This window comes from Enhydra lutris, unplaced genomic scaffold (assembly GCF_002288905.1).
Source record: "Enhydra lutris kenyoni isolate GAN:26980312 unplaced genomic scaffold, ASM228890v2 scaffoldscaffold77, whole genome shotgun sequence".
Lineage (NCBI taxonomy): Eukaryota > Metazoa > Chordata > Mammalia > Carnivora > Mustelidae > Enhydra > Enhydra lutris.
The window spans coordinates 5,480,632-5,546,941 of NW_019154161.1; the positions used below are offsets into that span (position 1 = coordinate 5,480,632).

General features: G+C 54.6%; 5 protein-coding genes across 11 annotated transcripts in view; 3 read left to right on the forward strand and 2 right to left on the reverse strand.

Annotated features, from left to right (window-relative positions):
• Positions 1-7,898: 7,898 nt before the first annotated feature.
• Positions 7,899-21,960, forward strand: LOC111160761 (ERCC excision repair 1, endonuclease non-catalytic subunit). 2 transcript variants are annotated; one of them, XM_022524099.1, is made up of 10 exons: positions 8,220-8,244; positions 8,449-8,560; positions 9,507-9,722; positions 12,752-12,855; positions 14,092-14,191; positions 15,365-15,441; positions 19,809-19,908; positions 21,159-21,230; positions 21,464-21,532; positions 21,854-21,960. In XM_022524099.1, the coding sequence occupies exons 1-10, from the start codon at positions 8,228-8,230 to the stop codon at positions 21,905-21,907; spliced, it is 921 nt and encodes a 306-aa protein (XP_022379807.1). In that variant the 5' UTR covers positions 8,220-8,227; the 3' UTR covers positions 21,908-21,960. The 2 variants fall into 2 exon arrangements, with proteins under 2 accessions (XP_022379806.1, XP_022379807.1); XM_022524098.1 differs by lacking the exons at positions 8,220-8,244; positions 21,854-21,960 and adding an exon at positions 7,899-7,993 and having other exon boundaries at positions 21,464-21,821.
• Positions 21,961-22,135: 175 nt separating this feature from the next.
• Positions 22,136-24,402, reverse strand: LOC111160759 (CD3e molecule associated protein). Its single transcript, XM_022524097.1, has 3 exons — positions 24,355-24,402; positions 23,844-23,985; positions 22,136-23,510 (listed from the first exon to the last, which is right to left on the reverse strand). Exons 1-3 carry the CDS (start codon positions 24,386-24,388, stop codon positions 22,151-22,153), a joined length of 1,536 nt encoding a protein of 511 aa, XP_022379805.1. The 5' UTR covers positions 24,389-24,402; the 3' UTR covers positions 22,136-22,150.
• A 1,506-nt stretch (positions 24,403-25,908) lies between these two features.
• LOC111160808 (protein phosphatase 1 regulatory subunit 13 like) lies at positions 25,909-41,060 on the forward strand. Of its 2 annotated transcripts, XM_022524162.1 has the most exons (13): positions 25,909-26,178; positions 30,938-31,014; positions 31,122-31,264; positions 31,641-32,151; positions 32,241-32,339; positions 32,416-32,507; positions 32,816-33,277; positions 34,246-34,701; positions 37,196-37,327; positions 37,427-37,560; positions 37,680-37,846; positions 39,392-39,591; positions 40,486-41,060. In XM_022524162.1, the coding sequence occupies exons 2-13, from the start codon at positions 30,960-30,962 to the stop codon at positions 40,522-40,524; spliced, it is 2,490 nt and encodes an 829-aa protein (XP_022379870.1). In that variant the 5' UTR covers positions 25,909-26,178; positions 30,938-30,959; the 3' UTR covers positions 40,525-41,060. The 2 variants fall into 2 exon arrangements, with proteins under 2 accessions (XP_022379870.1, XP_022379871.1); XM_022524163.1 differs by lacking the exon at positions 25,909-26,178 and having other exon boundaries at positions 30,549-31,014.
• Positions 41,061-49,036: 7,976 nt separating this feature from the next.
• Positions 49,037-64,043, forward strand: LOC111160691 (ERCC excision repair 2, TFIIH core complex helicase subunit). 4 transcript variants are annotated; one of them, XM_022523984.1, is made up of 24 exons: positions 49,037-49,090; positions 49,182-49,281; positions 50,307-50,384; positions 50,461-50,523; positions 50,689-50,802; positions 52,480-52,596; positions 52,681-52,797; positions 53,038-53,161; positions 53,274-53,370; positions 53,522-53,655; positions 53,745-53,913; positions 55,700-55,818; positions 58,238-58,307; positions 58,392-58,461; positions 58,561-58,662; positions 59,761-59,824; positions 60,381-60,502; positions 61,659-61,751; positions 61,851-61,923; positions 62,147-62,217; positions 62,331-62,474; positions 62,603-62,746; positions 63,099-63,197; positions 63,916-64,043. In XM_022523984.1, exons 2-23 carry the CDS (start codon positions 49,249-49,251, stop codon positions 63,189-63,191), a joined length of 2,211 nt encoding a protein of 736 aa, XP_022379692.1. In that variant the 5' UTR covers positions 49,037-49,090; positions 49,182-49,248; the 3' UTR covers positions 63,192-63,197; positions 63,916-64,043. The 4 variants fall into 4 exon arrangements, with proteins under 4 accessions (XP_022379692.1, XP_022379694.1, XP_022379695.1 ...); XM_022523985.1 differs by lacking the exon at positions 49,037-49,090 and having other exon boundaries at positions 49,173-49,281; XM_022523986.1 differs by lacking the exons at positions 61,659-61,751; positions 61,851-61,923; positions 62,147-62,217; ... (2 more) ...; positions 63,099-63,197; positions 63,916-64,043 and having other exon boundaries at positions 59,761-59,946; positions 60,381-60,427.
• Positions 63,330-66,310, reverse strand: part of LOC111160692 (kinesin light chain 3) — a 4,754-nt gene continuing 1,773 nt past the window's right edge. For both annotated transcript variants that reach the window (XM_022523990.1, XM_022523988.1), the window contains exons 4-12: positions 66,109-66,310; positions 65,716-65,803; positions 65,527-65,628; positions 64,914-65,087; positions 64,360-64,450; positions 64,246-64,283; positions 64,051-64,157; positions 63,799-63,862; positions 63,330-63,543 (exon numbers count right to left, since the gene is read on the reverse strand). The exon at positions 66,109-66,310 is cut by the window's right edge. In XM_022523990.1, the coding sequence (XP_022379698.1) occupies positions 63,472-63,543; positions 63,799-63,862; positions 64,051-64,157; positions 64,246-64,283; positions 64,360-64,450; positions 64,914-65,087; positions 65,527-65,628; positions 65,716-65,803; positions 66,109-66,310 (938 nt within the window). In that variant the 3' untranslated portion in view covers positions 63,330-63,471. The remainder of the gene's footprint in view (positions 63,544-63,798; positions 63,863-64,050; positions 64,158-64,245; positions 64,284-64,359; positions 64,451-64,913; positions 65,088-65,526; positions 65,629-65,715; positions 65,804-66,108) is intronic.

Here is a 66,310-nt window from a genome sequence, read left to right on the forward strand (position 1 = left end):
GAAGCTAGCTCCCTGCTGAGCAGAGAGCCCGATGTAGGGCTTGATCCCAGGACCCTGAGATCATGACCTGAGCCGAAGACAGACGTTTAACCAGCTGAGCCACCCAGGTGTCCCGATGTTCCACATTCTTGTCCTTTATATAACACTTAACTGATATATGATTATTAGTTCAGTGATTTGTAAACTTTTTGGTCTCAGGACCGCTTATGCTCTTAAAAATGATTTCTGGGGACGCCTGGGTGGCTCAGTTGGTTAAGCCGCTGCCTTCGGCTCAGGTCATGATCCCAGCGTCCTGGGATCGAGTCCCACATCGGGCTCCTTGCTCAGTGGGAGCCTGCTTCTCCATCTGCCTCTGCCTGCCACTCTGTCTGCCTGTGCTCACTCTGACAAATTAAAAAAAAAAAAAGATTTCTGACTCCAGGGGTGCCTGGGTGGCTTAGTTGGTTGAGCCACTGCCTTCGGCTCAAGTTGGGATCCTGGAGTCCTGGGATCGAGTCCTGGAATCAAGTCCTGTATCAGGCTCCCGTTGGGGAGTCTCTTTCTCCCTCTGATCTTCTCCCCTCTCATGCTCTCTCTTACTCTTTCTCTCTCCCTCAAATAGATAAATAAAATCCTTAAAAAAAAGTTATTGCGGACCCCAAGCGGTTGGGATTTTTTTTCTTTCAAAGAGTTTTTTTATTTGCATTATATCTCTCAATATTTACTGCATTAAAAATTAAAACTGAGGAATTTTTAAAAAAGATTTTATTTATTTATTTGACAAAGATCACAAGTAGGCAGAGAGGCAGGCAGAGAGAGAGGAGGAAGCAGGCTCCCTGCTGAGCAGAGAGCTCGATGTGGGGCTCGATGTGGGGCTCGATCCCAGGACCCTGAGATCATGACCTGAGCCGAAGGCCGAGGCTTAACCCACTGAGCCACCCAGGCGCCCCAAAACTGAGGAATTTAAAAAACATTTGATTCATTTAAAAAAATAAACAATTTTTATTTTAAAATTTTATTTTAAAAAAATAAAAAATATTATACAGGCTACACTGTGCACTTGTGAGACAGTGATTATGAAAAAGGCAGGTAAGTGTCTTAATATTATTATAAACATCTTAACCTCTTGAATCCCTTGAAAGAGGGTTGGGGAACCCCCTCCAGGCTTCCATGGACTGCACTTTGAGAACCATTCCTTAGCTTCGGGTTTGATAGAGCTTAGAGACAGTATCCTGGGAAACTGAACACCTTTGGGGACCAGGTGACGTGGTTCAAGAGACAGCTCTGCCTACAAGCAAGAGGAGCTTGTATGTTCTCTGACCTGAGATACTCTCTGAGCTCAGATACTCTTTGAGCAGGGGTTTCTTCATCTCTAACATGGGGATAGGCGTCATTAAAATAGTAAAAGCACCTCTTCCTACGAAGGTTGTAGTGAGACCCAGAGGAGATGACTCTCCGACTCTTGTCTGGCATGGAGCATACAATAAACATTTGTTGTTATAATTTGGGAAACGTCATTTTATTACCAACACTTTTTGTGCATGTAGTTGATTTCTCCGGAGCCCTGTCTTGGGCTGGGCGGTGCTAGGGACGTGGTGATGACTGAGACGGGTTTGGCCCTATCCCGGGGGCGCTCCAAGTCCAGTGGGTCACAGCGTTTTCATTTGTGGGGGATTGCCCTTAGCACCGGGTCGCTAAGGGACATGAGTTCTTAAAAATGGGGAAACAGGGAAGGGCATTCTAGGCAGTGGGAGGATCACCCAAAGAGCCCTGGAGAGGGGGACAGCTCTGGCTCGGGACTGACTGGCCAGGTTATTGTGTTCGTCTGTCTCCAAGATCCTTCAATCCTGGGGTGCCTGGGTGGCTCAGTCCTTAAGCGTCTGCCTTCTGCCTTCTGCTGGGGTCCCTGATCCCAGAGTCCTGGGTTTGAGCCCCCCATCAGACTCCCTGCTCTGCGGGAAGCCTGCTTCTCCCTCTCCCACTCCCTCTGCTTGTGTTCCCTCTCTCGCTGTGTCTTTCTCTGTCAAATAGGTAAAATCTTAAAAAAACAAAACAAACAAACCCCCAAAACTTCGATCCTTTTGCTGGTGGGAAATAGGTGTGCATATCTAGGTGTTTTGTTTTTGTTTTTTAAAAAATCTCCCTTCCTTCCCAACCTCTTTTTGTATAAAGTTAGTTTCTGGAGGGGGCCCCTGGCTGGCTCAGTCGGTAAAGCATGCGACTCTGGATCTCAGGGTCGTGAGCTCAAGCCCCGCATTGGGCAGAAAAAATAAATAAGCAAACAAAGTTAGTTCCTTGGTTCTGGGGCCTCCGGGGAAGTCCCACCTATGATCTAACCTCAGTCTCTCGTGCTGCAGATCCTCCGTTTTGCTGCATATCTAACCCCAGCGACTGGTGCAGACTTGGGACGGCCGGGCAGTAGAGGTGCCAGGGATGGCGCGGGGTCGGGGCCGGGCGCCTCCACTGTCCCCCATCCGGGGGCCGCCGCTCGGGGCCGGGTGAGTCAGTCCCCGGCGGCTCCCGCGTCATGCAGGCCGCTCCGCTCCGCGCTATTTCGGGCTCCGGGCGCTATAATTAGAGGCTCACGGAGCGGAGCCGCCCCCCTCCGCTCTGGCCCCCCTGCGTCCCCAGCCTCGCCGCGCGATCGCCGGGCCGCGCGTCACTGCGGCTAAGTTTAGAGGCGGGTGGGGACGCCGGCCTGGTCACTGCGCCCCTCGGTCGCACCCCCGCTTCCAGAGCCTTCGGATGGCGGCTCTGTGCCCCCAGCCCAGAGTTCCTCCGGCGGAATTAGGGGCGGGGGTCCCAATATTCTCCGTCTCCATTCCAATATCTCCGAGGCGCAGAGGAAACTCAAAGTTAGGATTAGGGGCAGGTTTGGGGACTGGAGCAAGGGTCTGATTCGAGAAGCCACCCGGGGAACTGGAATTGCGGCTGGGATTTGAACTTGGAGCGTTTGGAAGGAGGGCGCGGAATCAGAGTGGGGACAGGTGAAACATTCGAGCTCGCCACTCTGGGAGTCGGGAAGCTTCGAAAGCAGGATCCGAAAGTTCTGTTAGGGAATCGAGTAGAAATTAAACTCGGAAATGATGTAGAACCGAGGGCAACTTTTCCGCACGCTAATGCCAACAGGCTCGGCGTTACATTAGCCGCAAGCGGCGGGGCCTTTGCCGCACTTCTGCCCCCAAAGAATCGAGTCGGACGTAGCGAAGAGGCCGCCTGCGCGGGGTCTTGTCCCTGGGCGCGGGGCGCGGAGACTCTGGCAGAGCAGCTCCCCGCGCCCCTACACCCCAAATCTTCTTGCGGGGCGACATCGCCCCCTGGCGGAAAAGGCCCGAGTTGCAGGTTGGTTTGGCAATTCCATTCCACGAAGGGAGAAACTAATTCCCACCCAGGCTGGTCTCTTTCTAGAATACAATCTCTTGCCCTTGGATTCAGGGACACATTTCCAAGGTCCTTCTCTGTGTCGCTGGGGACTCAGTTCCCTCATATGTCAAATGACCTGTTGAGACTTAAGGGGAAGATTATCGCGAGGCCTTAGCTCATAGTAAGTGCTCAACCTATTTCGATGGGACTCTAGTTGGTGGCAATATTTTTATTATTTATAGAGCTCCTCACCCTGTGACAGTGATCCCGCATTACCTGCCTCACAGCGCCGTGCTTTTTCTTCTTCATAGCACAGGTGGCCCTAGAAACTCTCTGATTCGTGTGCTTCCTTCTCGTGGCCTGTCTCCTCCATGAGACCATCAGCCCCACAGGGCAGGGACCTGGGCTGACTTGTTCACCACTGTGTCCCCGGTGCCTGGCACATAGTAGGTGCTCAGTATGTAGGGATTCAAGGGATGGGTGAACTGTCCATCTCGATACAGTTCCCTGTGGTCTTACTGAGTCCTCAGCAGTTACAGATGGGGAAACTGAGACCCCCAGCAGTGCAGTTGCTTGCTGTAGCGCTTGGCCTCTGCTCTCTGATAATTCACACAATACCCTGTTTAGTAGCCCCTTCTGGTTGCCAGGCGCTGGGGGGGTGGAGCGTGGGGGTTGGGGAGTGGGTGAGTGGGGAGGGGTGAGGGAGGTGGGGAGGTAGGGTGAGGTGGGCAGGGACACGGTGATACAGCAGTGGCCACAACAGCTCCAACCCCTGCTGTCCAGGACTTGGTTAGGGCTATTTTATTCTTATGACAAATTCATGTCAAATATAGCACCTACCGTGTGCCAAGTATAGTTTTAGGCTCGTGACACGTAACTCATTCCATTCTCATAACACATCTACTATTGTTATTCCCATCTTATTTATTTTTAAGATTTTTTTAAAAATTTATTTGTCAGAGAGAAAGAGAGGAAGAGAGAGCACACAAGCAGGCAGAGGGAGAAGCAGGCTCCCCACCGAGCAAGGAGCTGGATGTGGGACTTGATCCCAGGATTCCAGGATCATGACCTGAGCCGAAGGCAGACGCTTAACCGACTGAGCCATCGGGCAGGTGTCCCCCCCCAATCTTATTTATTTTTAAAGTTTATTTTATTTATTTATTTTTAAGTAATTGCTACACCCAACATGGGGTTCAAACTCACCACCCAGAGATTGAGAGTCACTCACTCTACTGAGTACATCAGCCAGACACCCCATCCCCATTTTAGAGATGAGCAAACTGATACGAACAGAGAAGCTGAGTGGCTGGCACAAGGTCACACAGCTAGTAGATGACCTTGGGGGAGAATTACATCCAGTGATGAGCATGCATAGGTAGGAGGGAGAATCATGGGGATGGTACGCTTCCTATCAGCCACGCAGAAGCCAGAGAGAGAGGACTGGTATCTTCTAACTTTGCAGGAAAAATAACTAGGAACCCAGAATCAGAGATTCCAATCGTGAGGACAAAATGAAGTTACCTTTGAGATGAGCCAGACTCAGAACATGACTATCCAGAAAGCTCTCTGAAAGCATTAGAAGTGAATGGACTCAAGCAAATAGTAAAATGCATTCTGAAGAAAGAAGGTTATAAAAAGTAACAGAATTGTTATAGGTTGACGCTTGTCCTCCAAAAAAGATGTATTGGAGTCCTAACCCCTGGTACTTCAGAATGTGACCTTATTTGGAAATAAGGTCTTTACAGAGATAATCAAGTTAAAATGAGGTCATTAGCATGGGCCCTAATCCAGTTTGACTGGTGTCTTTATAAACAGGGGAGTTTAGTCACAGAGACAGACACACACACAGAAAAGACCCTGACGCAGAGAGATGATGGCCATCTACAAGCCAAGAAACTCCTGAGGCTACCAGCAGTTGGGAGAAAGGCCTGGAACAGATCCTTTCCTGGTGCACTAGGAGGGGACACAGCCCCGCCAACACCTTGACTTTGGACCTGTAGCCTCCAGAACCGTGAGACAATTCATTTCTGTCACTTAAGCCACCCAGTTTTGGGTACTCTGTTACAGTTCTCCTAGGAGACTAATAAAAAATGTATTTATGAATCAATTGTACAAATGAAAATTATTTATAAAAAACTTTTATAGTAGGCTCCTAACAAAAGCTGGAATCGTTGGAGAGATAGAGACAATCAGTATATTCAGGTATATGAAAAAGATGTCTTTTAATTAACCCATCAGTTGAGGCCCCTAGGATGGCTCAGTTAGTTAAGGGTCTGCCTTTGGCTCAGGTCATGATCCCAGGATGCTGGGATCAACCCCCCTGTGTCCGGCTCCCTGCTCAGCCCAGAGTCTGCTTCTCTCTCTGCCCCTCCCCTTTGCTTGTGCACTCTCTCACACTCTCTCTGTCTCAAATAAATAAATAAAATCTTTGAAAAAATGAAACCATCAATTCATTGAAATTCCAAGCTGCTAAAATCCATCTAGAAGAGAAAAGGTGTAAGAACAGTAAAGACAGATTTGAAACTGAACAGGGGGGGACTTGCCTGATGTGATCACAACATGTATTAAAATAAAATCATTAGGGGTGCCTGGGTGGCTCAGTGGGTTGAAGCCTCTGCCTTCGGCTCAGGTAGTGGTCCTAGGGTCCTGGGATCGAGCCCCGCGTCGGGCTCTCTGCTCAGCAGGGAGCCTGCTTCCCGCTCTCTCTCTGCCTGCCTCTCTGCCTACTTGTGATCTCTGTCTGTCAAATAAATAAATAAAATCTTTAAAAAAAATAAAATAAAATCATTAAACAGTACAGCATGGACGCAAGGAACAGATATAGAGATTAATAAAACTTAACAGAAATGTCAGAAATAGACATATATAGACATGTATATATGGGAATTTGGCTCACGATAAAGGTGAAATATCAAAATTGGGGAAAGGGGGGAGCCTGGGTGGCTCAGTGGGTTAAAGCCTCTGCCTTAGGCTCAGGTCATGATCTCAGGGTCCTGGGATGGAGCCCCATCCCAGAGAATCGGGTTCTCTGCTCGGCGGGAAGCCTGCTTCCCTCTCTCTCTCTCTGTGCCTGCCTCTCTGCCTACTTGTGATCTCTGTCTGTCAAATAAATAAATAAATAAAATCTTAAAAAAAATAAAATAAATGGTATTGGGACAGTTGGCTACATTCATCATAAATTCCTGCCATAGTGCATCTTCAAAATTAAGTCTTATATGGATTAAAGACAGAAACAAAATCGAGACTCTTCAAGTATTAAAAGTAATTACAGGATATTTTTATAACCTTGGGGATATGGCAGGTCTCTTAAACAACACACCAAAAGCCAAAGTCAGCACGGAACAGACTGATAAACAGTTCTGAATAAACACTAAGAATTCTCTGTGACACAAATAAATAGTTAAAATACAAAATACAAACTAGGAGGGGATACTTGGAATATACTTAACTAAGAATTAGAATCGGAATCCATAAAGTACTCCTACAAATTAAGACTAATAAAAAAAAAAGGCATACAACCCCATTAAAAAAATGGGCAAAGGATATGAGCAAGCAATTCACAGAAGACAAACTACATAAGACCAATAAACTCAACAAAAAGATGTTCTCTCTCCTTAGTAACCGGAGAGCCGCAAGTTAGAACAGTGTGATGCTGTTCTTTCAGGAAATGACTAATACTAACTCATCAACCAGGTCTCTGCTCAGATGTCTCTTCCACAAGGAAGCCCTTCCCTACCCTGGGGCTCGGTTCGGTGGCCCCTTCTCTCCCCTCCCCTCCCGCGGGCGGTCCCGGGTCTCCCATCCCAGCCTTGCCCACTCCGGGCGGTCGCTGGGAACTCAAGTGTGTCTTGCTCACTGGACTGGGAGCTCCAGGAGGACAGGAGGGAGCTGTGGTTGTCAGGGGTCACTGCTGAGTCACTAGCACTGCCCCGCACAGGGCCAGGAACAGAGGAGGCGCTCGGGAGTACGTGTGGAATGAACGAATAAATGAATGTGGAAACCGCGGCCAAGTCAATGGCCTAGAGCTGGGTTGTGAACCCAAGTCTGGACTGAGAGGAGGAACCTATTTTTTTTTTTTTTAAGATTTTATTTATTTATTTAACACAGAGAGAAATCACAAGCAGGCGGTGGGGATGTGTGTGTGTGAAGCAGGCTCCTGGCTGAGCAGAGAGCCCAATGCGGGGCTCGATCCCAGGACCCTGAGATCATGACTTGAGCCCAAGGCAGAGGCTTAACCCATTGAGCCACCCAAATGCGCCGGGGGGAACCTAATTTGATTTCCCGCCATTCCCCCCCCCCCACCCCGCCCCTCCACCCCACCCCACTCCACCCTCGCAGTGAATCCTATCCGGAGCTCGAGCACAAGGAGGTGCCTCAAAAAGGCACCGAAATTGAACTTCTCGGCAACCGGAGACGTTCAGGTGGCTAGGTCAACCGCTCTCTCCAACCCAAACCTCCGCAGTCCTCCAGGACCATAGAGAGCTGCGCGGGGACAGCCCCTCTCGAAGCTCTACCCCTCTGGGGAACGGTGAGAGCGGGATCGGGGGCTAGAGAGGCCGGAAGTGCGGCGAGCCCGGGGACGCGCTGGCCGCGTCGGCGGTGGAAAGCCTCGGTCCCTCTCCGGTTTTTCACTCGCGACTCGGGGGCAAGGGTGAGTCCTCGCGGCGCTCCGACCGCCGGCTCGGTCGAGAGGGGCGGGGAGGGGGGGGGCGATTGGTAGCCACAGGAGCCAATCAGTCGTTGTAGTGTTTCAGAGAAGGACGAGATGGAGCTAGGGGAGGGTATCAGGTGCGAGCCCTGTGGGCGGGAAGGAGGGGACAGAGGCTGGACTGGATCAACGGAGGGCGGGGCGAATAGAAAGTGGGGACCATGAGGGGCGGGGCTAATGGAACGCCTAGACCGGTAAGGGGCGGGGCGAGCCGAAGGTGGAGGCTCCCTGTGGGCGGGGCTTTAAAGAATCCGGGGCACTGGGTGTTTGGAATTTGACGCTGTGGAGCGTCGGGATTTTTGGGGTGGGGTGGCTGTGAGTGGGGGGTTCCTGCTGGGAGGATGGGAATGCAGGCCCTGGTGTCTCCCTCGCCCCCGCCGCCATGTCTTCATTTCCAGGCCCCAGAAGAACCTTGGGATGGACGAAGAGGGAGTGCGGCAGCCCTCTGGGCCACCCACGAGGAAGAAATTCTTCATACCGCTGGAGGAGGATGAGGCCCCTCCTGCAGGGGTAGGACGAGGAGATGGGGAGAAGGCTGGGAGGCTGGGCGGGCGATTGAGAGGAAGGAGGACAGGAACGGCCCTGTGGCCACACGTGTGGGTTAGGAAATGGGACCTGGGTCACCTTGGGAAAACACCTCTGCTCCGCAAGTCTGTTTCCCTATCTGTAAAATGTCATGGTGATTCCAAGAGAGGGCTCCAGACAGGGACAGCGAACCGGCAAGCCCTGTTTTATGTGGCCGGCACCCTGGTTTGCAAAACATCAGTTTATTGCTGACGTTTGAGAATTGGAAGGCTTTGCAATTAAAAAGAAAGTCTGCGCTTTTGGCATGTTTTGGTAAATGGAAGGAGCTAACAACACTGAGATTGTATTCCTACGGGAAAACAATTGGCTGGTGCTGAGGACCGGCTGGTCACTAGGGGCTAGGAAGAAAAACAAAGTGGGCTAACGGTATAGGGGGTGTTGGGGGAAAGGTGCTACCTTACTTGAAGGGACTGCTTCTCTGAGGAGGTGACATCTCGCCGTGATCTGAAAGAGGTGAGGGAGTGAGCTATGTGAGAACATCTGGAGGCAGAAGGGACAGCCAGTGCAAAGGCCCAGGGAGTTTGAGGGCAGCAAGAAGGCCAGTGGGGCTAGACTAGAGAAGGCAAAGGGAAAGAGGTGAGAGGTGAGACCCTCCTGAGGCAAGGGGCAGGGACAGATCGTCCAGAGTCTTGTGGGCTGTGGTGACAGCTTCGGCTTTTGCTCTGAGATGGGAGCCACCGAGGTCTCCAAGCAGAGTGTCATGAAATGACAGTGAACAGACTGTGGGGAGTAAGGGTGTCGGCAGGGAGCTGGAGAGGAGGTGACTGCAGGGGTCCGAGGGAGAGAAGACGGTTGCCAGGACCAGTGCAGAGGCTGAGGAGTGGGGAGAAGGGGCTCGATTTTGACTTTGACACTCCCCTTCCCTGCACAGGTCAAGCCCTTATTCAAATCCACCCGGAGCCTGCCCACCGTGGAGACCTCACCTCAGGCAGCCCCTCAGACATATGCTGAGTATGCCATCTCGGGACCTCCAGGAGGGGCTGGAGCGCCACAACCCCCGGGGCCTGAGCTCCTGGCAGGAGAGACTGCTAATCAGGCCCCCAAACCAGGGGCGAAATCCAGCAGCATCATTGTGAGCCCCCGCCAGGTAAGGAGGGGATGGAGAAATGGGGGAAACTTGGGTTATGGGGCGGGGAGTTCTGGTGGGTAAGTGGAAGGGAGGCTGAGCTCTGGCCACTGTGCTCCGGGCTGGGCCCCTCTTTCATTCATCCATTCAAGTACACGTATGAGCTGAGGTTGCCCCCTGTCCTGTTGTTTGTTATGACAAAAATACCATAGGCTGGGTAGTTTAAACAGCAAACATTTATTTCTCAGAGTTCTGGAGCCTGGGAAGTCCAAGATCAAGGCCCTGGCAGATTCAGTGTCCAGGAAGGACCCCGGTTCATAGACTGCTGTCTTCTCAGTGTGTCCTCACACAGCAGAAGGGGGGAGGGAGTGCTCTGGGGTCCCTTTTATGAAGGCCCTAATCCCCTTCACGAGGGTTCCACCTTCATGACCAAATCGCCTCTCCTCACTTCCTAATACCATCACATCATGGGTTAGGATTTCCACATGTGAATTTGGGGGGGGGCACAAAAGTTTATCTGTAACACTCTGACTCTTTGGGTGCGACCACGTTAGTGCAACTAAGTTTCCTGTCCCCCTGGGTTTGTTCATTCATTCAAAAACTGTTTCTTTTTTCTTTCTTTTTTTTTTTTTTTAAAGATTTTATTTATTTATTTGACAGAGATCATAGGTAGGCAGAGAGGCAGGCAGAGAGGAAGGAAAGCAGGCTCCCTGGGGCTCGAACCCAGGACCCTGGGATCAAGACCCGAGCCGAAGGCAGAGGCTTTAACCCACTGAGCCACCCAGGCACCCCCCAAAACTGTTTCTTGAACGCAGGCCTGAGTTCGCATCCTGCTCTGGCACACAGTAGCTGTGTGATCTTGAGTGAGTGACTTAACTCATCTGTGCCTTTGAAGTGAGGTTTTGCCTGCCTGCTGTCCGCAGATATGTTCAGAGGTCGCCAGGTGCTCGTTCTAGGCCGGGGATAGAGTGATGGAAGGGCAGCGGGTGAGGGCTCTGCCGTTGGCGGAGGTCCCTTTCTGCAGAAGAGCGGCCACTTACAGAGATACTGGTAGGACCCGAGAATGTGAAAAGACGCGCGGTATTGTCTGCCAGGGAAATGCAAATCAAGATCCCAGTGGGGTAGCAGCTTATGCCCATGAGGATGGCTCTCATCAAGGGGCCATAGAAAGGTCTCGAGGCCAGGAAGGAACTGGAGCCCACATGGGCTGCTGGTGGGAATGCACAATTGTGCAGACACCTTGGAAAACAGTCTGGTAGTTCCTCAGACACTTAAGCATAGAGTTCCTGGGGTACCTGGCTGGCTCAGCTGGTGGACCTCAGGGTTGTAGGTTCGAGCCCCATGTTAAGTTTAATTACTTAGAAATATATATAATTTTTTTTAAAGATTTCATTTATCTATTTGACAGATCAAAAGTAGGCAGAAAGGCAGGCCGAGAGAGAGGGGGAAGCAGGCTCCCCGCTGAGCAGAGAGCCCGATGCAGGTCTCGATCCCAGGACCCTGAGATCATGACCTGAGCCGAAAACAAGAGTCAGATGCTTAACCAGCTGAGCCCACCCAGACGGCCCCCACAAAAATAAAATCTTGAAAAAAATAAGAGTTACTGTATGACCCAGGAAGTCTACTTCTAGGTAGATGTTCCAGAGAAAAGACAACATACATCCGTACAAAATCTGGGGCACGAGTGGTCCCCGCAGGTTTGTTTCGAATAGCCAAAAAGTGCAGACCACCCACATGGCTGTCGGCTGACGTCTGGCTCCTTTCACCTGGCATAAGGCTTTCAGGTTCCTCCACGAGGAAGCGCAAGTCCGTGCTTTCTTCCTTCCCCTTCGTGGGCCCGAGGGTATCCCCACATGTGGGGGCGCCGGGCCGGGGTTCTCCTCCCTCCACTGTTGGTACTCATTGGTTATTCCGAAGATGCTGCCCTGAACATTAGCATTCGGGTTTTTCGGTAGATGTGGGTTTTCGGTTCTCTGGGGAATTTATGCAGGGGTGGACTTGCTGGGTCATGGGGCGGCTCTAGAGTGAGCTTTTTTAGGAACTGCCAAACCATCTTCTCCAACACAGCATCAGTTTAGTTCCTGCCAGCTGTGGGCAGGCGTTCCAGCTTGCCCAGATCCTCACCACCTTTCCTTGTCTGTCTTTTTGACCATTTTGGCCATTCTTGTGGGTGTGAAGGGGACAAGGTGATCCAATTATTTATTTATTTATTTACGATTTTATTTATTTATTTGAGAGAGAGAGTGAGAGAGAGCATGAGAGGGGAGAAGGTTAGAGGGAGAAGGAGACTCCCCGAGGAGCAGAGAGCCCGATGCGGGACTCTATCTCAGAACTCCGGGATCACCACCTGAGCCGAAGGCAGTGGCTTAACCCACTGAGCCACCCAGGTGTCCAGTAATACTTTTTAAAAAAGTATTTTGTTTATTTGAGAGAGAGAGATCACGAGCAGCGGGGAGGGGTAGAGGGAGCCGGGAGCCCGATGGAGGGCTCGATCCCAGGACCCTGGGATCATGACCTGAGCCCAAGGCAGATGCTTAACTGACTGAGCCACCCAGATGCCCCAAAGTAATCCTTTAAAAATGAAAATGGGATCCTGTCTCAGGTAGACATCCTAACTGGAGGAGGAGGGGGAGAGGGACATGTCCACGATCAGGCTCCGGTCGCTGGATGGTGGGGCTGTCCCCGAAGTGGGGCCTCTTGGAGGAGCAGGTGTGATGGCTGATGCTGAAGGCACTTGGAGGCAGTGAGGCAGACCTCCTGGAGGAAGTGTCCCACGGCCCCAGGACACACACGTGGGGCCAGGGGAGAGGGCTGAGCTAGAGAGACTCAGGGATCCTTTAGTTAAGGCTCAGGGCTGGGGGGAGGGGCCTAGGTCAGAGCCAGAGCACCAAGGACATTCAGGCTGAGGAGGTAGACTCTGGAGAGGAGGTCCACAGGCACAGGCAGGAAGAGGTGGGGAGGTGTTGACAGTGGTGGGGGAGGGGGTCCTGGGGTGTCAGTAGTCCCAGGGCTATTCCTGTTAATGGCTTTGGCCCTTCTTCCCTCCCCAGAGGGGCAACCCCGTGCTGAAGTTTGTGCGTAACGTGCCCTGGGAGTTTGGTGATGTGCTTCCCGACTACGTGCTGGGCCAGAGCACCTGTGCCCTGTTCCTCAGGTGAGCTCTGAGGGGCTGCCCACCTTCCAGGGAGGCCTGGGAGTGTACGCCCCAGTGTTTTGGACCGTTCACTGGGAGACGTTTGCATGTGGCCCTGTTGGCTTTGGGCCTCCATGGGACCTTGTATGGAAGGAAGAGGTCTTAGCCTGGAGGTGCCCAGAGTCAGAAGAGCTACAGGCCCAGACTGTGGGTCTGAGGGAGGAGGGGCTGGGGGCACGGGCTCCTCAGTCTGAGGGAGGACAGGGCTGGGGGGCCTTAGGCTCCCGGTTCTGAGGGGGAGGGGGTTGGGGGCTTGGGCTCCTGGGTCTGAGGGAGGAGGAGACTGATGGCCTGGACTTCTGAGTCTGAGGGAGGAGGGGCTGGGGGCCTGGACTCCTGGGTCTGAGGGAGGAGGAGGCTGGGGGCTTAGGCTCCTGGGTCTGAGGGAGGAGAGGGCTGGAGGCTTTAGGCTCCTGGGTCTGAAGGAGGAGGAGGCTGGGAGCCTGGGCTCCTGGGTCTGAGGGAGGAGAGAGCTGGAGGTCTTAAGCTCCTGGGTCTGAAAGAGGAGGAGGCTGGGGGCCTGGGCTCCTGGGTCTGAGAGAGGAGGAGGCTGGGGGCCTGGACTCCTGGGTCTGAGGGAGGAAGGGGTCAGGTCACTCATGTCCCAGACATCTAGGATGAGTTGGTGAGAACCAGGATTTCTCTACCCTCTGCCCCTATGAAGCCCATTCCCTCTCTACTCCCCGGGGTTCCTCTCCAGACAGAGCTCGAGGGGGAAGTGAAACTTCTAAGTTCCTGTCCTCCCTGCAAGGTGGGAGAGCTGGTGGCTGCTGGGCAGAGATGTCCCCTAGTTCCCTGGGTGGGAAAGCCACCCCTTCCCCCTGCCAGCCCCTTTTGAGGCCAAAGCAGACAGTCCCTGGGATGGGCCTGCCTCCCAAGATCAGCTGCACAGTGTCCCCCAGTCCACGCTCTCTGAGCCCTGGTTTCCTATCCTCTACTCAAAGCCCAAGTCTCTTCCCTGCCTCCGTGAGGAACCTGGGGTCTGTCCCTCCAGGGAGCCAGAGCCAGGCAGCCCTCGCTGTGAACCCCACTGTGCCCCTGCCTTGCTGAGTGAGCTGGGCCACGTCACTTCACTTCTCTGAGCCTCAGATCCCTGTGTTGCCCACACCCTCTGCCTGCCAGCGAGAGTGAACAAGGGCTCCTGGGGTCTCGGGGAGACTGAGGCCTCCCAATCCCTCCCTCTCCCCTGCCCCCCAGCCTCCGCTACCACAACCTCCACCCAGACTACATCCACGAGCGGCTGCAGAGCCTGGGGAAGAGCTTCGCCCTGCGAGTCCTGCTCGTCCAGGTGGACGTGGTAAGCAGTGGTCACTTCCCTACCGGCCTCATTGGCCCCGTCTGTGAAATGGGGCGCGTTGGGCCTCACGGCCGCCAAGTGGACTGTTGAATCCTGAGGGAAGATGCAAGCCGAAACCTCAGTGAGGAACCACCTCTCACATCTAGGATTGACACCCTGTATTGGCAAGGGGGGTCGGAAGGTAAAATCATCCGTCTCCTCCTTCCCCATCCCACTTCGGCAGAGCCCAGCCTTCTGCCGCCTGAATGTGTCTTGAATCGGTGTCATCCTCTCATCCAGGGGCTTGGCTCCAGCCTCTTTCCTTGTCTCATGGCCTCTAACCTCAGTGCCTCCCCTCCTTACCGCAGCCAGAGGAGTTTCCCTAAAGCACAGATCTGTCTAGATCTCTCCGTGGCTCTCCAGTGCTGTCCGTGGCCCGTGAGGCCCTGTGTGCCCGCCCCCCATGCCCCACACTCTGGGTTCATTTCTTTTCTTTTCTTTTTTTTCTTTTAAGATTTTATTTACTTATTTGACAGGGAGAGAGATCACAAGTAGGCAGAGAGGCAGGCAGAGAGAGAGGGAGAAGCAGGCTCCCTGCTGAGCAGAGAGCCCGAAGCAGGGCTCGATCCCAGGACCCTGAGATCATGACCTGAGCCGAAGGCAGAGGCTTAACCCACTGAGCCACCCAGGCTCCCCTTTGGGTTCATTTCTAAGCTTCCGTGTGGTTACCCCTTTACATTATTCTCACCTACTATGTGAATCATAACTCCTCAAGCCCTCTTTCCCCTCCCATCCTTTGGACAAGCTGTTCTCTGTGGAATTCCATTTTTGCTCTCCTTTGCCTCCTTCGCACCTCTTCATCCCCCTTCAGGTCTCAGCTCAGATGTCCCTTCCTCCAGGAAGCTCTCCCTGATCCCCTGGGCAGGTCAGATGCTCCTACTCTCCCATCCCAGTCCTGGCCACTGTGGCTCATCACTGTGCGGGGACAGTTTATCTGCCTCATCAGACTGTGAGCCCGAGAGGGCAGAGCCTGGGCCGTGTTGGTTGCTGCGGGGTCGCGGCACTGTCCAGCCCAGTCAGCTTAGCGCGTGTCAGTCGAGTGGAAGGTGCTTGGCATCCTAACCTACTGTGTTTTCAAGACTGTAATTCCTGCTTTCTACCAAATTTCTCATTCTGACTTTCTTTTCCACCCAGAAAGATCCTCAGCAGGCCCTCAAGGAGCTGGCCAAGATGTGCATCCTGGCTGACTGTACCCTAGTCCTTGCCTGGAGGTGAGACCGAGGCTCCCCACCCAGGTCAGGCTCCATCCGGAGAGTCAGTCCACCCCAGCCCCGCCCAGACCTTTCCTTCTCCTGCCATGAACTCCCCGTATGAGCCTGGTCCAGGCACTGCCTCCCTCTGGGCCTCAATGTCTTCATCTTTAAAATAGGGTCTTAATATCTTAGAGGGCCATGGTCACCAAAACAGGTGACCTGGGTCAGATTGCCAGAACCATACTAGGCACTGATGAGTTAGATATAAAGTCTGTCTGAATAACTGATTCCACATCTGGGTTTCTAAAGACTATTTAGATTGGCTAATTTCTTTTTTTTTTTTTTTTAAAGATTTTATTTATTTGACAGACAGAGATCACAAATAGGCAGAGAGACAGGCAGAGAGAGAGGAGGAAGCAGGCTCCCCGCTGAGCAGAGAGCCCGATGCGGGGCTCCATCCCAGGACCCCGGGATCATGACCTGAGTCGAAAGCAGAGGCTTTAACCCACTGAGCCACCCAGGCGCCCTTAGATTGGCTAATTTCTAATTGGGAAAAAGATATCCCTTCCTCACACCATAAAGAAAAATTAAATCCTGACAAATTAGAGACATTAAAAAAAAAACAAACGTGTTAGAAGAAATCTTACAGGAGAATGTTTTTTGTAATCTTGGGGTAGGAAAAGTTTTGGGTCTAAGCAAGACCCAAACCCCAAAGCCATAAAGGAAAAAGTTTGGCTGATTTGAGAATATTAAAACTTTAAAACTTCTGGATAGTCGGGCGCCTGGGTGGCTCAGCGGGTTAGAGCCTCTGCCTTCGGCTTGGGTCATGGTCCCGGGGTTCTGGGATGGAGCCCCGCATCGGGCTCTCTGCTCAACGGGGAGCCTGCTTCCTCCTCTCTCTCTGCCTGCTTCTCTGCCTACTTGTGATCTCTGTCTGTCAGATAAATAAATAAAATCTTTAAAAAAAAAAAAAAAACAAACTTCTGGATAGTAAGAGACTGTAAATAAAGTTAAAAGCCAAGTGACAAATTACAAAAAAGTACTTGCTGTGCACATATATATATACACATATGCAATGTGTATATATATGTATAAAATAAATATTTAACATCTCTAATTTATGTATGTACATATAAGTTATATTTATACAGTGTTAGTACACTTAAATATTTATACTTACATGCATATATTTAAACATTTATTATATATTTGTATGTGGAAAGAAATTTCCAGAAGTCAGTAAGAGCCCAAATAAGCATCTAATTCAGGTTGCCAAAACACATGAAAAAATACCAACTTTATCGTTTATCAGGAAAAAAATAAATTTTATTTTATTCTATTTTTTTAAGATTTTATTTGAGAGAGCGAAAGGGAGCACGTGTGGTGGGGGAGGGGCAGAGGCAGAGGAAGAAGCAGACCCTCTGCTGAGCAGGGAGCCCAATGTGGGGCTCCATCCCAGGACCCTGGGACGATGACCTGAGCCGAAGGCGGACGCTCAACCCACTGAGCCACCCAGACGCCTGAAAAAAGCTGCTTTTTGAAAATGAGGTGCCATTTTCCTCTCATAAATCTGGTGAAAACGTCTCAGATGGATAGCATGAAACGGGCACCTGCACATTTGGTTGGCGGGAGACTTGATTGGCTATTAACATGAAATAGACGCCGCTCTTCAACGCAGACATTCCCGCACCAGGATGAGCCCTGCTCGCATGTGCAAATGTGCGTCTGCGATGACGCGGGCCATCAGTGCAGCTTCAGTGGTGAGAACCAGACAGCACCGTATTTTTATTTATGGGCAGAAGGAAGGAGAGGGAGCCGTGTTTTGGAACAGACACGTATGCGGATAAACTAGAAAGGGCTACAATGGGCTCCAGGCCTTGGACAGCGGTGACCTCTGGGGAGGGGATCCCAGAGTCCTGGGATCGAGCCCCCCATCGGGCTCCTTGCTCAGCGGAGAGCCTGCTTCTCCCTGTCCCCCTACCCCAGTTGTTTTCTCTCAAATAAATAAAATCTTTAAAAAACATAGAACAAAGATGCTCCTTGTGCTTTTTTTTTTTTTTTTTTTTAAGATTTTATTTATTTGACAGAGATCACAAGTAAACAGAGAGGCAGGCAGAGAGAGGAAGAAGCAGGATCCCTGCTGAGGAGGGAGCCGGATGCAGAGCTCGATCCCAGGACCCTGAGATCAGGACCTGAACCGAAGGCAGAGGCTTTAACCCACTGAGCCACCCAGGCGCCCCATCCTTGTGCTCTTTTCTCTGAGGAAGGTACAAGGGTCTCCTGAGCTCTGTGCCGGAAACCAGGGTGCAGAGAGCGTAGAAGTTTCCTCTTAGCTCACAGAAGCCTTTCCAGATTGGCTTCTCTCACTTAGCAATACGCTTCTAAGGTTCCTCCAGGCCTTCTTGTGATTTGGAAGCTCACTTCTTACTGCTCAATAATATCCCATTGTCTGGATGCACATGCTTTCCCAGCTGTGTAATGTTCTGTCAGGCAGATAGGCCAGGTCATGACCTTGAACTCACGACCCCAGAGATCAAGAGTTGCATACTCTACCAACTGAGCCAGCCAGGCGCCCCCAAGTTAGTTGTATATTAAAAGCAATTCTAAACGTTACTCTATTTTGTGGGAAGTAGTGTCACGTCACATAAAGTTAAAGGTGCTGTTTCTCAGCTAGCTGTGTCATTTTGGGCAAGTGACCCCACCCCGCTGGTCCATGTTTCCTCCTCTGTATAATGGTTTGAAAATATTAAGTGCCATATAGGAGCTTTGGGGTGGGGGCGGGGGTTTCTGGAAGCTTCTGACCATAATGAGTTAGAGCAGTGCCTGGCATGCATCTAGACTCCCATGATGGCGAATGTTTACTGTGTCTTTACATGCAAATCATGGAATATTTTGCAACCATTAAATAAAAGAGGCGAAGCTCCTTCTGCTGACAGGGGAAGACATCCTGCTTATATTGCAGAGTGCGAAAAAGAAAGCAAATTCTAGGACGTGACACAATGTGGTAACGTGAGGGTCCCGAACAAATTATTAAGGACTGTAACAGGAGGGGCGCCTGGGTGGCTCAGTGGGTTAAAGCTTCCGCCTTCGGCTCAGGTCATGATCTCAGGGTCCTGGGATTGAGCCGCACTGGGCTCCCTGCTCAGCGGAGAGCCTGCTTCCCCCTCTGTCTGCCTGCCTCTCTGCCTACTTGCGATCCCTGTCTATCAAATAATAAATAAAAATCTTTAAAAAAAAAACTGTAATAGGGTCGCCTGGATGGCTCAGTGAGTTGAGCCTCTGCCTTTGGCTTAGGTCATGATCTCAGGGTCCTGAGATCGAGCCCCGAGTCGGACTCTCTGCTCGGCGGGGAGCCTGCTTCCCCCTCTCTCTCTGCTTGCCTCTCTGCCTACTTGTGATCTCTCTCTCTCTGTCAAATAAATAAATAAAATATTAAAAAAAAAAGAACCGTTAACAATAATCCTGCTGAAGAGAAAAGCCGCGCAACACCCGTCTAATGGGAAAAAAATAATTAGAAAAATGAAGGTTTCTTTTGAGAATATGAACCATCACTTAATTTAAAAAAAAAAAAAAAAAAAAAAAAAAAAAAAAAACATTGCTCTTTACCTTTCCTGAGGCCTTGACCCTGAATCCTTTATTTACTTCCACTCAACTCAGTCTTCGCAGGCTCCCCGAACAAAAAAAGGCAGCTTCTTCCCAGAGCCAATAAACTTGAGTTACTTTCTTCTGCACACAAATAGAGCCTTGTGAAGATTTGCTTAGGTCGCCTACCTTTGAAGCAGTTGGTTACAGGTCAGAGGAACCCGTGCCTGATGTGAAAATTGTGATTCTCAGGTCATGTTAGCGGCTATAGTAAGATTCGGCCGCCAGCTCGCCCGCAGCCTTCCTCTTGAAGGCTGGCTACATTAAAAACTGGCAGTGGGGACTGAAGGCCTCCTGAATTGGTCTTCCTGGGGCTGGGAAGAGAGTAACAGTGTTTGTGGTTTTTTCTCCCTCTCAAACTCCACATACCCGCTTCCCTTCCAGAATAGCTCATGTTTCTTAAACGGGTCTCTGAGCGCTTGAAGCCGTGGCTCCTATAATTGTCACAATTCTGCCATCCACTCCACTTTACAGATGAGGAGACTGAGGCCCAGAGAGAGAAAATCACTGGCCCCAGGGTCACTCAAGTGGGCAGGAGAAACCTGAATCCAGTGGGTCGGGCTCCCAGGCTCAGCCCCTAAGCTCAGCCCCTTAGTGCGCCTGGCTGGGGTGGTCGCTGGGGAACATTTAGAGGAGGAAAGTTTGTTTTTTTTTTCCCTCTGTATTAGTTAGCATCATAATGAACATAATGAACCTAAAACATGCCCCCCTCCCCCTGGCTGACCCGAATGTTCTCACCCCAGCCCCGAGGAGGCCGGGCGCTACCTGGAGACCTACAAGGCCTATGAGCAGAAGCCGGCGGACCTCCTGATGGAGAAGCTGGAGCAGGACTTCGTCTCCCGGGTGAGGCCACGGCACCTCCTTTCCCGGGCCTCCCCTAGCTCCTTCCCAGGGCTCAAACCTTACCTCTTCTCCCCATCCCACTCTCAGCTCCTTCTCCCCTTTCTCACTCACACAGCAGCTAGAGGGGTCTTCTTTAAGCACAAACTTGATTCTGCCTTCCCCAGCTCAGAACCCTCCCATGGCTCCCCAGTGCCTTCAGGGTACGCCTGGCCTCCTCACAAGGCCCTGCCTATAATGCCCAGCAGCCCCATCTGCCCCTGGTGTCACATTCTGTCACTTCTCCCAGATGTGGCTCACTCCTCTAAGCTTGTGACCTTCTGTTCCCTCTGCCTGCCTACCTGCCTAATCCCATCTTTCCCATCTCAGCTTTGATGCCTCCTTCTCCAGGAAGCCCTCCCTGATCCCTTGGCCAGGTCAAGTGCCCCTTTTGGGGTCTCCCCGCCAAGCCCTCCCTGTGTGGGTCACCACTCTCAGGAGCTGCTGTGTCTCCCACACTGGACTGGGAACCCCAGGAGGGCCAGGCTGGCTCGGTCTCTGTTGTGTCCCCAGCACACGCAGCACTCAGTGGGTGCTCAGGGAGTACTGGCTGAATGAATTATTTAACCTGGGCTCCAATGACTGAATAATGGTGGACATCCACTGCCACCGCTGAGGTGGGGAATCTTAGGGCCCCCCACTTGCCTGAAAAGAGGCCCAGAGGGGTCAATTCCCATGTCCAGGCCTCACAGGGAGCAAGCAGTGGGCTGTGGTTTTGAACTCACATGGGACTTCAGAGCCTGTAGTCTTCCCCTGGGCAGAACGAACTCGAGAGAAATGGTATTTATCTTCTTATGATGGGACTGACACCCTCTCACCTGGGCGGGGACCACTCTGAGATTAACTTATATTTTTTAAATTTTTTAAAGTTTATTATTTTTTTAAAGATTTTATTTGTGAGAGCATGGCGTGGGGGGTGGGGGGGAGGAGGAGCAGAGGCAGAAGGAAAGGGAGAAGCAGGCCCTGCACTGAGCAGGGGGGCCTGACACAGGGCTCGATGCCAGGAGCCTGAGCTGAAGGTAGACACGTAACAGACTGAGCTACTCAGGTAACCCACTGAGATGAACTTTTTAATCAAAGAAAAAGGCATTTAGTTGAACGCCTCCTGCATGCAGGGTGTCCGGGGACACAGTGGTGACCCAGCACTGCCCCCGACAGGCTCCCTTTTGCGGTCATTTCTTCTCGCGATGCATCTCTGCCTCTTTCGCTTCCAGGTCACTGAATGCCTGACCACTGTGAAGTCAGTCAATAAAACAGACAGCCAGACCCTCTTGACTACTTTTGGGGTAAGGAATGACTCCCTTGTCCCAATGGGCATTCTGACCCCTTTGCCTTTTCAAGAACCGCCCCCCACAACTGTTTCCTTCCACTGCTCTGCCCCCTTCCCCCCATCCTTCCTGCCTCCCCTGCCCTCGCACAGGACCTCAGCTCTTTCCTGGGATCTCTGAGACCTCCGATCAGCAGGTATAGGGTAGTCTCGTGCTCCCCATCTCTGACCCTTCGCTCCCATCTTTCTCAGTCTCTGGAACAGCTCATGGCCGCATCGCGGGAAGATCTGGCTTTGTGCCCGGGCCTGGGACCCCAGAAGGTAAGAGCTGTGGGAATGGGCTTGAGAGGCCGAGGCAGGAGACAGCTCCAAATTAAAGGGACCTCAGATGCCAAAGCTCTAAGATTTCAGAAGGCTCACAGTGCTTCTCTTATAGCTGGGGAAAACCGAGGCCCAGAGAGGGTGGGGACCAGCCCAAACTCACACAGCCAGTCTGGGACAAACTCAAGATCTGGCTCTTTCACTCCTAGTCCCCAGAGTCCCCTCCGGCTGAGAGGGAAAGAAGCAAAGCCCACTCCAGATGCAGCAAACAAATGGCTCATTTAATGACGGGCTCCTCGTTTCTTTCTTGCTCTCACCCAGGCCCGGAGGGTGTTTGACGTCCTACATGAGCCCTTCCTGAAAGTGCCCCGATGACCCCAGCTTCGAAGGAGGCCCTTGGTGTAACAATAAAGCATTTTCCTGGCCCAGGCTGCTGCTGGTGTGCTGGGGCAGTCACCCGGGGCGGGGAGGAGGCCAGGGTCCTCTGTGCTCGCTCTCTGCTGGTCCAGGTAGTCACCTCCAGCTTTTCTTAACGGCAGCCCTCAGTTTCCCAGGAGGAGACTACATGGGATCCTGCTGTAGCTTCTTCTGCTTCTTCTCCCGTCCTGTGGGAGCCGCCTACCCGGACTCTGGATGCAGCGGCGGTCTGGGCATCTCCTCCTGGGCCGCCATCTCTGGCACCCCACTTTCCCAGCCCCGCTTCTTCCTCTTCTTGGTGGATGCTGGATCTGCCCTGGCCTCGGGCTCCCCCTCGCCCAGCAGCTCCAGCTCCAACACCTCAGCCTGTGGGGCGCTCATCTCGGCCCTTGGCTCCGTCGCTTTGTGGCCGCGTTCTTTCTTCTTCTTCTTCTCGGTGGCTGCTAGGGCTTTTTGCAACTCGAGGTCCCCAGGCGGCTCAGGCTCCATCTGAGACTCCCCTGGCTCCCCCGTCGCATCTGGCCATTTTTCTTTCTTCCTCCTCTTTCTGGTGGACGCCGGAGCAGCCTCAGACTCAGGCTCAACTTCATGTGGTAGTTCGGGCTCCATTATCTCCCCTGGGAGCACCAGAGGGCCCATCTCCAGCTCTGTCGCCTCGGTTGCAGGCTCCATCATGACTTTGTACCCCTTTTCTTTCTTCTTCTTCTTCTTCTTCTTCGAGGAGAGCAGTGGGATGGCTTCCTCCTGGGGCTCCGCCTTCAGCGGGAGCAGAGCCTTGGCTGGCATCCCTTCCCCTGGCTCCCAGTCTTCCGTCCCCTTCTGCCTCTTCTTCTTCCTGGTGGGAGACAAGACCATCTCTTCCAGAGGCTCCTTTTTAATTGTGCGTTCCAGCTCCACTGTCTTTTCTTCAGGCGCTGGTTTCTGCTCTTCTGGTTCATCTGTTTCTGCCCCTTGGGGCTTCTTTTTCTTCTTCTTGGTGGTGGTGGATGGGAACGGTGCTCCCGGGGGCTCTGATGTCTCAGCCGTGGGCTCTGCTGCCAACAGCTCCATCACCACTGGTTCCCTCAGCTCCTGCTTTTTTTCCTTCTTCCCCACGTCCCCATCTGGAGACCCTAAAACTGTGTCCACCTCCAGGGCCCCAAGCCCATTAACCGCCTCCTGGGGAACTAAGGCTTCTGGTGTATGTCTCTTCTTCTTCCTCTTCCTTGAGGCTGCCGACTTCAGTGCCAAGATGGACCCAGGCCCTGTTACTGGTAGGCTGCCTCCAAAGGCACAGAATCGAGGCCTCAGGCCAGGGGGTATCTGTGGCGGGGGGCTTGCTGGGATGGGCTGCAGCAGGGTCCCGGATGGGGATTCTTGGGGACTGTCAAAGATCCTTAGGCTGCCCTGGGGGGCTGGGGCACAGGTGAGTCCCCCTCCAGCCTCCCCTGAGGGAGCCAGCAGGATTGCTTCTCCAGCCAGGGGGCCGCTGCTTCTGAGGACCCGGTAGCGGTGCCGCTTGCCTGCCAACTTGCCCTTCACAATCTGGGAGCCCGAGAGAGGCACCAGCCGGCCATTGAGGCTGAAAGGAGAAAGGGGAAGGCAGAAGCTTTATCAGATTGTTTTGGTGAACGGGAGGAAAGGAGCTGAGAAACAGCACTAAAAAAAAAAAAGAAAAATTTTATTCATTTGAGAGAGGAAGCACCAGCATGGGAGAGGGAGAAGCCAACTCCGAGAGCGATGCAGGGCTTGATCCCAGGACCCTGAGATCACGACCTGAGCCAAAATCATGCTTAACCAACTGAACTGCTCAGGTGCCCTGAGTGCCTTTGGAAAGCCCCTCTAAACTTTCCCCAAGTTCAGCCACTGGGGGGGGGGGGGGGGTATTCCCAGGAGGTGGCCTGGGACCACTCACCAGTCTGGGGCGAAGTCTACAGGAGCCTGGATAAGCCACAGTTCCGTATCTGGGTCCCTTAACACCTCCAGAGAGAAACGAGTGGGCTCTGAAGCTGGGGATGTCGCGGTAAAGTTGGGGGGACAGGAGAACGGAGCAGCACCTGCAGAAGAGGAAACGGGGTCTGCTATCACTTCCCCGCGGATCCAATCCTCCAGGGTGCCCACTGGCCGTTGGGTCCCAGCCTCCTGAGCGCCTCAATCCCCCCACCCGGTCTCCTCTCTCCTGCCTGTCCCCCAGAGGCACCCCTATCTCCACCGAGCCAATTCCTGGAGGCGCCCTTCCCTCCACCGGTAGGTTCCCCAACCCCATACCCTCCCTCAGTCCGAAGTATCTCCCGCAGGGCGGGAGATACTGTCTTCGGAGGTCCTGTTCCTGGGAAGTCCCTTTTTCCGTCCGAACACCCCCGGCGCCCCTTTCTCCTCCCGGCAGCCAGCTCTGCACCCCGCCGGCCCGTCCTGATGCAACTCACCGCCGGACGGTGTGCCCGCCATCCTCAGACCCATCCGCCAAGAGCCACCCGAGTGTCGCAGCTGACCACGTGGAACCAGGGGGCGGGGCTTTACCCGGGAGCGCCCAAGCGGTGCGGGAGCACGGGGGTGTCGCTCGGGGCCCGCTCGCTCTACGAGCAGAATGGGAGGAGTTTCCGCTTGTACACAGCAGACAACAGAAGAAGACGTCTTTTCCCGAAAACTTTCTCCCCCATGGAGCTGATTAGCTGCTTGGCGGGTGTTTGCGCCTCGCCGGTCCCGGCGGGTATCCCCCCTCCAATCTCTCATATTATTTGCTCCAACGTCGTCTTAAAGGGGCGGCCCTCTGGTAGCTCCTAACTCTTAAAGAGACAGGAAGCTCGATTGGTGTGAGATTCTGAAAGAGACAGGTAAGAGTCTAGCTAGGTTGGCAGGGCCGTGCTTTTAGCTTTACAGCCCCTTCCTGGGAGGCTCAGATGCCTGCGAAATTCGGAACTTGGGTGGGACAAGTGGGAAAATGGAGAAACGGGATAATTCCTCCGGAGAGCGTGAAGTACCAGCTTAGGGGCGGGGCTTCTGAACTCCTAGGGAGCGGGAAATGTAGAGGGAGGAGCCTGTGCGCCTCGGGGCGGGGCCTCTAGACTCTTAAGCTAAACACGCGTGGGGCGGTGCGGGGTAGGGGGCGGCCTTTGTGGACCAAATGAGACATATAGATGCCACCGAGGACTTAGTCTAGTGCGTGGGGGACATTCCCGAAGGCTTTGAGGATGGGAGAGGGAATAGAAGGCTTGATTAGCGCCCTTTCTTCGCCGGGGGTGGGGGCGGGGAGGCGCGTGTAAACAGCGGCACGTGGACACAGATTTGGGGGTCGCGTCCACGCCCCTTTCCACAGAGACCGCACCGCTTGGGGCGGTGGGCGGAGCCGCGGGACGGCGGCTAGACAGGGTGACCCGACTGCATTCCTGGCCGGTGTGTCAGCGCCACTTGCCGCCCCCTCTGCCGTGATTTCGGATCCTATTCGAAAATTGGGGCGTCTCCCTTTCTCGGGGTGTGAGCGGCTTTCCAGAACGGAAGGAGGGTCAGGGGAAGGGGACGCGTACCCTCAGCCGGGGATCACCAGTTGGTTCCCCAGCGTGGGCGAGACACCCGGGCGCCGCCCCTGAGGGCTCCGAACTACAATTCCCAGAGGACGCGAGGAGGGAGACGCCCGACGTCCATCGCGAAAGCTGCTGGGGATTGTAGTCCCAGCCTACGACTTTGGACTCCGTTGCTGGGAAAATCTGTAAAGATCCAACCCATCCTTTTTATCGACGGGGAGATTGAGGCTCAGAGACTCGAGGGGCTACTGAGTTTTCGAGGCTCTCTTCTCGCCTTAGGGACGGGGCATATGGGTCTCCCCCATCCTCTAACCTTCTGCCCCTTTGGTGGCGTCCAAATCTTCTTTGTACAAGGGGGAACCTAAACCTAGAGGGGTGGGGCAGGGATTCAGGAGGCTGCCTCCCTCAGTCACGACGTGGTTAAAGTCGATTCTGTCTACGTGGTCAGGTCGCCCTGGGCTTCCGGACCTCGCCCTTTCTGTCTGTGAAATGGATTTTCACTGATTCCCAAAGGGAACGTCTCAGGCTGCGTACCGCCCCTCCAGGACTACAAGTCCCAAGGTGCTCGAGGCGACCCCTACTCCTCCTCTCCTCCGGGACCCGCCTCCCAACAGCGGGAGTCACGTCGTCTAACCTGTTCCCGGCGCCTGCCCCGCCCCGTTCTCCGCTCCCCGCAGCCGGAGCCGGAGCCGGAGGAAGTCCCCCGGTGCCAGGATTTGCCCCGGATCCGTGAGTTCCACTCCACTGGGGTCCAGTGGCTCTGAGGAGGCCGACGCCGTGTCCCTGGGAGGACTGGGAGGGGGCTCGGACGCCGAGTCCCAGGGCGGAATTGGGGGTGCGCAGATGCCAGGGTCCTTCGAAGGAAAGAACTCATATTTACTAGGCAAAAGGAAAGGGGACTCTGATGCCTGAGTTCTTGGGGTGGAGGGCTCGGACGCCATGGTCCTGGGGAGACGCTGGAGCTGGGACCCCTGAGTCCCACGAATTGGGCACTCTCAGAAGTCTGAGGCTTTGAGTAGAATTGGGGTATTGGATCCCTGAGTCCTGAGCAGAAATGACAAGACTCGGACTGACGGGGTTCTGGAAAGGGCGGTCATCCCTGACGCCCTCCAGCTGCTTTCTCCACCGAACCTCTAGGTCTCGAGACAGAATTCGGAGTGGGATGGGGATAGTGGAACTCGGGGCCCTGAAACGTAGCAGGACAAGCCCCCGAGGTCCCTCTGAAGGCTGGGTTCCGGCGCTCCCTACACTTTCCGGCTCTGGTGTGGGGGCCAGTGGGGGGGGACCCGGGCAGTTCTCCAACCTGCGTGCGGCTGCGAGATCCCCAACATATCATTAACCGGCGCGTCAGACCTGCCTAACCAGAGGAGGGACCTCCACCCCAGGGCGCCCCCTGGTGGGGGCGGGAGCCTCCCCTTACCCCTTGGAGGTGGGAAATATTTGGGGTTTGCCGAGGGGGTTCTAGAACCCAGGGCAGAATTCCAGAAGGTGGGATTGGATTCCGGGAGGCTTGCATGGCGGGGCACTACAGAGGCATGAGACTGAGAGGACAGTGGTAAACTGAGGCTAAGAGGTCACACAGGTAAGAGTTGATTGGACTATGTGGCCCCTTCTGAGCTGCTGTCTCAGATAGCAGAGCTGATTAGTTTATAACTTCTTCTGCAGCTGCCTGGGGGACGGGATTCCATCCATTCCCACCAGATTTTCTGACTAACCTTCCTCCTCCTAGGGCTCCTTGTCCTGACCCTGAGGTGAGAAATGTCACCTCCACCCCCATCTGTCTGACCTGAGGTAGTGTGGGAGATAAGCGAGGGATAGAGGCTAATTCTGGAGGTGTGTGTCTGTCCTTGAAGCTGGGGGAGGGCAGGCATGGGCACCTCCCTCTGTCTGTCTCTCTCTTCTCTCCACCCCTACGTGTCACGTGAGGGGATTGAACAAGGGGGTGGGGGAGGCAGGGGGTTCTGATGAGAGAGGGAAGAACTTCTGAATGTCTGGGCTTGAAGGGCATTCGGTGATAGCCTGAGATGAAATTAAAAATAATAACCAACCGTGGCTGCCAAGACAGAGCTCACAGTGCGCCAGGCTCAGCGCTGGTAGGTAGGATGGCGTGGTTCCCACTGTCTACAGAGGTCTCAGGCACTGCCCGCAGGTGGTTTGCTGACTCCACCCCAGGCAATGACTTCTCTCTACTCCACTGGGGAAACTAAGGCTGGAGAGCAGGCAGGCACAGCCCACACCCTGGGCTTTTGCCACCTTCTCTCTGGAATCTTCCAGGGCATCCCATGCCCCTCCGCCTGAATTTTTGGGGATGACCACAAGCCAGAACTCACTAATGTACAAGGAGAATTTAGGGTTTAGGAAGTTGAGACTCCAGGGGTCAAAACCCAGGGCTTTTAGACTCTCAGGAAGAGTCAAAAGGCCTCTTTTGTGTAAAAAAATGAAATTCCTCTGGGTCTTGACCCCTCACTGTGTGTTAGATCCTGTGTTATCTTAATGAACAGCCCTAGGAAGGTCCGTGATTAAGAATCCTCTATGTGTGAACTTTATTTGGTGCCCTGCATTGTTCTAAATGCAGTCCAAAAATTATGTCACTCAAACCTTACACCCTTTTGAGGAGAGGGGATAAATTCTCCCATTATACACACGAGGAAACTGAGGCACAGAGAAACTATATAACTAGTCCAGGGTAGAGACTTCGAGAAGGGAAGGCCCTAGCCTGTTCCACAGAGGAGGAACACCAAGTCCCGGAGAGGGTGGGGTCTCTTCCAGCGTCTGTCTGTCTGGACAGAAATGTAGGTTTCCAACCACAGTATTCCCAGCCTAGCCTGGCGCTTTGTCGCGGTTCCCACTGAGGATGATGATTCCTCCAGGAAGCTCCCCCGGGGTCCTTAACCCCGAAGAACTTGCTTGGCCTGGCCGCGTGCATGAGACCCTGGGAACAGAGTTAGGGGTGGAGGGGAAGGGGACAAGTGAGACCTGGGGTTAGAGGGTACCCAGGGGTGGACTAGAGCCTGCAGGAGGAGGAGCGGGGAGCTGGAAGTGCAGGGCAGGGGCCTGGGAACAGAGGCGCGGCGCGCGCCGCCCTCGCGCCCCGCCCGGCCCCCGCTCCCCTGCCGCGGGAGGTAAGGCACCTGCCCAGGCCCGCAGCGCATTCCCGGGGTCTGAGCTCAGGCGCTGTCCGCGTGACCCGGAACGCCCCCTGGTGGCCCCGGCAGCCCGTCTGCCCACACCAGTGCTGGGAGGGCCCCACGCCCAGCCTTGGCATTTCCTTAAAGCCAGAAGATGTCAGCATGGGATCTGAGCCTTAGAAATTCGGGAATCCTGAAATCCCCCGAAAGAACATCTCGCTGCCAGAATGCTGGCACTGGAGGCTGCATAGAACTGTTCGTTTTTATATTTTAGCAGACACAGAGTGTTTCCTGTGTATCTGAGGTTCTAAAAGCCCCGAGTTCTGATTCCTGTAGTTTTCTACTTTCTGAGGCCTGAGTTCTCAGAGCTTCATTCCTCTTGCACCTTCTGGCCAGTTGGATCCTCACTATAGTCCTCTATGATGGATTGCTATATATCTGCGTTGTACGGATCAGGAGGCACTTTTGTCAGCGTCAGTGGTTCTCCAAGAGTTGAACCCCTGAAGTCTGGCTCCTTACTCGTGATCTTACCCACTCCCCTAACCGAGCATTCAGCTAGACTTTTAGGGCAGCGAATCCTGGGATAGATAGAACATGGTGCAGGAAGATGGAGAAATCTGAGCTAGCAAAACTGGAGAATTCTAGAATGTTCCAAAGATGGACTCTTGGACTCAGAACGTTTGGACAAGAGACTCTCAAGCTGAGAGTTTTAGGCTCTGTAGAGCTTTAATTACAACCTCAAGGTCCTTACAGTTTCTAGGGCTCTGAGACCTTGAAGAGGCCTCTTAGAATAGCTCCTTTGCCTCCTCCTTTCACTGTTGGGGAAACTGAGGCCTGAGGAGTGGATGGGACTTGTTGCCCAAGGTCACACGCTCCCAACACACCCAAATGAACCACCAGCCCCAACAGGTTCTGTGCCAAGGCTTCCCAGACAGAGGCCAGAATCAGCATGTCCCAGCCCGCCCCACCGCCCACGCCTGTACCTCCGAACCTAAGGGGCTGGTGCAGCCCGGCGAGGTGGCAAGGCTGGCGGGCGTGGTGGCTACCATGGGGATGGGGATGGTGCTGGCCTGACCGGTTCCTTGTGGCCTAGCTCTTTCCCACTAAGCCCGTGACCACAGAAGCCCAGCCACCCCCAGCCACCTCCCTGTTCTTCCTGTGAATGCTGGGTCTCCACGAGCAAGGTCGACTCTGGGGAGGAGAAGCTGAGTGGTCCCTGTCCTCTGGGACTCTGCCAAGTCTGGTCACGGCGACCCAGACTAACAAGTTAGATGCAGGTGTGAAACCTAATACCACCGACTCCTTGCAAGGTGATCTTGAACAGAGGGCTCTGAGCCCCACTTTTTTTGCCTGCTACTGTGATTTTGACCATCGCATGTGGTATTGGGTGCAAGCCCTTGGCACAGTTTTAGGAGGTAGTGGCCCTTCAGTTAATAGTTGTTATTTTATTTCATTATGCCCTCAAGCAACTCTCACGGATACATGGTAGGCAGTACAATTATTATTTTTAAAAAATATTCCTTGTGGGGTACCTGGGTGGCTCAGTCAGTTAAGTGGCTGCCTTTGACTCAGGTCATGATCCTAGGGGTCCTGGGATCGAGCCTGCATCGGGCTCCCTGCTCGGCAGTCTGCTTTTCTTTTTTTCTTTCTTTCTTTTCTTTTTTTTAAGATTTTATTTATTCATTTATTTGACAGACAGAGATCACAAGTAGGCAGAGAGGCAGGCAGAGAGAGGAGGAAGCAGGCTCCCCGCTGAGCAGAGAGCCCAATGCAGGGCTCCATCCCAGGACCCTGGGATCATGACCCGAGCGGAAGGCAGAGGCTTTAACCCACTGAGCCACCCAGGCGCCCCTCCGCAGCCTCCTTTTCCCTCCGCCGCTCCCCCTGCTTGCGCTCGAGCTTTCTCTCTCAAATAAATAAAAATCTTAAAAAAAAATAAAAATAAAAAGATCCCTAGCATAAAAAAATATATATCCCTGGCATCTAGTGTCGTGTCTCCGGGTCCTAGTAGGCACTCGGTAATTGATGGTTACTTTTGCGTTCTTTGTTCCCTCACATGCCTGGCGCACAGTAGATAATGAGTGGCTAATTGTTGAAGGAGTCATTCAGGACTTATTAGGACTGACCTAGAAAGATGAACAAGGAGCTACGTAAAGAGAGTGAATTGTCCAGAGCCATCCAGAAGGATTTGAAGGAGTTGGCATTTCCCAGCCAGGGAAGTGGCTGGGCATAGCGGTTCCAGTGGAAGGACCTAGGAGAGTAAAGGCTCAGTCTGGCTTTTCTAGGACCCCTGGTTCCCTGCGGGCGGGATCTGAGAAGGCTTCCCTTCCCCCGCCCCCCCAACACACACACCTCGGCAGGCGCCCCGCTTTGGCCGGCACCATGGACAGCGAGGCATTCCAGAGCACGAGAGACCTTCTGGACCTGAACTTCCAGTGTGAGCTGGGGTAGGGGGCGGGGCTTGCCCCGGAGGGGCCCTCAAGGGTAGAGGCGGGGCGCTGCCCGGAGAGGTCCCGGTCCTGACCGCTACTCCCACCTGCCCAGCTCTGGCCATGAAGCACATGGACCTGAAGCAGATGGAGCTGGACACGGCGGCGGCCAAGGTGGACGAGCTCACCAAACAGCTGGAGTCGCTGTGGTCAGACTCACCCACGCCTCCCGGCTCGCAGGCTGGAGCCCCCCCTAGGGTGAGCCTACTCGCCTCGGTCCCCACCTTGGTCCCCAAAGCCAGCCTTTTTCTGCCTAAGGTTCTGTCCCATCGGGTTGTACAGGCTGTGGGCTATTTGAGGACACTTGAAAGAAGGGACCAGTATAAATGGACTTCTAACAGGACCCTTGGGGAAAAAGGGTCTTTTTCTTAGAGGCAGAAGGGCACCGTGTGGGCTAGCCTCAGTCCTGATCTCAGGACTGTCTCGCCAGTACCTCTCACCAGGACTCCCTGTGCCTCACTCTCCAGCCCTGCTCCAACTCCCCTAGGTTAATTTCCGATGACTTCTTTTGGTCTCCTACTAACCCCTACATTAATATCTCCTTTGGCCCCTCAATGTCCTGGCTCCCGCACAGCCGTCCCGGTACAGCTCCAGCCCGGTCCCCGAGTCCTTCAGCAGCCGCGGGTCTCCCCGGAAGGCGGCCACCGACGGTGCAGACACCTCGTTCGGACGCTCCGAGAGTGCCCCGGCTCTGCACCCCTACAGCCCGCTGTCCCCTAAAGGCCGGCCCTCATCACCGCGCACTCCGCTCTACCTGCAGCCGGATGCCTACGGCACCCTGGACCGAGCGCCCTCGCCCCGGCCCCGCGCCTTCGATGGCACAGGCAGCTCCCTCGGCCGTGCGCCCTCCCCGCGGCCGGGATCCGGCCCGCTCCGCCAGCAGGGCCCCCCTACGCCCTTCGACTTCCTGGGCCGCGCGGGTTCCCCGCGGGGCAGCCCCCTGGCGGAGGGACCCCAGGCCTTCTTTCCCGAGCGCGGGCCCTCGCCACGCCCCCAGACCTCAGCCTACGAGGCGTCCGTGGCCTTTGGGAGCCCCCTACTGGGCGCGGGCGGTAGCGCTTTCGCTCCACCTCTGCGCGCTCAAGGTGAACGAGGGGGCCTCGTTTGTGGGGTGAGAGGGATGCTGGCACGGGACCAGCCTCCTGGTATAGCCCGATTCGCCACCTCTCCCTAGACGACTTAACGCTGCGCCGGCGGCCCCCCAAAGCCTGGAATGAGTCTGACCTAGACGTGGCGTATGAGAAGAAATCTTCGCAGACAGCAAGCTACGAACGTGAGTGGTGGGAGACCAGAGGAGGCGGGGAGCCCGGAGAGGCAGCCCCCAGACCCTAATGATTCGCGCCTTGCAGGCTTGGACGTCTTCTCGCGGCCCGCTTCGCCCGGCCTGCAGCTGTTACCCTGGAGAGAGAGCAGCCTGGATGGGCTGGGGGCCACCAGCAAGGTGAAGGGGGGCTGCGGAGGGCTGGGCTGGGGGGCAGGGGCTGGAAGTGCAGTCAGGACCACCTCCCATTCCTGGCTGCACCCCCAGGCTCCCTGCCCTCCACCCCAGGCTCTTCCTTCTTTATCTTGAACTCCCCCCCCCCCCAGCCCGCCTAACTCCCTTTTCCCTCACTCCCTCTGGCGTCCCTCAACTTCTCTCCTTTCTTGACCTTTTGTCCTTACCTCCTTTCCCCTCCTCCTCTATCATTCCCTCCCCCTAACTTCTTCCCACCTAAGCCCCTTCTTTCCTCCTTCCCTCCTTCTCCCCAGGACAACCTCACCAGCGCCACTCTGCCCCGCAATTACAAGGTCTCTCCTCTGGCCAACGACCGGCGTTCTGATGTGGGCAGCTACCGCAGATCGCTGGGCTCCCCGGCGCCGTCAGGCACTTTGCCCCGCAGCTGGCAGCCTGTCAGCCGCATCCCCATGCCCCCTTCCAGCCCCCAGCCCCGCGGAGCCCCACGCCAGCGCCCCATCCCTCTCAGCATGATATTCAGGCTGCAGAATGCCTTCTGGGAGCATGGGGCCAGCAGGGCCATGCTCCCTGGCTCCCCCATCTTCTCCAGAGCACCCCCACCTAAGCTGCCTCCCCAGCCCCAGGCACCCCCTCAGCCCCAGCCGCCGCCTCAGCCCCAGCCTCCACCCCCTCCCCAGCCCCAACCCCAACCCCCTGTCCCAGCCCCGCAACCTCCCCAACAGACTTGGTCCTCTGTGAGCGAAGGTGAGTCAGCAGTGGGGGGCCCAGAAGGCTGGTTAAAGGGAGGACAGATGGCTGGGGACCAGAACAGCTTGGGAAGCCATCACAGCAGACACCCATTTCCAGACACTGTCCCCGCACAGAGCGAGGCTAGAGGAGCTTGGGAATTCGTTCAGGAGCTAGGGGGAGCACGGTGGTTAAGCATGGACCCTGGAATCAGACTGCATGGCTCCATGCTGTGTGACCTTTGATAAGTCACTTAACCTCTCTGGACCTCAGTTTCTTTGAGTGTAGAAGGTGATAGAGCCCATCTTATTATGGTATTAGATTATTTAATCTATATAAAGTCATTAAAATAGAGCCTGATGTGGGAAGATTTTAATAGCTATTATATTAGTTATAATAATCATTAATATGTTTGTGTCTGGGAGACCAGCCCAGGGCCTAGAGTTAAAGCCAAATGGGTTTTGAGCCCCTCTCCCCTGCTGACTTGCTATATGAGTCAGGATAAACTAGCTAAGCTATCTGAGCTTCTGTTTTGTCATCTGGGAATTGTGAGGGGGACATTATCAGGCACCAGGATTCTAGTCCCAGAATGAGTATTCTGCCTGAAAGGGTCGGCGAGGAAGTTCTTAGGATCTCGGCAAGTCAAGACCATCGTGATGGTATTAGCACAAGATTCCGAAGTCAGAGGGACCAGTCGCAGCCAAGTGGCATTGGGCAATTGACCTGCGCTCCCTGACGCTCAGCTTTCCTCCCTGTAATAAGGAAATGATAGCAGGTTCTACCTCACAAGGTCGTGGTGAGAATTCAGTAAGACAAGCACACAATCATGTATTATTCACAGCCCATGGTATGTAGCCCAGAGAGAGCAAGGAACTGCCCTGAGGTCACACAGCAAATCGAATGCTGGCTCCGGGTCCTGGAAGTTGTAGACTTGGAGAGGGGAGTCATGGCGTTCTCCCAGGCACCCATTCGCTGATGGGCTTCTTGTTCCCTCTAGGCCCCCCCCAAACCTCCCCCGGAGCTGGAGCCGGAGCCCGAGCTGGAGGGGCTGCTGGCACCAGTGCTGGAGGGTGGTGATGCAGATGAAGGCGCTGTAACTCGGCCCCTCAGCCCCACGAGGCTGCAGCCAGCCCTGCCCCCTGAGGCGCAGTCAGTGCCTGAGCTGGAGGAGGTGGCACGGGTGCTGGCAGAGATACCGCGCCCCCTCAAACGCAGGGGCTCCATGGAGCAGAGCCCCGCTGTAGCCCTGCCCCCCACCCACAAGAAGCAGTACCAGCAGCTCATCAGCCGCCTCTTCCATCGGCATGGCGGGCCTGGGGGGCCTGAACCTGAACTGTCCTCCATCAGTGAGGGATCCGAAGCAAGGGCAGGGCCCCCTGCTCCTGCCCCACCAGCTCCCATCCCACCCCCGGCCCTGCCTCAGGTCAGCCCACCAGAGCAGCTGCAGAGCATGGTAAGTAATACAGGAGGACACGGGGATCTATTAGCATATGGACGTGCCCCTTCCCTTTTAGAACAGAACCTGGAAATGGCATGCCTCACATCTGCCTCTTCCAGTTGGCCAGGGACCCAGCGGCTGCAAGGGAGGCCGGGAAATGTAGTCTTTAATCTAGGAGTCAACCTGTGTTCTGAAGACAGGGAGAATGTCTTGGAAGAGGCATTTGCAAGTCTTGGCCACACAGAGACTTTCTCTGCTCCTCTCCAATCACCTGCTTCCCCCCCAACACCGCCACCCCAGGGGCATCTCTTCAGGAATCTTGGAATCTTACCACCTGGAAATGAGTGTGTCAGTGGGTTTATTCCAGGACCTGAAAAGCCTGCCTGAGTAAGGTAGTCACCATGCTGCATGGTCTCTCGTGTCTGCCTTCTCTGGGAATTGATCTCTCCTCTCAGACCTCAGCATGCCTGTGCCATGGCTAGAAAGGGCGGCTCAGAATGACCTCTCACTTCTGGCGCATGGTGTCCTCTGATGCTTCTCAGAGGCGCTTTCATTCAAAATTTCGAGAGCAAGTCTCTGGTATCCGAGGCTGTGGGTGTGGTGATTAAGGGCATCAGCTGCAGAGCTAGGCTGCCCGGTTCAAATCCCGGCTCCATGCCGCTTATCAGCTGTGCAACCTTGTGCAAAATGCTTAGCCTCTCTGGGCCTCAGTGTCTTCATCTGTAAAATGGGGATGAGAGAAACCATAGAGTTGCTTGGAGCATGAAATATATGAATATAGCGCTTAGAATAGTGCCTGGCTCTTAACTGTTAATCACTATTCTTATTGTTAGCATTTGACCAGGGGATGGTGGCCTTTGAAACTTGCTCCAGTCCCTGCATCTTGGCCGGGGTGTGGGTGGCGTGTATGGAACAGTCCTGTTCTCTCAGTGTGGATGGACAGAGTGAGGGGAGTGATTCCGAGAGAAGAAGAGGGGCTAGGCTGACACCCCAAAATGCCTATTCCCAAGCCAGGAAAGGTTGAGATCCGGGATCTTGAGATCAAGAATGGAAGAATGAAATCACCTTATGGGATCACAAAGTCCTGGCCATAAAGAAACTTGAAAATTCACAGAATTCAAGAATTAAATCCTGTTCTCAGTCTCAGAAGAGTGAGCCTTCAGAATCCTAGAGTGCCGAAGTTTCAAAGAACGGGATCTTAGAATTTAGAAGTCAGTAACACTGGCCCTGGTTATTAACTGATTCGTGAAGTCACCAAACTGAAAATTAAAGGCTCTTCTCGTTTGAGTCAGGAAATCACAGATTAGTGCACTAATATGTTGAAATACAGAATCCTGTTTTATTATTTTTAAAAGAGTATTTTCCAAAAATTTTTATTTATTTGCGATAGAGTATGGGGGGCAGAGGGAGAAGGAGAAGCAAACTCCCTGCTGAGCAGGGAGCCTTATGCAGGACTCGATCCCAGGACCCTGAGATCATGACCTGAGCCGAAGGCAGATACTTCACCGACTGAGCCACCCAGGCGTCCCTAAAGAGTATTTTTTAAAAGATATCTCTACACACATCATGGGGCTTGAAGTCACAGCCCCAAGATCAAAATCTCAGCTGTACCAACCGAGCCAGCTGCGTACCCCCAGAATTATATTGTAAAGGAACATTTTCCACTAGAAAAGTAAATACACAAACACCGTAGTAAGTAGGAGGAAATAGAAAAAAAGAATAAAGAGGCCAAAAATCACAGCACTCAGAACCGTGATTAACATTCTAAGTATCTCCTTCCAAACTGTTGGAAGGAAATTCTAACTATAAAATAATTAAAGTTCCCATAGAATCTTGGGAATGCAACGACTTGGATCTTCAGCAATTGGACATGGCGTAAGTTAGCATTCCTGGACTTACAGTATTTGAAATAGCTGAGCCTCAGAGAATTTTGAAATCCGTGGCTCTTGGGATCTCCACATTCCGGGATCTTGAGATCATCGACATCAAAGACCAGAAACACAAAATGCTACATGCTCCCAATAAATGAACCTTGTAGGAGGACCTGTAGACATCAAAAATAAGAAAGCACAAGGAATAAGAGGCTAAATATTCTCATTCCGAACATCTGGAATTAACACTGGACAACAGTTTGTTATGTGGGTTTCATAGCATTTATGTTTTATAAAAGCACTAAGACTGAGGATGGGTTGAATACCTACCTGGCTTCTACAATCATCAGCTTGGTGGTCTGCCAGCTTCCTTTCGGGTCTCAGGGGCCAAGATCCAGATTCCCTGACTATTGTAGGGAATCAAAGGCTATAGAACTGAAGCATCCCTTTCCCCGTGGCCCGTGGGACCCAGGCTCTGTACCTCCCCGCCTTCCAGTCCCAGCCCCACCTCCGACTAGTTGGATGACCTGGGGCGGCTGCGGCCGGGTTCCTGAACCTCTGTTTTCCTTTCTAAGTAATGGGTATATTAATAATCCCCCCCAAGTCACCGGAGCCACCGCCCCCACCCATTTCCCCAGGAGATGCGTTCGGTGCTTCGGAAGGCCGGCTCCCCGCGCAAGGTTCGCCGCGCGCGCCTCAACCCGCTTGTGCTCCTGCTGGACGCCGCGCTGACCGGGGAGCTGGACGTGGTGCAGCAGGCGGTGAAGGAGGTGAGTGCTGCCCGAGCGCAGGGCAAGCGGGGTGGAAGCAGTGTTCGCGGAATCGTGCTGGGGACTGAGCCTCTGCCTCCGTGTCCCCCGCCCGCCCAGATGAATGACCCGAGCCAGCCCAATGAGGAGGGCATCACCGCCCTGCACAACGCCATCTGCGGCGCCAACTACCCCATCGTGGACTTCCTCATCGCGGCCGGTGCCAACGTCAACTCCCCAGACAGCCACGGCTGGTGAGCCCTGACCCTGACCCTTATGGGGTGGGCGCTGCGTGGGTGCGGGGCGGGACCACGTGCTGGCCCGGGCACCCGCGGGCAAATGCGCTGCCACTCACGCACGCCTCCACGCCTAGGACACCACTGCACTGCGCAGCGTCGTGCAACGACACGGCCATCTGCACGGCGCTGGTGCAGCACGGCGCAGCCATCTTTGCCACCACGCTCAGTGACGGAGCCACCGCCATCGAGAAGTGCGACCCCTACCGCGAAGGTTACGCTGACTGCGCCACTTATCTGGCAGGTGCGAGGCTTGCCTCTGGAGGAGGGAAGGAGGTGGGGGGGACCCAGGCCACCCAGCTGGTCACTGCGGAGGGGGAAGGGACAAGACTGCCGGTCGTGGGAGAGAAGATGTGGGGACTGTACCAGCCAGGTAGCAGGATCACAAAGGAAGGGTGGTGGGATGGACCACCTGCGGGAGAGCTGGACTGGTCCTCCCACCTGGCAGGTGCGCACGGGGTGTGTGGGGTGAGCAGACTGCCAACCTCATGGGCTGGAGGACATGGGCACTGTGCCATGCAAACTGGACACCTATGGAAAGAAGGGGGGTCTTGGAGATTGCACTGTTCACCTGCTTTCTCACCCGAGGGCATGAGGGGCTTGGACATTCCAACAACACCATTTACCTGGCATAGGGCTGGGCAGGTGGGCTGTGCTACCTGTGGGAGACAGGGCCACACCGTTGACAGGTGAGGCTTCCCTTGGGTGGGGGGGAGGGCAGATCACCCAAGCAGGTGATGGGAGGAAGTAGGTAGCTTACATCAAGGGAGTGTGTAGAGTGTCACTATTACACACCTGAGGTGGGTGGGCAGATTGTATCATAGGGTGGGATTAGGAACATCACAGAGCTGAAGTAAGTCAGGCTCTAGGATCTGGGGGTGGGACAATGTTTTTGAGAGGTGAGCCACCTAATGGCAGAAACTGGATGAGAGCCTTGGGGCTTGTGGGTGAGCACGGGTAGACGTGGACTGCACCCCAGGGGCACGAAATAGACTAAGCTTCGGGGTGGGGCATTGGCCCTTACACGTTGGTACAAGGAGGTGGAGCCTATGAGATGGGGCGCTTGGACTGTTTTGCGGACTGTTTTGCCTGCCTCGGACGTGGAGAGTTCTAGGAAGGTCAAGTAGAGATTGGACACAAGACCTGGCAGGGAAGGAAGGCAGAACCGAAACCCAGTGGACTGAACCACTAGAAAGAGGGAGCAGCGTGGACTGTACCATTTGGGGGGGGGGCTAAATTCTTGATGGAAATTTTACCACTTAACAGGGCGGGGAAGAGGGTGGGCTGTACCCTCTGGAGACGTTATTGCATCCTCTGGAGATTTTGTCACTTGGGGAGGGGGAAAGCAGTGTGGACTCACCATCTGGGAAGGGGGAGGTGGGACCACTTAGCGCGAGGCGGGGAAGGGCTCTACCATCAAAGGGGGCGTTGAGATTATGGAAACTGTACAGTTGGGGTGGGGGCGGTATACAGCCAACCGCACCTCTGGGAGTGACGCAGGGACTTGACGATGTCCAAGAGGGGATGGGGACCATTGACCCTGCCTCGGGGCTTGGAGGCCCCAGTTTGATGAACCCTGATATCCTCGAATGTCAGAGACTGCCAGTTGCGGGTAGCTGACTCCAGCTTAGGCGCCCCTCTCCAGACTTTGCTGTATGTGTGTGTTGCGGGGGTGCCACATCCCAGGGCCCGTCCCTGTCCTTAGCGTGTCTTGTGTCCCTGAGTGTCTGACGCCTCCAGCCCTCCATCCCCACCAGGTGCTCACAGCCCCTGCGGGTTCGTGTTTCAGATGTGGAGCAGAGCATGGGCCTGATGCACAACGGGGCGGTGTACGCCCTCTGGGACTACAGCGCGGAGTTCGGAGACGAGCTGTCCTTCCGCGAGGGCGAGTCGGTCACCGTGCTGCGGAGGGATGGACCCGAGGAGACCGACTGGTGGTGGGCTGCGCTGCATGGGCAGGAGGGCTACGTACCTCGTAACTACTTTGGGGTGAGCAAAAAAAAAAAAAAAATCTCTTCTACAAAGAAGAGATACTGTATCCGAATCCTGGGGCTATTTGGGGAAGAGGGTGATTCTGGGGAAAAAATGAGCAAGAGGGACAGTCCATTATACTAGGGGCGAGGTAGGTTAGAAGAATCTATTACTGGTCCGTGGGAATGAGGAAAACCAATTATAATAACGCAAGGGAGGTGAGGGACAGCGCCCCTTACAGTTGGGAGAGAAAATGCCCCTTCCCTGTGGTACTTTGTGGGGAACTCACTGCCTGACTAGTTATTTGGTTCCTGTGCAATTTTTTTTTTAATCATCCTTAATTATATTACTGGGGAGGCAAGGAAGAATGTATTTTAGCCAAGGGAAGCCATGAAGAATCCCATTTTAGGTACCCACGAGGGGAAGTTAAAAGAATTGTTTATTACTGGCGTAGTGGGGAGGAAGCTTTTGTTACACTGCAAGGCGGAGGGAGAGGAAGATTCCATTATTAAAAGGATGGTAGAATTGAGGGAGATTGTACTAGGTTAAGGGAAGAGACCAGAAGATCCCATTATATTCCTAGGAGAGAAGATTCTTGTAATTTGGGGATGGGTGGAGGTAGGTCTGAAGGAGATAGCCACTGTGGTAGGGAGAGACAGGTGTTCATTTCATGGCAGAATGGAAGCCTCAGAAAATTACATTTCATCAACTCTAGGCTCCATCTGGTTCTTGGTGGTGACAGGGCCTTGGGGATTCTGGAGCAAATCCCCAAGGGGAAGGAGTCCGTTAGGAAGGGAGGGGAGGATGGAGACAGCCCATCTGTTTGGGGATGGATTAAGTGACTCCATTAAATTTGGGGGTAGGAGGAAGGAGGGAGAGTTCCTGGTGTCTAAAGATTCTGCCTTCCCTCAGCTCTTCCCCAGGGTGAAGACTCAGAGGAATAAGGTCTAGCTGCACAGAAGGTCATTGCCAAGGGAGGCAGGAGCGGGCAGCCCTGCCTTTGCCCCAGACCTCTCCTCAGTAACTGCTGCATCTCCTTGGGCCCCAAGCCCTACAGGGGTGGGGTCCTCACCTCCAGCTCTCTGCTTCCCTGGAAGCCCAGGGAAGAAGGAGAACCTCAGCCTTAAGTTTAGAAGCTGCCTTAGCCTTGGGAGATCACCGTGGGGCTGGGAATCATCCGAGGCAAGAGACTTCCCCTCCTCCCCCAGCCTCCTCCATTTGCCAAATCAGATCCTGTCCCAAGTGCCTCTCACTCCTGCTGCCAACCCCTCCCACCCCCTCCAAACAAGCCAACATACCATCCTAGGAGAGCCTGGGGTGTGTCACTTCCACCGGATTTCCCCGGGAGTCACCTCTGCCCTCATCTCTCCAGGGCTGGGCGAGACACACTGGTCCCCACCTCTCCCCACTCAAGTGCCTTCACTCAGTGCTGGTTTTATAACCAAATGGGGACATTTTTCCTTATAAATAAAGGTAGTTTGCACAGAAATGGACTTCCCTCTCTTTAGATCCCCTTCTGACCTAATAAGTGCTCATCACCCTTACCGTGTTTGACAAACCAGTTTTAAGGAAGCCCCTTTCTAAGGGATTTCTGTCTTGAAAATCCAGTCCTTCCTCTTCCAAACACATCTGTTTTTTTGTGGGTTTTTTTGGCGGGGGGAGGGATGATTTTTGGTGTTTTTTGTTTTGTTTTGTTTTGTTTTGTTTTTAGTGTCTCAGTATTTTTTCATGTTTTGGATTCTTTACGTCTTTAAACATTTTAAGCTTATTTTGTAGTATATGTATGATAATTCTACCATCTGAAGTATGGAGCCATCTACTTCCATCATCCGCTGTGTCTGCTGGTTCTCGCTCATGGTGGATTGTTCCCTCGAGTGTGTTGAAATTATGGTTTGGGAGACCGTCTTCGACAGGGCTTTATCTTCCTGTAATCCATGTGGCCTTGTTGAGGGTATGACCCTGAAGAGGGACTTTCCTTTGCTCCTGCCTCACTTCTTTACTGTGTAAACTGATTTTTGGTAAAGCACAGGCATAGGTCTCCTCTGTGTATTTCTTGACAAATCCCAAGGCAACAGCACTGTTGTTGTCTGAGATGTCCAGTACAAATGGCCACCAACCTCATGTGGCTGTTTAAATTTCAATTAATTAAAATTAAATAAAAATTCAGGATCATTTCTCAGTCCCTTTTCTAGTGCTTGGTTGCCATGTGTGGCCAGTGGCTACGATTTGAGGCAGTGCAGATAGAGAACATTTTCATCATCCCAGAAAGTTCTACTGGGTAGAGCTGAAACACAACATTTTCAGTATATGGAAGCCTCTTCCCAGTCAACCACTGTTGTGATTTCTATCACTGTTGATTAGTTTTCATGAATATATTTTATTTTTATTATTATTTTTAAAGATTTAGTTCATTCATTTGAGACAGAGAGTGAGTGAGAGAGACAGAAGGAGCAGGGGGAGTGGGAGAGGGAGAAGCAGACTCCCCACTGAGCAGGGAGCCCACCGCAGGACTCGATCCCAGGACCCGGGATCATGACCAGAGCCAAAGGCAGATGCTTTACCAACTGAGCCACCCAGGTGCCCCTGTGAATATACCTTAAAAACCAAATAGTACCGGGGCACCAGGCTGGCTCAGTCAAAAGTGGGGTCATGAGTTTGATTCCCACATTGGGTGTAGAGATTACTAAAAAAAGAAAAAAAAACTATACTAAAATATTTATGAGAAGAAATCAGCCCTCTGTGCCATCTCTCTCCACTCCGTTCTGTTCTCTAAGACCCCTTTCAACGGCTTTATCTGTTTCTTCTAGTATTTTCTCCCATGTTTCTAAATATGCTGATACTGCTATTTCTCGATAGCCAATTTTAGATGTTCTCTACCAGACTTCCTGCTACAGGAGGGGAGGCTTGCGTTCATGCTGATGCCACTTTCTCTTTTCCAGTGAAATCATGTCATAATTTTTATATCAATCCTAGTTTTTACCATGTAATATGTAAATGTTTTCACTGCAAAGCCATGTAATATACTAGCATTTTCCTCCTCATATAAACTTTAAGATTTTTGAGAATTAATGATTACCTTTGTCACATGCTTAATTTTATATGCAATTATACTTAATGTTTTTCAGATGGTCTATGGGATTGTCCATACTCCTATCAGTTCACTCAGGACTTTTTTTTTCCCTCCCTCCTGAAGTCCTCTCTTTTGCTTTCAGCTGAACTCTCTGCTCTCTAGGACTGTGCTAAGCTCTGCTGGGACATCTCTGAGTTGGACACTGTTTCCTGGGTCCCATATCTTTGTCTCACTTGATTGACTCTTCATTTGGTGGAGCACATCCTCTAGTTGTTCTCTCAGAAAGGTGAAGAAGAGGTCGATATTTTTGGGTTCTTAAAAACTAAATATAGCTTCATTCTATCCTCCCACTTTTTTATAGTTTGGGCTGAGTATAAAATTCTAGCTTGGAAATAGATGTATCCTCTTTCATTCAAATCTGTTTGCACCGTGACTTGGAATGCAAATTTAGAGACCAAGGGAAAGCTGTTTTTCCCCCCTTAGATTTGTTTCCATTCCCCCTTTCCTTTCCTTTGAACTTGTATTTGAACTTTTTTTTTTTTTTTTAGAAAGAGCTCCCCTGACAGTGGGTTGTGGAGGGTCAGAGGGTGAGGGAGAATCTCAAGCAGACTCCACACCCAGCACGGAACCTGGTGCAGGTCTCGATCTCATGACCTGGGCCAATATAAAGAGTCAGACACTTAAGCCACCCAGGTGCCTCTTGACTTTTTTTTTTTTTTTTTTTTTGGCTTTGTGGCTTTGTGGCTTTTTTCCTGGAAGCTTTTAGAATCTTCCCTCTTTCTCTGGTTCTGAAAATTCATTTATATGCCTTACTTTAGTCTTTATTCATTAATCGTTCTGACCTTAAGTCTGTCCTTTCTATCTGGCGATTCATAGCCTTAGGTTCCAGGAAATTTTCTTATATATTTCTGTGCTGATTTCTTCTCCTTCCCCTTCTCTGGGTCCCACCCAGATAATTCAGGATGATCTCCCCATCTCAGGATCCTTAAACTTAATCATGTTTTTGCCCACATAAGGCAGCAAAGGAGAAGACGTAGACGAAGAGATGGGAATCCCTGCCCTCGGATTCAAACCCTGTCTGGACCTTTGAAATTAATCAGTGATTACTACTTTTGTTGGAAGTGTGCTAAGGATAGAGTGGTTATGCTTTTATGGAGTGTCTACTTTTAGAGATTCATTCTGAAATACCTATCATAAAATGAGAGGGTGCCTGGGATTTGCTTCAAAATAGTTGACTGGTTTGGGTGTGTCTGAAGCAGGATCAGTCCTCGTTTGACATTTAATGAAGTTTGGGGGATGTGGGTCTTCATACGGTTCTCTTGACTTTTGTGCCCATTTGAAATTGTCCCTAATAAACAGTTATAAAATGACCATGGCATTAGAGCTGATATTCAAGTGGAAGAAGCAGACAATAAATAGAACAATAAGCCAAAAATAGCATCTCAGATACTGCTCGCTATTGGAGAAAAAAACGAGCTAGGTGAAGCAGATATATTCTTGCCCCTGACTGGGACAAATACTCAATTCCTGTGGCTGTTGTAACAAATGACTCCATACTCAGTGGCTTAAAACAACACATTTATTTTCATACAGTTCTGAAGGTCAGAAGTCCAAAATCAGTTTCACCGGCTGAAACCCAGGTGTTAGCAGGGCTGTGCTCCCCGAGGCTCTGCGGGAGAATCCGTTTCCTCGCCTTTTTCAGTTTCTAGAGCTGTGTTCCTTGTGTTCTTTGGCTCTGCCCCCTTCCTCTGTCTTCAGACACTACAGTGTAGCATCTCGATCCTGTTACATTGCCTCTGTCTCTGCTCTGCTGTTGAATCTCCCCCCTTATAAAGACATCAGTGATTACACTTAGGCACGCCTGGATATCTCAAGCGCCTTAACTTCGTCACACCTGCGAAGTCTCTCTTGCCATATAAAGGGATGTTCCAGAGATCGGGGCCTGGAGATCTCTGGGGACCACTATTCAGCCTATCCAGGGAGTGATGCAATTTAAATAGAACAGTCAGAAAGGTCTTGCTGAAGAATGGAACTTTACAGAAGGCTTGAGGGAGGTGAGGGAAGAAGCCACAGAGATCTGGGGGAAAAGCCTTCCAGACAGAGGGACCAGTGACCACAGGGGGAGCCTACAGGAGAAGGGTCTGGAGCATCCCTCCCTCCTGCTGCTCATGCCCTTGAGTAACCTCTCCCCTTGACCATGGGCTGGCTGTAGGGATGTATTTTTGGTGGGTTTTTTTTTTTTAAGATTTTAAAATTTTATTTTGAGAAAGAGCACAAGTGGGAAGAGGGGCAGAGAGGGAATCTCAAGCAGACTCCATGTCAAGGTCCATCCCATGACCCTGAGACCCTGAGCTCAGGACCCAAGCTGAAACCAAGAGTCAGACAGTCACCCCGCTGAGCCACCCACGTGCCCTTGGATGCGTTCTAAGAAATGGAATACAGCAAAAGTGACCGGCTGTCACTTCCGACATCAGATTGGAAAAGACGGTGACTTCTATCTTCCTTGTGTCTCTCTTGGGCTTCTCTTGCTTCTCCATCGGATGAAGCCGGCTGCCTTGAGAGGTGCCCACGTGGCAGGGATCTACAGGTGGTCCTGGCCAACAGCCAGCCAGGAAATGAATCTTGCCAGCAACCACCTGGTGAGCCTAGCATCGGATCATTTCCCAGATGAACAGGGATGTCTGCAGCTGCACACAGTCCTGACCTACAGAAACCGTGAGATAATAAATGCTGTTGTTCTCGACCATTACGTTTGGGGGTAATTTGTTGTACAGGTGAGCTGGCTCCTGCAGGTCTGGTGCCCGCGTGGAAGAGCTAGGAAGCCAAGTGTGGCTAGGAGGAGTGGCTTGGGAGCAGGGGGACAGTGAGGAAGGACATCAGGGAGGTAGCAGCATGCTTGCTATGATGCCTGACTCACGTCAGCCCAATACTCAATTTCATTTTATTATATTCTGGGTTTTAAGATGTCCTTCCTCCTTTCCCCCATTCGCTTGAACAAGGTAAGCACGGATGGGATGGGGGAGCTCAGAGAAGATGCCTGACCCAGTCGGGGGGTGGTCAGGGAGGGCTTCCTGGAGGAGGGGATGTCTCTGAGACCTGCGAGGCAGGGTAAGTTAGGGGTGATGGCCCTGTGGGCACAGGACACCACTGGAGACAAGTAGGAAGCAGAGGACTAAGCAGCAAGATGGAGCTAGCTGCTGCATGGCGAGTGCGAACAGTGGGAGGGCAACACCATGATTTACTTCCAACTATCTGAGGTCATGTTGTGCAGGTTCTCCCCATTTTATTCTCTCTGGATGTCATACTGCAAGGAGCATCAGGGCTAAGGCTGTCTTGGTGACCCCTGGGTGCCTTTGGCTCCCCAGCTCAGGATGTGCACAGGGCTCAGGTAATACAGGATGAATGAATGAATGAATGAATGAATGAACGAGAGAGAGAGAGGGAATTATGAAGGAAGTCATAGCCTTGGGTGGCCCACTGCCTCCTGCCTTCTGGCTCTCTCGCCAAGCCTTGTGGTTGTATCAACGAAGCTCGTTCTCTAATCCCGGCTAAACAGATGATTCAAGCCTCACTCTCCTCTGCTTAGATCAGCTCCACAAACTATCATGCACGCAGACATAGACACATGGGCCCTGGAATAAAATGGGTTTTGGGCAACTCACCGCACCTCTCTGAGCCCACTTTTTCATCTGTAAAATGGGGATAATAAAAGGATGTGATTTATAGGACTGTCATGAGGATTTAATGATGTAATTTCCTCCACTGCCCTAGCCTTAGCCACACTAGCTCTGCCTGCCAGTCTTAGTCCTTCCGGTTCATGTGCACAAGGCATCTCAAGTGACTTACGGGTTCAGAATGCAAATTTGACCACCCCCCCATGGCTCACTCACCCCTTCAGCAAATATTTATTGAAACCCCACTGTGTGCCAAGCACAGTGGCAATGACCACAGATGTAGGAGGGAGTAAAATGGACAAAATCCCTGTCCTTATGGAGCTGACCTTCTAAAGTAAATAAGTCAAATATTTAGTATGTCAGATGGTTAGATGGGCTCTGAAAAAAAAAAGCAAGGGAGGGAGCTACAGTTGCATATGAGTTTGTGAGTGTGTGTATATGGGGTGGGGGTTTAATTTGGTGTCACTGAGAAGATGACGTTGGAGTAAAGGACCTGAAGGATGTGACAAAGCCAAGCCATGCAGATGTCAGGGGAAAGAGCATTCCAGGCAGGTGCAAATATCCTAAGGTGGGATGTGCCTGGAGTGTTCTGGAAACAGCATGTGGCTGAAGTAAAATGAGCTAAGCCAGGGATGCCTGGGTGGCTCAGTTGGTTAAGCAACTGCCTTTGGCTCAGGTCATGATCCTGGAGTCCCAGGATCGAGTCCCACATCGGGCTCCCTGCTCCGCAGGGAGTCTGCTTCTCCCTCTGACCCTCCCACTTCTCATGCTCATTCTCTCTCTCACACTCTCTCTCTCTTTAATAAATAAATAAAATCTTAAAAAAAAAATGAGCTAAGCCAAAGAGGAGGGGATCAGAGAGGTAAGGGAGTTGGTGTGGGGATGATGAGGGGGTATGCTGGTTAGACAGGGTTCTGCAGACCACTCTAAGGATTTTTGCCCTGGCCCTGCCTCTCCCTGCAGCTGCTTTCTCTCTACTCTGTCCTTGCCTCTGTCCTTCTACCATGCAGGCTTCCCTTTAGCTCTTTGTGGCATCAGCGTTCTTGTGGCGGCAGAACTTTTGTATACAACGTTCCCTCTGGCTGGAACACCAACACCCTTTCCCCTTCTCTCATCTATCCCCTTTGGCTGGTTGGTTCCTTCTCATTACTTCCTGTGTCTACTCAAACCTCATTTCCTCAAAGAAGGCTTTTCTGACCACTCCACACCCCCGTAGTTGACAGCATGTTTCCCGTATGTAGACCTTATGGTTTCCAGAATTTTCCCATCACAGTACTTGTCATACTTGTAACCATATATCTGCATGTATGTTTTTTTTTAAAGATTTATTTATTTATTTATTTGACAGACAGAGGTTACAAGTAGACAGAGGCAGGCAGAGAGAGAGAGGAGGAAGCAGGCTCCCCGCCGAGCAGAGAGCCCGATGCGGGGCTCGATCCCAGTACCTTGGAATCATGACCCGAGCCGAAGGCGGAGGCTTTAACCCACTGAGCCACCCAGGCGCCCCTACATGTATGTTTAAAGTCTGTTCTTTGAGGACACAAACAGGGGCTGTCTTGGTACCTTTGTGTTCCCAGGGCCTCGGACAGGGTCAGGCACACAGTAGAGACCCCATATTTATTTGTTGAGCAATTGCACAAAAGCTCCTACCTACTGAATCCTGAGTATCTGCTAGACCCAGTTTTAAATGCTTTATGTGGGTTAATTTAAGCATCATCTCCACCGTAATCTTTTTTAAAATATTTGTTTTTACTTTTTTTTTTTAATGTAAGCTCTATGCCCAATGTGGGGCTTGAACTCATGACTCTGAGATCAAGAGTCCCGTGCTGTACCGATTGAGCCAGCCAGGTGCCCCTACATTGTGAATAATCTAATTGTTCCTACTTTGCAGATGACAAGTTAATTTGACCATGGTCACAGGGCTGGTAGACAGTGGAGCTGGGATTTGGACACGGGCATTCTGGTTCCAGAGTCCACACCTTAGCTACCGAGCCACGATGCCTTTGGATTACTGCCTGATGTGGACAGCATCTGGCAAACAGTAGGCGTTCACTGAACAGGAGGAGTTATTCATCCCAGAGAAGTCTAGCACACAGCAGGCATTTTATAGATGCACATTAGTCTGGTGCGACGAAGCTATTCCTAACTCGTGGGCTCCGTAAGGGTCTTCAATTTCCTTGTCAGTTCCTTTAGACTCCATTCACTGCTACACGATATGGGCAGGTGCAGGAAGACCAAATCCTAATGAATGGGATCGATTATCTCGGTTCTCTTCCTTCATGTGTTGTTCTCGTTACTCTGCGATCTTCAGCAACGCCTCCGGCACCGCCTCTCCCAGGAGCCCGCCCCCCACATTGCCGTGCGCACGCGCATTGTCCCCCTCGCCCAGTAGAGTGACGGGCGGGATCAGCCAATGGAGTCCTGAGAAAGGTGGAGCGGCACCTGGAGGGTTCCCCACCGATCCTGCGTCCTGAATATTTATGAGGGAGGCGGGTGGACGCCGCTTTTCTCGGCGGCCGGCGCCATGAAGTGAGAAGGGGTCCTGAGTGCGCTGCTCGCGAGTGGGCTTGGGGGGGGGGGTGGGGTCTGAAAGATGGGGGGAGTAGTGGGCGCGCCCGGGGCCCGGGCGGGGGGAGGGGGTGCCGGAGGAGTGGGGCAAGGAGAGCGGCGGGGACCTGCGGGGCGGTAACCGGGATGGTCAGCGAGGAGATGCCGAAGGGACCCGAGGCTCCCGGGGAACTGGGGGACACTAGGAGGGAACCGGCGCCGGCAGGTAACCCCTCTCGGCCAGACGGCAGAGGACTGTGGGGGCTGGAGAGGGGCTGTGGGGGCGGGGGACTGAGCCGGTCGCCCCTTGCCGCCAGGCTCAACGTGGACGGGCTGCTGGTCTACTTCCCTTACGACTACATCTACCCGGAGCAGTTCTCCTACATGCTGGAGCTCAAGCGCACGCTGGACGCCAAGGTGGGTGGGCTCGACCCAGCCTTTCCCACCCGGCAGGTGCACTACGGCCCGCGGGTCTAAGCACGGAGATTGCTGGACCTCGGGGTTTTAGGAATGTGAGGTCCTCGGGAAGCTGGCGCTCCTAAAGCTCCTGTGACCTAAAACAGCAGCACCTAACGTTTATCAGACGCTGCGTTGCTTTGGAGCCGGCTCTCTGGGTTGGAATCCTAGACCCACAGTTGTGTGCCTTTGGGCGAATCCCTTCATTTCTCTGTTTCACAGCTTTCACCTCTGTAAAATGGGCTTAATACCATTGCTTACCCCCAGAGGTTCACGTGAAGGTTATGGGAGTTAATTCAGTAAGTAAGGCAGCAGTTCTTAACTGGGGATGATTTTGACCCCCAGAGGCAGTCCAGAGACATTCCTGCTTGTCATACTAGTGGAGTGGGCGTACTAGTGGGCATCTGGTAGGTAGAGGCCAGGGGTGCTGCTAAGCATTCTGCAGTGCAGGGGACAGCCTCCCCCCCCATATGTCAGTGGAACCTAGATGGAGAAACAGAGTAGGTGCTGTGGAAGTGTTTGCTAAATTAAAAGAAAAAGTGGGTCGCTGCATATCAGTTACCATGCTAAATATTTAACCCTCAGTTTCTCATTAATCCTCACAGTCGTGATCTGAAGAAGTGCATATTAGGCCCATTTTATTTATTTTTTAAAAGATTGTGCGTGTGTGTGTGTGTTTAAAGTAATCGGTGTACCCTGTGTGGGGCTTGAACTTGCAATCCTGAGATCAAGAGTGACATGCTCTTCTGAGCTGAGCCAGCCAGGTACCCCCAGGTCCATTTTAGAGATGATACTGAGGCCACATGGGTGAAGACACTTGCCTAAGACCACTCAACAAAGAGGTGGCAAAAGTGGGGTTCAAGCCTACTGCCCCCAGGGCCTGGACTTTTAATTGCTGTTGTCCCGATATTTCAAGATGGTGGCATGCCGGGAGTGATCCCCAGAGTTTGTGTCCCTGAAGTTCTGTCTTTCCTCTCAACATTCAGGGTCATGGCGTCCTGGAGATGCCCTCAGGCACTGGGAAGACAGTGTCCCTGTTGGCCCTGATCATGGCATACCAGAGGGTAAGTGACCCCTGGGGCCGGGGAGGGGGGCAGAGGGAAGGGGTCCAATGGGGGCTGAGTCCATTGTCACCGGCAGGCGTGTCCACTGGAGGTGACGAAGCTCATCTACTGCTCGAGGACTGTGCCTGAGATTGAGAAGGTGAGCCAGGGTCAATCTTGGGGCTCCCCCAGTCCTGCAGGACTTGCTGGTCCCCCTGTTGGTTGCCCTCAAGCTTTGGGGGGGTGTTGGGGAAGCTGGGGAAGGGGCTGGGCCAGGCTGGGCAGGGTCTTACGCCCGAGTCTCCCTCTGTCCTCCACGGAACAGGTGATCGAAGAGCTGCGAAAGTTGCTCAACTTCTATGAGAAGCAGGAGGGTGAGAAGCTGCCGTTTTTGGGGCTGGCTCTGAGCTCCCGGAAGAACCTGTGTATTCATCCTGAGGTGTGTACCCCTTTCTCCCCTTGCCCCGAGCCTCAGGGTTGAGGAAACCTCCATCTGACCGGGGTCCTAGATCCGCAAACCAGACCCCTCAGGGCAGCAGGCAGGGACCACTTGCGGACTTGTCACATGTCAAACTCTGACTCCTGGTGGGGTGGCCCAGACAAACACACCTCCCCAGCCTGGGAGAGGTTAAAAAAGGCTGTTCCTGGAGTCTAGCAGGCCAGGTTTCCTGGCTCAGAAATCTAATAGTCACGTATTCTTGGAAAGGTGATTTTTTTTATAGTGGGGCTTCAGTCTTCTTTTCTGTAAAACAGGGCTCATTAATTACCAGCTTTATACAGTTGATAAGATTGGGCAAGGGGGGAGAGCGGGGGTGAGATGGGCGAAGGGGGTCGAAATGTACAAACTGCCAGTTATTAAGCAAGCAGGTCACAGGGATGTAACTGACAGCGTGGTGGCTGTGCTGTATATTTGAAAGTCACTAAGAGGGGTGCCTGGCTGGCTCAGTCAGTAGAGCACGCGATGCTTCATCTCCTGGTCATGAGTTCAAGCCCCACGTTGGGTGTAGAGTTTACTTTAAAAAAACCGAGAAAGTAAAAAAGAAAAATTGTAACTGTGGGGTGATGGATATTAATTAGGCTTTTTGTGATGGTCATTTTGCGGTATTTACAAGTATCAAATTATTATGTTGTACACCTGAAACTAATAGTATTATATGTCCATTATATCTCAATAATTAAAAGAAAGAGGGGCGCCTGGGTGGCTCAGTGCGTTAAGCTGCTGCCTTCGGCTCAGGTCATGATCTCAGGGTCCTGGGATCGAGTCCTGCATCGGGCTCTCTGCTCAGCAGGGAGCCTGCTTCCCTCTCTCTCTCTGCCTACTTGTGATCTCTCTCTGTCAAATAAATAAATGAAATCTTTAAAAATAATTAAAAGAAAGATTAGGTGAGGTGATTTTTTTTTTAAAGATTTTGTTTATTTATTTGACAGACAGAGATCACAAGTAGGCAGAGAGGCAGGCAGAGAGAGAGAGGAGGAAGCAGGCTCCCCTGCTGAGCAGAGAGCCCGATGCGGGGCTCGATCTCAGGACCCTGGGATCATGACCTGAGCCGAAGGCAGAGGCTTTAACCCACTGAGCCACCCAGGCGCCCCGTGGTGAGATGATTTTTTAAATCAAGGTAAAATTGACATATAACTTTAGTTTCAGGTGTACCATGTAATGAGTCGGTATTTGTGTATATTGCAAAATAATCACCGTGGTAAGTCTAGTTAATATCTATCACTTTACACAGTCACAGAAAATTTTTTTCTTGTAATGAGAACTTTTAAGATCTCTCACAGGAGCTTGGAAATACGCAATATGGTGTTATGAACTAGAGTCTCCTTGCCGTACCAGACACAGGGCTGGAACTCACAACCCTGAGCTCAGTGTAAGAGTCTAACAGTCGCACTGCTGTTACACCCCCTGTGGTTAAGGTCTCCCCGGTGTCTTAACTCTTTAATAATGAAACCGTTGCAATTTAAGTTTCCCCAGAATTCCTCATTCTCACCGCAGATGGAATAGGCCAGCACCACCCCCCAACCCCGTCCCACCTTGTTGGCAGGCGTAGAGCCCCAGGTTCGAGGAGTGGTTGAACACCTTGGCGCTAAGCTGCGCCCTCTCCCACCCCGCCTCCAGGTGATGCCCCTGCGCTTTGGGAAAGATGTCGACGGGAAATGTCATAGCCTCACGGCCTCGTATGTGCGGGCGCAGTACCAGCAGGACCCCAGCCTGCCCCACTGCCGCTTCTACGAGGTGCCTGCTGGCCGGGCCGAGGGAGGAAGACCGGGTTGGCTGTAGTAGCCGGCCTCCCTGACCCCGCGTACCCTCTTGCCCCAGGAGTTTGATGTCCATGGGCGCCAGGTGCCTCTCCCCGCTGGGATCTACAACCTGGATGACCTGAAGGCCTTGGGGCGGCGCCAGGGCTGGTGCCCCTACTTCCTTGCCCGGTATTCGGTGAGGAGGCTGCTGGGGGCCGAGCAGAGGGGGGGCAGCAGTGCGGGGTAGCCCGTCAGCTCGCCTGCATGTCCGTCTGTCTCTGTCCATTAGCTTCTCTCTGTCCCTTGCCCATGTCTGTCTCACCAGGCCTCTGCGGGCCTGTGAGAGCGGGACCGGTGGGGGTACAGGGCGAGGGGTGGCGGGGTAGTGTGCACACCTCACATGGGCTGGGCTAACCCTGCCCTCCTCGGCCCCCAGATCCTGCACGCCAACGTGGTGGTTTATAGCTACCATTACCTCTTGGACCCCAAGATTGCAGAGCTGGTGTCCAAGGAGCTGGCCCGCAAGGCCGTTGTGGTCTTCGACGAGGCCCACAACATCGGTGAGGCAGGAGCGGGGCGCACGGGGACGCATGTGGGCGCCGGCCCCTCTGCCACGGCTCCAGCAGCTCCAGCGGCCTGACCGAGCCCGGGTCCCTCCCCTGTCTTCCCCAGACAACGTCTGCATCGACTCCATGAGCGTCAACCTCACCCGTCGGACCCTGGACCGCTGCCAGGGCAACCTGGAGACCTTGCAGAAGACGGTGCTCAGGTGGGGGCTCCGCATCCCGCCCCTGCCCCTGCCCCTGCCGTGCAACCTGTGCCTCTCCCAGGAACCCCCTTCTGGCCAGCGTGGCCCCAGGACCAGCTGCCCTGTCCCTGCATCCCCCGCATATCCCCTGCCTGAACCCCCTTGCCTGCAGGATCAAGGAGACGGATGAGCAGCGGCTGCGGGAGGAGTACCGCCGCCTGGTGGAGGGTCTGCGGGAGGCCAGTGCGGCGCGGGAGACCGACGCCCACCTGGCCAACCCCGTGCTTCCCGACGAGGTGCTACAGGGTGAGCCCTGGCTCCCTGCTGCCACCCGCAGCCCCCCTCACCCGGCCCGCTCCCCGGCCGCCAGGGTGGCTGATGCCTTCTTCCCGCAGAGGCCGTACCGGGCTCCATCCGCACAGCCGAGCACTTCCTGGGCTTCCTGCGGCGGCTGCTGGAGTATGTCAAGTGGCGGCTGCGGGTCCAGCACGTGGTGCAGGAGAGCCCCCCGGCCTTCCTCAGCGGCCTGGCCCAGCGCGTGTGCATCCAGCGCAAGCCCCTCAGGTGTGGCCCCACGCGGCTGGAGGTGGGGGTGGGCTGGGAGGGCAGACCCTGGGCCCTCCCCGAACCTCAGCCTCTGGGCCTGAGCTGCCACATTGTGCCCGTGTCGGGAGTCAGCGATCCAGGTAGAAGGAGCCTGTGTGAGGGCCGTCAGACCAAGGGGTAGCCGGGGAGGGAGCGGCCCTGGAGGGGGGACCCGGACAAGAACCCAGCACGGTGGGAGCTTCAGGGGGAGAGGTGCTGTGGATCCCTTGCACCTCAGTCTCCTGCCAGTGCTTCTCTTTGTGCCCCGGAAGCCTGAGGCCAGGAATGCCCCCACCGGGCAGACGGTGGGGTGGGTCAGCCTCCCCAGCGCCGAATAAGCAGAGCGTAGACCTGGGAGTGGGGTGGGGCCCTCTGTCCTCTTCCTCTGCTATTTTGGATAAGTCATGGGTCTTCTCTGAACCTCAGTTTCCTCCTCTGTTGAATGGGAATGGAGTGGTCACCTTTACTCTGGTTTCTGTGGGGGTTACATGAGAAAGCCATGATAGAAATAACTCCCCATCTTGACCCCCAGCAATGAGCTAACCACTTGAGGTACTGTATCTCGTGGGCTCTCAGTACAGCGTCCCTGGCTGCACACGAGGACAGTGTGGCCTAGAAACAGCAAGCTATTAGCCAGGGTCACACAGCACCTCATGGGGGAGGTGCGTGAAGCCAGGTCTGTAGGGCTCCGAAGGCCCTGGCTGCCCTGCATCTCGGGGAGTGGGATGGCCCTTGTTGTGGCATTGTCTGTTCCTCTTCACGAGAGACTCGTGAAGGCAGAGATGGGCTCCTAGCCAGTCATGTTCCCCGAGTGCCTGCTCTGTGCCAGGGCCTTTGCCCTGTGCCCATGGCAGTGCCGGCCCTGCCCTCCTGGGGCTCAGAGCCCCCCAGGGAGACCCGTCCCTGGACTGGGACTGGGACAACCCTGAGTGGGCCTGGCTGGGTTGGGGGAGGCCCCGGGGGCCGCCTGATCCAGCCAGGGTCGGGGGCATCAAGAAATCAGACTTGAAGGGACGCCTGGGTGGCTCAGTTGGTTGGACGACTGCCTTCGGCTCGGGTCATGATCCTGGAGTCCCGGGATCGAGTCCCGCATCGGACTCCCGGCTCCGCGAGGAGTCTGCTTCTCTCTCTGACCTTCTCCTCGCTCATGCTCTCTCTCATTCTCTCTCAAATAAATAAATAAAATCTTAAAAAAAAAAAAAAAAAAAGAAGTCAGACTTGAAGCCGTGATGTTTGGAGGCCGGTTCTAAAACTCTGACCGTCGGCCTGGCGCCATGCCCCATGACCTGCCCTTGAGGGGTGACAGCGTCAAGCCTGACTGTCGGTGTTTGTGACCGAGTGGCTGTGTGTTGCGTGCACACGCATGAGGGTGTGTGGGGTTGTCCTCTGTGAGTCTGTGGGACTCTGACACTCTGTGTGTCATCAGGGTGGCCACATGTGACCAACAGTGGGAGCGGCCGTGGGTGTGAGTGTGTGCGTGGCCGTGCAGGACTGGGATGCTCGGTGTGGCTGTGGGTCTCCTCTTTGGACCAAGAACGTGCATGAGGTCGTGGGACCATGTGCTTGGAGGGTCTGATCACTGGTGTATGTGTGCAGGTGTAAAGTGTGGAGACATGGGTGACTGACATAGCCCCAGCCTCTGTCCTCAGCAACCACCTAGTCGCATGGGGTGGCATGCGTGACCGCATGCTGATGGTGGCGGAGGGGGTCACTGTCCTGTTGGCACTCCGTTGCCCCCCTGACGCCATCTGGCCTCCCGCACCAGATTCTGTGCCGAACGTCTCCGCTCCCTCCTGCACACCCTGGAGATCGCTGACCTCGCCGACTTCTCTCCCCTCACCCTTCTGGCTAACTTCGCCACCCTCGTCAGCACTTATGCCAAAGGTAAGCTCATCTTCTGCCTGTGCCAGGCCCCCCAGCAGCCAGAATGAGGATCCCCGCGGACACCAGAGGCTTGTCTGTGGGGCTGGGATACTCAGAACCTTGTAGGTTTCGGCTCAGGAGTTTGGGCTTTGTTCCGAGTGTAGGGCGGTTCCACTGATAGGTCTTGAGTTCGCCAAGCCTCGTGCTTAGATTTGTATTTTCAGAGGCTCCCTCTGGCCGCAGAGTGGTGTAGGGTGGGGGGTGAGGCCAGAGAAGCTCTGGGCTGTCACTCACCCTGTACAGTCTGGTAAGGAGTTGGCCCTTCTACTCCCAGAAAGTGGGGAGCCGTGGGAGGTTCTGAGCAAGGCAGGGACCTGGGGCAGGGTGGGAGGACAGAGGAGCTGGAGAGAGGGGTAGGACCCGGTGCCTGGGGTGGGGAGCAGTGCTTGGGTGTCCAGCTTGCCAGGGAGAGGGGAAGTGTTCCCGAGGCTTTCCTGGTCAGCACTCCCTCCCCTTCCTCATCGTTAAGCTGGCCAAGGGCTCAGTCTGATCCCCAGGGATTACTGCTGTATCCCGGAAACCAGGTCAGGCCTCTTGACACGCTGCACCAGCCCAGAGGATGGAGAGGCTGTCCCCCCAAACCCAGGACCTGTCAGCAGCAAGTCCCACTAGAAGCTTCCTTCTGTGTCCAGCCCCCTGTCCCACCCCATCTTCCTTCTGGGATTGGCTTTCTCCTCTCCTCCCCACTTCCCCAACCACCAACGCCTCACACTGTTTTACCTGGGACATTTATCCCAGTATTCCTCAGCCCCCTGTTATCTCCTGCTCCTTCAGGCTTGGCTTGTTAGAGATGTTCCCTCTTCCAGGAAGCCCTCCCTGACCCCCAGGCTGGGTCAAGCCCCCTTCCTTCTGGCTTCCCTGTCCCAGCCCTGTCTACTCTGAGTGGTCACTCTGGGGACAGGACTGTGCCTCCATCATTAGACTGTGAGCCTGGGGAGGGCAGGTCCAGAGCTATCTTGGTTCCCACTGTGTCACCAGTACAGGACAGGGCACAGAGGACTTTTTGTTTGTTTGTTTGTTTAAGATTTTATTTATTTATTTGACAGAGACAGTGAGTGAGGGAACACAAGCAGGGGGAGTGGGAGGGGGAGAAGCAGGCTTTCTACCTAGAAGGGAGCCCGATGTAGTGCTTGATCCCAGGACCCTGAGATCATGACCTAAGCCAAAGGCAGACACTTAATGACTGAGCCACTCAGGCGCCATTTTTTTTTTAATTAAGTGAAGTTGAATATATGAATTTATTCATTCACTTTTTTTTTTTTAAAGATTTTATTTCTTTATTTGGCAGACAGAGGTCACAAGTAGGCAGAGAGAGAGGGGGAAGCAGGCTCCCTGCTGAGCAGAGAGCCTGATGCAGGGCTTGATCCCTGAGCTGAGGGCAGAGGCTTTAACCTACTGAGCCACCCAGGCACCCCTCATTCACTTTTTTTTTTTTTTTTTTTTTTTTCCAAAAAACGGGCCAGGCCTTACACTGAGGAAGTGTCAGGAACCAAGAGGCGTCTCATTCCTGATCTCTTGGAACTTACATTGCAGAGGGGAGGACAGGTAATAGAGACTCAAACAAAAAAGAAAGATAATTCCAGAAAGAGACAGTTTTCATAAGAAACAAAAATGTTGCCATGTTGGAGCATGCCTGCAGTGGCCAAGGAAGCCTGAGGCGCTGACATTTGAGCTGAGTTCCAAATGACCAGATGGAACCAGTTGCCTTGGGAACCTTTTCAGGCTGTGGGGCCAGCCAGTGCAAAGGCCCTGGGGTGGAGTGAGCCTGATGGTTTTTGGAAAGTTAGGCAGGAGGCGGCCTGTGAGCCAGGAGGAGGAAATGAGGTCAGCACGGCAGGGTCTCAAAGACAATCTTGGACTCTGGAAGGGGCCTGGGGAGCTGTGCAAGGCCTCTGAGCAGGGCAGGGATGTGACCTGACTCAGGATTTCACAGGGTCCCTCTGGCTGCTGGGAAGGGAGCACAGGTGGGAGCTGGAAGCCCAGGGAGGTGACTACAATAGTCCAGGCTAGAGGTGATGGTGGGGGAGGGGTGGGGAGAGTGGTCAGATCACAGATAAGCTTTGGAGGCAGAGCCAACCTTCCTGATTTAGAGACAAGGATCATGGGGGAAGGCTCCAGGCTTAGGCTTGAGTGGGGGTGTGGGTTCCTGTGGCCCCCAGGAGACTCTGAGGAGGGAACCTTTGGTGCCCTCTGCTTGTGACACTCCTGGGTGGGTGTCGGCCCTGGGAGAAGTGGGCAGGTTGGGGTGTACTGTGGACTCCCGACGCCTGGGTTTTAAGCTTGAGGAACCAGTGGCTGGTCCCAGTCACTAATGGGGCAGGAGAGAGTGGCCGGGTGGGTGTGGCAGTGACCGGTGACCAAGAGTCTCACCTGCTTGTAGGTTTCACCATCATCATTGAGCCCTTTGATGACAGGACCCCCACCATTGCCAACCCCATCCTGCACTTCAGGTGAGACCTGACCCCAGTGTGGGGGCGTGAACAGACCAAGGGGGCCCCAGAGTGGTCCTCACCACCCCCGTCCGCTTCCTGCAGCTGCATGGACGCCTCACTGGCCATCAAACCCGTGTTCGAGCGCTTCCAGTCAGTGATCATCACATCGGGGGTGAGGCCCCTTCTCTGCCCCCAGTCCCCAGCCCTCCATTGTGGGGCTCCCGGTTTCTGCCCAGTTCTGCTAAGATCCCTCCCACTGTCCCTACAACAGACGCTGTCCCCGCTGGACATCTACCCCAAGATTCTGGACTTCCACCCTGTCACCATGGCAACCTTCACCATGACACTGGCCCGGGTCTGCCTCTGCCCCATGGTGCGTGGGAGAGGGTGGGTGCTGGGCCAGGGGCGGTGGGCCACCATTCCTCCCTCTCTTTCCCCTGCTGTTCGGGCAGGAGAGTTTTACAGCTGAGGGCACAGACTCTGGGTTCAGGCAGATCTGGGCTTGATGTGACTTCTCTCTGGGGGTGTGATTCCCCAGGCCTCAGTTTCTAATCTATAAAGTGGGAGTGCTTCCTCCCTGACCTCCCGGGGTGGTTGAGGGGATAGAGAGCGGCTTACATGGCCCAGGGCCCGGTGCCGGTGGGCGCTCGGTCAACATCTTGGTTAATGTGGGCTCTGCCTAGTTTGTCCTCTGGCCGTGACCTTGATGATGACCCTTCTGCTTTGTCTCAGTCTCCTTTGTAAAACAGGCTTCATAATGTGGGCCCTCAGTCCCTTCTCTGAATTCCTTGGGCCAGTTGTATTCTAGAAGTGAGAATTTCCCAGACTTTAAAACCAAGCTGGTGCTGTGTGGGGTGTGACATTTGCAGTGGGGTTGGGGCAGCTCCCGCCAGGGAAAGTCCTGGTTTGGCAGGAGCGTGTTTTAAGCTGGCAGATGGAGGGAGGTCAGCCAGGACCCTGAGTGGACTCAGGTGAGGGCAGGGGTCTCGACCACAGGAGTTAGCACCAGAGTTAAGTACCAGGAGTTTCTGGAGTTGCTCAGCTTTTGGGATCGCCCTTTGGGGGTTGAAGACTAGTGATGGCCACGTCCTGCCTCGTGGTCTGTGGAGGTCGGCAGGGCGTGCTGGGGGGTGCCCCGTGCCTGGTAGCTGGCAAGCTCATGGGGAGACACGTCCTGCGGGAACTGCGTGGCCCCGGGGGCTGGGGCTGGTGGGATGGACTTGCTGGTCAGCGGCGCGGGCAGACGGGGTCGGTTCTGCTGCTGCTGTTGACTTGCCACGTGACCCGCGGCGGGCAGCTCACCTTTTCCAGGTCTGAGGTCATCCATCCGTGCTGTGCGGGTGACAGGGGAGCCGAGGGTTCACTCATGGGCGCCATGTCCATGCAAAGCCGAGCCCTGCATCAGCGGGCCGCCAGCTGGTTGGGGTGGTTGCTGCCGGTTGCTTACCCGGACATCTCTTGCTCTCTGCAGATCATCGGTCGTGGCAACGACCAGGTGGCCATCAGCTCCAAATTTGAGACCCGGGAGGATATCGGTATGCTGCTCATGGGGCGGCTTCACGGGTTCCCCGGGGCAGGTGTATTGGGGGTCTCAGGCCGTGGTAACAAATCGCCCGAAGTCCAAGCCGCTTAGTGCTGTGGTCACGTCTTGCTCACGGTATGCACCACTGTGGGTTGGCGGGGGCCTGCCCCGTGTCTCCTCACCTTGGGAACCTGCCCCACTGGACACGCCCCTGTGGGGGTGACGTGTGATGGGAAGGGTCCTGGTAATGGTGCTCTGCCTCGTGAAGGCGTTCACCCAGAAGTGACCCACGGCCCCTTCCGTGCCCCTTCCGTTGGCCAGCGCAAGTCACGTGGCCACACCTAACTCTGGGGGCAGGGGCGGGGGGCGCAGTCCTCCCAAGGGCCTGGGAAGAGACGGGGAATGTGTGTGAAGAGCCCTCCGGGGGTGTGGAGCCCTCCACCTCCAGGTGGCCTCAGTGGCATTTTTTGGGAACCCTGAGTTCAAGATGGGGCATTAGCTAGGAGAGCTCTGACAAGGGATGGGGAGCAGGACCCGTGCACAACCTCTGACCACCCCCTGCCAACCAGCGGTGATCCGGAACTATGGGAACCTCCTGCTGGAGATGTCCGCCGTGGTCCCCGATGGCATCGTGGCCTTCTTCACCAGCTACCAGTACATGGAGAGCACCGTGGCCTCCTGGTATGAGCAGGTATGCCCAGCTGCCCGCTGCCAGGGAAAGGCCCCTCTCTTCAGCTCTTGGCTGTCTTCCTTGTTGGTCTCGTGTTGTAAGTGGTGACGCGTATCATAGGGGACAGGACAGTGTATGAAACACAGTTCAAAGAACAAACGGTGTAATGTACCCTAGTCCCCTCTTCCCCCCACATCCAGCCCCTGCAGGACAGCGCAGGGGTGAGGTCATGGAGTGTTCTGGAAGTGGGGCTCACCACAGCCAGGCCCTGGGATGGCCGGCAGGATGGGGGTGTGATAGCTGCTGTGAGCTCTCTGCTTCTGCACCACAGCCCAGCTCTCGGGTGGTGGAAGCAGATGCCTCTAGGGTAACCCACACTCCAGGGAACGGGGCAGGGAAGCCTTGTCCACTCGGTCGAGACGTCGGTCTCATCCTCAGCGAGGTGCTTTCCACACCGTGGGAAAGGTGGCTGCTGGCCATCCAGGTCCGCATCTTGAGTCTTGTGTGTCCTATTTAAGAGAACTCTGCCTACCCCAGGCTCCTGAAGATCACGTCCTGTGTTTCTTCTAGAAGCCGGGTAGTGTTAGCTTTCATATCTGGGTCTGTGAGGTACCTCGCATCTTTGTGTGTGGTGTAAGGTCAGGGTCAAGGTTCTTTCTCTGCCTCTATGAAGCTCCAGTCATTGCAGCCCAGTTCCCTAGAAAGCACTCGCCACCTCCCCCGCCCAGGGGTGCAGGTGAGCCATCTGTGTGGAGGTGTGTTTCTGGACCCTCCGTTCCGTCCCTGCGTCTGTCCTTGATCACTCGCAGAGCTAGTGCAGGGGTCATGGAAGTCTCTGGGCAGCCCCAGCCCGGCTCCCCCTGGCCTACGTTGGCTCCTCCACTAAGTACCAGAGGGGTGGGTGGAGGGTCCCACTTCATCGGCTTGGGCCATATGCCTGCCCCACTTGTCCAGAAGATGGGGTTCCATGCCTGGAATCACAGCTTCCCACCAGGAGTGAGGCCAGCCAGCAGCCACCCCCCGACCCCACCCCCGAGTCTGCTGGCCGCCGGGGCCCAGGGAGAGAGGTAGTCGGCTGCACGGGGATCCGGGCAGAGTTGAGCCGAGCCAGGACGCCTGTGCCCCTAGTCCACTTTCCGCCAACCTGCAGCCTGACCTGCCTGTTGTCCTCCCTTAGGGCATTCTTGAAAACATCCAGAGGAATAAGCTGCTCTTCATTGAGACGCAGGATGGGGCCGAGACCAGTGTCGCCCTGGAGAAGTACCAGGAGGTGGGCAGGGGGCAGGAGGTGCCGGGAGACTGTGGGCAGGGGGCCCCGGGGAGGCAGTTCTGAGGGGACTTGTCTCCTGTCTTGGCCTCCCTTCCCCAGGCCTGTGAGAATGGCCGTGGAGCCATCCTGCTGTCAGTGGCCCGGGGAAAAGTGTCTGAGGGAATCGACTTCGGTGAGTAGACCGGGCTCTCCCCTCCCCAGGTGCCTGCCTGGAGCTCTGGCTGTTTCTGTTCCCACAGGGGATGACCCCCCCCCACCACCACCACCACCAAACACACACCTGGGCTCACTCAGGGACCTCCCCCTTCCTCAGTCCCAGTCCCCGGGCCCCGTGGGGTCTGCTGCTCCGATCACCCCCCAGTAACCCTATCCCCCGCCCTGTGCTTGCTCCCCAGTGCACCACTATGGGCGCGCAGTCATCATGTTCGGTGTCCCGTACGTCTATACCCAGAGCCGCATTCTCAAGGTGAGCAGCACTGTGGGTCCCTGGGGCAGTTGGGCTCTGGGGCCCTCCCCCTGGGACTGGGGTGGCGTGCAGGAGGGGCAGGAGGGACCGCTCCGCCCTCTTCTCGCGGGCAGGCGCGGCTGGAATACCTTCGGGACCAGTTCCAGATCCGCGAGAACGACTTTCTCACCTTCGATGCCATGCGCCACGCAGCCCAGTGCGTGGGTCGGGCCATCCGCGGCAAGACGGACTACGGCCTCATGGTCTTTGCCGACAAGGTATGGGTGCAGGGGTGTGGGCCTACCGGGCTGTGCCCCCTGCCCGCTTTCCAGATGGGGAAGGAGGCCCGGGCTCCTTGGCCAGGGGCCTCATGTCTTCCCTCCCTCCCTCGCGCTCCTGCTGACAGCGGTTTGCCCGGGCCGACAAGCGCGGGAAGCTGCCCCGCTGGATCCAGGAGCACCTCACGGACGCCAACCTCAACCTGACCGTGGATGAGGGCGTCCAGGTCGCCAAGTACTTCCTGAGGCAGATGGCTCAGCCGTTCCACCGGGTGAGCTGGAGGGGCCCACCCTCCCTCCCTCTACTCTTCCGAGGCGACGGTCCTCGACGAAGGTCCCAAGCCCCAGCCCTGCCCAGGGGAGCGGCCACGCCCATCTTCCATGTGGGAGACTGGCTGGCTGTCCTCTCCCTCCCTCAGGCCTAGCTTCTGCTTCCAGGGATGGCATGTTCCCCCTTAGATGGTGTTTCTAGACTCCAGCATCCCGCCCCATAGCCCCCGTGCGTGCCACCCTGTCGCTACTGGTTCTCAAGTCTTGGCCCCTGGGGTCCCAGGTGGCCTGTGGGGAAGTGCTCCCGCCGTCTGGCCCCGCCCTAGAGCTGACTCCTCTCCCCTCACCCCCCAGGAAGACCAGCTGGGCCTGTCCCTGCTGAGCCTGGAGCAGCTGGAATCGGAGGAGACGCTGCGGAGGATAGAGCAGATCGCGCAGCAGCTGTAGCTCAAGGTGGGCACAGGGCCCGGGAAGTGCGTGGGGCGACTCTGGGGTTTCACCTGGCCCCGAGGCCCAGCGGCCTAGAGGTGGCCTCTGGGCCTTACAGGAAACCTCAGGTTGACATTTATGGCTTCCAAATCTATAGCCTTTAATTGCAGGAGGAGCGAGGGAATCCCATATAGGGGGAGCCCCTAAGAGGTGGGGAGCAACTCAGGGAGATGAAAGGCTGCCCCTCACCCCTTCCCCACTCTTCCTGAGAAGCTACAGCCATGTCGTCCTTTCCCCTTCAGTGGGGACCCAGGTCCTGGGTGCTGGTGCTGAGGGTGCGTGTGGTTTCGCTCAGGTGCTGATGGGGGACCTGCAGACAGGCACAGGGGAGGTGTGGGCGCGGGGCAGGACCCAGCTCTGCTCTGGGTGCCATGAGGGTCACCGCTGAGCATCCCCGGGGCTTGCTTGTCTGTCCCTCGGGCTCTAGCCCAACTAGGACCTGTCCATTCTCCTCTTCACGGGTCCCTTCCAACACCAGCCCAGGCATACCCCTCCTCCCTTGCCTCTGGGCCTGCTAGCCCAGCCCCCTGCTCCACTGTTGCCCAGGTGCCCCAGCTCCCCTCACCTGGGTCCCCGCAGCCTTCGGACCGTCCATGTTGAGCATGTTGAGCGACAGGGCTCTCTTCATCCTGTAAGGAGAGGGTGGAAGGGTGAGGCCCACAGCGTCTGCCTCCCGCTCTAGGCAAGGCTTGCCTGGCGCTGGATGTGACTGACAGAGGCGATGGGAACCATGGAAAGTTCTGGAACAGGACAGAGCAGTGTGGGTTGCAGAAGCTCCAGCTGTTGGGGCTCTTCGCTGCCCCGATCGGACACTCACCCGGCTGCCCCTGCCATCCCCTCGCCCCGGAGACGGGAGACCAGCTTCTCGCTTCCACGCCTTAGGGACTCACGGATCTTGGAGAAGGAGCTGCTCCGACGAAGGGTCTGGAGAGGGTGCCAGGACCCCAGTCAGCCCCCTTCTCCTCCAGTCCCCACCCCAGGAGCGGAAGCCAAGCCCGTCTTCCCTCCTCACCTGTTCAGCGTCACCAGCTGTGCCTGCATTGGGAGCTCCTAGGAACAGAGGGGGGAGTGCAGTGGGGACACGGAGCAGTCGCCTGGGGGGGCGGGGGCGGGGTGGGGGGCTCACCCAGAGGGGCAGGCAGGTCCTCGCGGCTCAGGACCTCTCGGTACAGCTCTTCTGCTTGCTGGTACTTGTTCTGTTTCAGGTAGGCCGAGGCCTGCGGGGAGGGTGGGTGATCGAGGCTCAGATCTGGAGCTCCCCTGGGCACATCCTCCCCTCCCCCCCAACCTCGTGACCTGGGGCAGGTGACTAATTCCTGCTCCACTATGGACTAGTGACATAACCTTTGTGCCTCAGTTTATTTGCAGAATGGGACAACAGGAGCACTTAGCTCCTAGAGTCCTTTAAGAAATGGATGGTGCTTTCCCTCAAGGACTCAGATGGGGCTCTAGCGCTCAATAAACCTCTGGAACCGTCCTCTGGCCCCACCAACCTGCGTGTTTCCTGAGGCTTCCATGTCCTCTATGTGCCAGGCGACCTCACTGATCAGGGCCCGGCTCAGAGGCCAGGTCTTAGGAGACCCCTGCTCTAGGGGATCGCTTGAGCCAGTGGGTGCCTCTCCCGGGCCGTGGCAGGCAGCCCCGGGGCTGAGAGGTACCTGTGCCCCGCAGCGCCCTCACCAGGTTGTTTTTGGTCTTGGCCACGTTTGGGTCGTTGGGCCCGCCCAGGGCCTCGTAGATGCTCAGGGCGCGGGCGTAGTGCTGCTCCACCTCCTCGAACTTGCCCTGGTTCTGGCACAGCAAGGCCAGGTTGTTGAGCTGCTTGGCTACGTCCGGGTGGTCGCTCCCCAGGACCTGGGGGCCAGGGGGCATGGGTGAGCCGCGTGATGCCGGCAGAGGTAATGGGGGGTCACGAGGAAAGGTTCATAGGATCTAGGGGGAGAGTTGCAGGAGGTTGTGGACCGGAGGGTAGAAGTTACACAAACGAGATTCATCAGATCGAGGTCAGGGTGGTCCTATGGGACTGGAAGGACGGCTGTGTGCATGTGAGGTGATGCAGAACAGAGTCAAGATCAGGGGAGTTCACTAAAAGTTAAGGGTGGGGGCGGGGTCACGAGATTGAGTCCTCCAGGCTCAAACGTGGGGCTCACAGTATCCGATGGGAAGGACATCATGGGATCAGGGTTACAAGGCGAGAGCCACCAAACTGAGCACATCAGGTTCAAGTAGGAAGGACTGGTGGACAAGGGACTCTGCAGGGGCGGGCCAGGGGCGGAACCCGGGAGGGTAGTACCTTCTCCCGGATCTCCAGGGCGCGCTGGCACAGGGGCTCAGCCTCCCGGTAACGCCCTCGCTTCCCATAGAGCACGGCCAGGTTGTTGAGGGTGGCGGCCACCTGCAGGGATGGTGTCAGGTGGGGGGAGGCAGGTCAGGGTGCGGGGAGGCAGGGCCCCACTACCCTCCCTCCCAGGCCCCCACTCACTGCAGGGTGCTCAGGGCCCAGCGTCTGCTCCCGGATCTGCAGGGCGTCGTGGAGAAGGTCTGTGGCCTCCTTGTACTTGTTCTGGTCCCTGTGAGGAGGCCCAGGGATGGAGAGGATCGGCCATGCTGGGGTGCCACCCTTCCACAGTCCCTTGCTGGGTTCTCCACACCCTCCAAATCTAGCAGAGGCTCCCTTCGCTGGCAAACCTCCAGCCACCTCAGGGCTGTTTCCCGTTCTTTTGGGGTGTCTTGCCTACGTTCTCTGACTCCTCGCCTGGGTCACAGTGGCTTCCCCAGGTCCCTGCCTCCCCTCCAATCCAGGTGCCCCGTGCCGGCAGAGCAGGACGCCAGCCCCCACCCCCCAACAACAGGTCCATGCTGGCCATGGGCTCACCGGTACACCAGCGCCAGGATGTTGAGCATGGTGGCCACGTCGGGGTGGCAGTGGCCCGAGCTCCGCTCCAGGTCCTCCAAGGCCTGGCGGCACAGCGGCACTGCAACTTCGTAGCGGCCCTGGCCCGCGTACTGGATCACAAGGTTGTGCAGGGTCCGAAGGCGGGCAGGGATCTCGTAGCCGCCCTGCTGAGCCGCCGCGG

Bases quoted from the DNA above. Each gene is read 5' to 3' on its own strand.
- LOC111160761 (XM_022524098.1), top strand. From the start codon at position 8,468: ATGGACGAAGAGGGAGTGCGGCAGCCCTCTGGGCCACCCACGAGGAAG. The intron at 9,723-12,751 runs GTAAGGAGGGGA...TTCCCTCCCCAG, and splicing joins TCATTGTGAGCCCCCGCCAG to AGGGGCAACCCCGTGCTGAA. The intron at 14,192-15,364 runs GTAAGCAGTGGT...TTTTCCACCCAG, and splicing joins TGCTCGTCCAGGTGGACGTG to AAAGATCCTCAGCAGGCCCT.
- LOC111160759 (XM_022524097.1), bottom strand. From the start codon at position 24,388: ATGGGTCTGAGGATGGCGGGCACACCGTCCGGCG. The intron at 23,986-24,354 runs GTGAGTTGCATC...CCTCTTCTGCAG, and splicing joins GGCGGGCACACCGTCCGGCG to GTGCTGCTCCGTTCTCCTGT. The intron at 23,511-23,843 runs GTGAGTGGTCCC...TTCTCCTTTCAG, and splicing joins GTAGACTTCGCCCCAGACTG to CCTCAATGGCCGGCTGGTGC.
- LOC111160808 (XM_022524162.1), top strand. From the start codon at position 30,960: ATGGACAGCGAGGCATTCCAGAGCACGAGAGACCTTCTGGACCTGAAC. The intron at 31,015-31,121 runs GTGAGCTGGGGT...CCACCTGCCCAG, and splicing joins TCTGGACCTGAACTTCCAGT to CTCTGGCCATGAAGCACATG. The intron at 37,847-39,391 runs GTGCGAGGCTTG...TTCGTGTTTCAG, and splicing joins CTGCGCCACTTATCTGGCAG to ATGTGGAGCAGAGCATGGGC.
- LOC111160691 (XM_022523984.1), top strand. From the start codon at position 49,249: ATGCTGGAGCTCAAGCGCACGCTGGACGCCAAG. The intron at 55,819-58,237 runs GTAAGCTCATCT...ACCTGCTTGTAG, and splicing joins CGTCAGCACTTATGCCAAAG to GTTTCACCATCATCATTGAG. The intron at 62,218-62,330 runs GTGAGCAGCACT...TCTCGCGGGCAG, and splicing joins CCCAGAGCCGCATTCTCAAG to GCGCGGCTGGAATACCTTCG.